Here is a 72,089-nt window from a genome sequence, read left to right as displayed (position 1 = left end):
AGCTATTTTACTGGAGATTTTAATCATTTGGTTCCATTTTAACTTGACGAACGCTTTATCTATTGTGGTGCCAACGTTTCTTCAGTCCGGTTCCCATTACCACACACGCAGTCAGAACTGCAGCTTTGGTCTCTTTACGTTTACTAAATACTACCCAATGGTCACGGGACAGGCCCTTAATTTTCTCCTCTGTTTCTCTATATGCATATTTATTGTCATCAACGGATGCATGCGTTCGTTAGCTGATTATCGACAGTTCACGATTATGTCAGGCATTGCTATTTTTGACACAGTGTGCTATGGAATTTATCCAGTTTCAAAAATTCTACGCACTGCATTTAATATCTGCTTGTTCGACCATTCCCTAATGATTTTAGAAATTCCGAAGGAATGTTCTCTATACTGCCAGCGCAGATTTTCTACACGTGTTCCAATTGTCTTCCAAAACCCGAGTCTAATGCAAGATCTCATTTAACCTCCTGATCGACATCCGACGTATTCTTATGTCACGTCAGCTGCTGATAGCTCCGCCCCCTTGTAGAAGCCCTCATTGCTCTGTATCTCCTCTCTTCTGACTCTGAAGTGCTATTCCATTCGCACTCTTAACGTTGATTTTCTTTTAATCTCACCCAAATTTATGTTGGCTTTCCTGTATGGTGCAACTGTGTTTCCAAAAAACATCTGTATTTTGATTCTTGCTGCCATTTCGATTCAGCTACCTTCTACTAATGATATGCTCAAATTACTCCAGTTTCTATATTTTTATCTGTCCTGACCTTTCTCATATGCCTGTCCTTCGTCGATTAGTTGTAGAATATTTTGTGCTACCAAGGTTTCTTTGCAGTTTATTTCCTCCTTTACGTCCTTACTAAAGAGATCCAGTCTTCCATATTGTATTTTCATCCGTTGCTACATACTGAGCTACATGTTCAGTACCCTTATATACCATATCTCTTCAACTGCTTCCTTTGACGTCGGTTTATATACCTTAACTCGTGTTATCAGCGTTGGTTAGTTGGTGACTCTAATAACAGAGTGATCAGTTCAAAATAAACCACTCATTGTCCTACCTTACTATTGGCAAGGAATTATACTCCTTCTATCGTTTACTAGTGCTGTGGATATTAGTCTATATTCGTGTAACCAGATATCCTTACCCATTTTACACTGTACTACACTCACTATACAACATGTAATATGAGTCTTTGTGTTTTCGTTTTTAGGATTTCTAACTTCACTGCTGACATTCAAAGCTGCTACTCGTAGAGCGTTACTGTATCTGGAATATTTTAAGTTTTCTCACGCTGTTGTGTCCGACTTCATGGACATTGAGGTGGCTAGTAACAATATAGTTAATTGGAATACTGTGAATAAGTAATAGTTTATTAATTAGAAAACTTATCTTTGCTCGCCAGGCTCGGGTGTAGCTCTGGGCTTGCAGTTCAGAACACACTAAGTGAGTCACGGTTACTGAGTGGCGAATTGATACAAGTTCAGAATGGCCGTACTAAGGCTTCACCTCAGTCACTAGAAAGCTCTAGTTCATAAACACTTGTCGACACGGTTTTGATAGCGTTGACACGTAGACACAGTTCACAGGAGACGGAAGTCTCTCCACGACTGTTGACACTGGCTGTGTCAATGCGAGTAGGCAGTACAATGACGCTAGAGTGTTCTAGCATTAGTGGACTCCAGAAGATTCTAAGGAAGATCCCAGCAGCGGGATCGAAACTTCGATCATTTTAGTAGAAATATGACGCGGCGTAATAACCCAGTAGATTTTAACGTCATTGACAACGGCCGCGAAAGCCTGCAGAATTACATAAATTCCCAACTGCCCGTTGCTCATCCTCGCCCGACAGGAGTCGTCGGCCCTTCAAGGACCGAAGACGGGACAATCGAATGGAGAGGCATCAGCACTATAGTGTTGGTGGTCGAGTGTCTCCCCCCTTGAGTTGGTCTAACTTCTGCATTGCAATATTTGCGATGTGGGGACTAAGCATCGAACTTGTCGCTACATTCCATAACGGTGGTTTTCGACAGTCATGCTCCTCCACTCACGTTCTTCATTCTCCGATGCATCTCTACCTATGTTTGTCCTTCGGCAGGAACGAAAAATAATTATAGTACATTGGTCCTGTTTGGACGCGTTTGGTAATAATGTCGCCATAGTTCACGTTTCCGCAGGTAGAGCGCCCTTGTCGGTTAGACACTATAGCCAAACTAATGCCTTGCCTACATGTTGGTGCGTACATGCTCCTATTGGAGCCACACTACCCTGCGTGTAAGTTGTAGCAAAGCACTTAAACGGAAATTTTTTTATCCCCCTTATGCAATGCACCGACTTATGGGTAATGTTTACAGCAGGATTGTCTACAATTTTGTGATGTAACGAATATTACCTCTGTTTTTGTTTTTTGTACATTGAGAGCTAGTTAGCTATTTGCTAAATGTTTCTCAGGGACATGAACACATGGCGTGAGCGGACGCTCCTTCCTGGATGATATTTTGTTATGGATTCTGTTACCCCACTAACAACGATTTTCCCCCAAAGAGCAACAGAAACTACTGTTGTCCAGGAATAATCCTTGAAAGCAAGTGATCCTCACTTTTTATTAATTCTGATAAACTGCTTCCTGTCAAAAATCAATACACAAATCCAGTCTCTTAGTTTCAAGCGGATTCTCTTCGAGGTGTTGGTGTGAGAAATTAAAATGTCGTACGTCGCTAGTACTGGGATTGTTCTTGTTCAGTAGCAGCTCTTTTTTTTCTTCAATTTTCACTATTCTATTTATCTATAAATTTGCAAACGTTCGTAATATATTTTTTGTGACACAGTCAATAAACCGGTTGTTTCTGTACTTGCAGAAATTTGTAAATTTGTGGTAAGTTCCTATGGGACCAAACTGCTGAGGTCGTCGGTCCCTAGGCTTACACACTACTTAAACTAACTTACGCTAAGGACAACACTCACTGCCATGCCCGAGGGCGGACTCGAACCTCCGTCGGGGGCAGTCGCGCTAACCGTGGCAGGGCGCCCCAGACCGCGCAGCTACCCCGCGCGACCCTGCTTTAAAGACAATGTGAATATATACCGATAAATATTTAGAAAAACTGTAAACTGATGAACTGTAGATATATAGTTTCTTTTCTACATGGAGCACATTTATGTCTCACTCAACAAACTCTTTACAACCAGTTTCCTTCTAAAAAAGGAATAAAACATTACCATTCCTTAGCGATCAGCATCGTTAAGTAGCATTATATTTATACGTACCTACACAGCTATAAATCCAAAAGCTTATGTACTTGAACTTGGCTAGCAACTTGATGAAATTAAAACAAAATAAAAGGAAAATTAGGCAAATAGTCCGTTGTTTAGTACTAAATGTTTAATATTTCCCCCACATTTTGGTGTCTCCTCAAAATCGTACACTAATGCTTGTTTCATTTTTTCTTGGTTTGCAGTTGAAATAATCCCGTTGATTTGGCGTTTTTACAGCTTCCTGTAACAGAGGGCCGAGATGAAGTCAGGATAGCTCTTGGGAACCTGTGAGAAGTCAACGACGCCATAAAAACTTTGTCAGAATTCTGTTGTTTATTGATAACCTTTACAAGTCGTCGTTCTTCTACAGATTTCTTAGTTTATGCTGATTCTGCTGCGTGTTGGATTCTAGCTGACGTCCGTCGAGTCAGCTCAGCGTCTCCACGCCTAGGAGGTGATGTCAGTGACCCTGGGTGCGCGGTAGTTGCCGGCGAGCGGGGTGACGGCTGCCCAGTGTGAAGTGGTGCTTACGCCGATTGCGGAGTGTGCTCGACACCACTAGCAATTCTACGATGAACCTCGATGACTCAACGCTTAGTACTTAGCGTCGGTAGTCGTGTGGTCGGTTGACCTCCTCCCTGACAGATTTCAGCACCTGGAAACAACTGAGTGTTGAACAGGAACGTCGACTAAAAGAGGCCGTATTGTTGGCTTTCGCGTTGAAGTCCGGCATTGGTAATACTCAACGATGTTGTGTTGTCCGAAGGCAGTTAATTTCTCCATCAGTAGATTGTAGGCGGCAAGAAGCATGAGATTCATCAGATGACGGCCATCAGTACGTGTTCGGCTACTTCTTAGACTGTGCTGGAGCGACACGCCCAGGATAACAAGGCCACCCTGCAGTGTTAGTGACGTCACACTAAGCGGCCCATAGCCGACGCAGCAGTCCACGGACGCCTCCGTACAGACGCGCCTGATGCTAATGATCTTCAATCCGTCGCACAAAAAGGAGCGAACTATAATTCGAACCAAAGACCAAATTATATATATTCTTGTAAACAGCATAAAGGTTCATAACGAAATACCGATTACATATACGGGCAGCAATAAGTTTAATCGATTGAGGAACTATGCCACTATTTTATAATTGTCAGAACACTATTTAGCTTTAAAACTCGCATACAGGTGGTGACAAATGCCAACTGACAGCAGGACTTAACATTTTCAAGCTATTACACTGAAAGTAAGTTATGTTAAACACTGTCATACATAGCAAAACCCTCACAACTTTCGTTTACAATAAGGTAACAAGAGTTCGCTTTATCTCATAAAACACATGAGTATTGTGAATTTACTCATATGTTCATGGTGACAGCTCTTTTCAAGAACTTTTACAAGTATATCCCCAGTAATAAGGAATGGAAACAAATGATGAATATCAAATATTCTCCTTTTAACATAGACATCACTGAACACAATATTCTGTCTTGCACTGTGATACTAAGGGACTGCTCTTTCCTTTAAGAAAAGCCTGACAATTTGAAGTTCACTCTGCTATTGAAGATACACTTTTTGAAACAATATTAAAAATGTTATGAAAGGTAGGGGAATGAAAAACAACCAAGTGCATTACATGTAAGAATGTGAGCAAATGGCTGAGGCTCTCTTTACTTACCATTTTCAATCTCTCTACAGCTTATTTCCTTTTCGACGTAGAAAACACCAACTCAAGTCTCATTATTGCTGTCTGTTACTAACAAAGTGCTTTTCTACTTAGAAAACCTGACAATTTGATGTTCATTCTGCTACTGAAGATAAACACTTTTCAGAGGAGTTCTAGAACCTATTCCTGCCCGTATATGTAATCGGTATTTCGTTATGAACCTTTACGCTGTTTACAAGAATATATATAATTTGGTCTTTGGTTCGAATTGTAGTTCGCTCCTTTCTGTATGACGGACAGAAGATCGTTAGCATCAGGCGCGTCTGTACGGAGGTGTCCGTGGACTGCTGCGTCGGCTATGGGCCGCTTAGTCTGACGTCAATAACACTGCTGGAAGGCCTTGTTATCCCGGGGGTGTCGGCTGGAGCATCCAGGACATAGATTCACTACAGTATCGTAATCATGGAATCGTGTGGTATTACTGTGACTGTCGTCGATGCCAGTGGTCAACTCATGACAAGAGTAGGAGAGCCGGTGTGTTTAAAGGGAACTAGCCTGAGGTTATAGCCCAAAACTCGGTCCATAACGACCACATGTGTCGCCGTGTTCTGCTACATTCACTTTATTAACTGCTATTAACTGATGTGTTGGTCCCTCTCTATGTGCTTCTATCATATTGATACAGTTTGTTACAACATGCCTTACGAGCTAACGAATATTGTCGTCTTGCTTCCTTTGCTTTTCCATCCTCTTTTCTGCTAAATACTCATTCCTTAGCCGGCAGACAGTGCCGTCGACCCGACCCATCTGCGACATAATGATCCACATCCTGTTTCCGCCTCTGTCTCTAGCATGACCTGAATGTGTCTGAGGCAATGTTAGAGAGTTTTAATAACTTTTTTCAAATTTTTACTCCTTACTATTTTGTGCTGTGGCACTATTACACATTTTTTTGCAGGTCGCGGTAACTCTCCTTGCTCTAATTTATCGGAGTCCACTATAATGAGTGTGAATTAATTTCCATTAGCACTGCAGTGATGTCCTTCATAGTTACTATAACAACTGTATTCGTTTGGTGAGTCAATTCGTTTTCCGAGCGATAGGACTCGTTCGCGGGTTTCGGCCAGCGTGATTCTGCTCGTTTTAAGAGAAATCGTCACTCTCTTCTGATTCTAGTCTGTTGTATTGTCGCCTGTTAGTGGGGAAACTGCTAAGTAAAAACATTCTTGTACGAGAAAAGAAGGGAAGTGAAGAAAGCACAAAATCCAATAATTTAATACAATACTCGTATCTGCAATGACAGTGCTCGTTGTTAACGCTAATTGTTTAAGCACTATGATACTATTAAAACATACTTCTGTTCGAGTCCTTGGAAGAATAAGACCCAAACTCGTACGCCAACATTATATTACATGGACGCAAAGGTCTGTGATGTGATAATTTCTATTTGTGATCTTAAAATATAATTATTGTTCATTAACATAAAGTAACTGATTTTATTTAATGTTCATACGCGTGGTAAGCACATGTCCTCCGAGTGATTGCCGTATTCAGCGTAGCAGATGTACGTTAATTGTTGGCCGCCATTGCTGAAACATTATCTAAATTCACCTAACTTATTCGATAAAAACTGGCTTCGTTAATGAAGAGAAGTAATACGAAAAACGTGCAATTAATACAAGCACATATGGTCACAATTTTAAATTACTTAATGTACACCAGGACACTACCAGCCGCGTATGTTACAAGTCACAGGTCATTTTCTTTCACTGTTTTAGCTACTTATTAATGTTTCCTAGGTCATCAGCAGCCGTACTCGTAGAAACGACATTTACCATGAAAATAAGATAGCTTATGTTCTCCTCTCTAGTCTGCTGTTTCAGAGAATAGTCGTCGTCACACTGTTATGAAACCACCAAATAGTAATTATCGTGAGACGTTCGACTTTAAATACGTGTACTATTACCTGAAATTGACATCATTCTCTTAATAGTGTTGTATAAATCAGAAATTCTTCCAGTCTATATGTGGCATAACAGAAAACCAGTACTTAGCAGTATTGGTTAAAAACAGTCTTGGTTGCAATTTTTAACCAATACAATATTGTATAAAGCAGTTTATATGAATCCCATATGAAGCTTAAAGAACTTTCAAAGCAAAGCTTTTAAGAACAACAACCGTTTTCCTTTTACATTTTTCATACAGTTTATGGAAATTAAAGTGCAACACTTTTTCTCCTTCAGTCATCACTTACGTGTTAAATAAATTAGGATATTTTACACTATGCTGTGTTCTGTTGTCGACCATTCTAATCTGCTGTTTCTCTGAGAGGAAGAATACATCGGTCTGGCCCATGGTTTTGTGCAGATACTACAATGAACAAGGAATTGAGTAGCACTACTTCAATTTATTTACCGTTAGGGAGACGTATCACGTGAAGATACAGTTCTCCTGGCATTGCTTGACTGCGGTAACTGTGCAAGCAGGCAAGGGACCGTGCTCTTGTGCACAGTGAAATGAATGGCCATAAATTGCATATATTTAGCCGAACTGAAGCTGATTATAGCATCGTAAACTATCTTTCTCTTCACCCTGATAGAAATAAAAGATTTCTACCATCTCCTGAGGTAGAAGAAAATTACTTGATTGTTAAGAACGACGATATGGAAACGATAGTTTCGTTTGTCTGGAATTAGAATTTCATATTTGCACGTTCGATGTCTACACTAGTTTGTAAATTTGCTTACATGTGTCCTAACACACACATTTAATAATGTATTTCTTTCGAATTTTTTTTTTCAAAATGCTTCACCAATTGTTGTTACTCAATGCCTGGGCTATGTGTCATACCCTACGGCGGTCATATTGCTTTTTACGTGAACTATCTACACGACTGACACGCCCTCTGGTGGGTAGGTAATGATCTGTTGAGCTGCCACAAAGAAATATTTAAAATAAGTAGTTCTTCTCTGCAGTTCTGCATTCCCATGTTTGTTATTAGTTGGTCGTTGTTATGAAAGTACATGTGTGTGCGACTATTTATATTAAATTTCGCTAGACACATACCGTTTTCAAAGTGTTTTTCTAGGACACGAAATTCATATATTTTGCATAGCTCGAAACTTCAGGGTTTATTAAAACCTGAATACACAGTATCAATGTTTCACAATAATATTCATTTAATAGTTCGTTATGAACCAGTTTTCGGCTTCGTGGGCCATCGTCAGATAACTTAATGCCAAATAGATAATTCAGTCAACTTCAGCGAGAATTCACAACTGTAGAAACATTTTTTCCAGGATATATGACTGGTTCGTACAGCTATGAACTCCCGCTGAAGTTGTGCGAACTATTTGTTTAGAATATGTGACGACGGCTTAGGTACCGTGAGGCCAGTTCATAACGAAATGTCAGATATTATTGTAGAACGTTAACACAGCGTATTCAAGTTGTGATATGTCCATGTTTCTCCAAGAGGAGAGGCAATATTCCATAAATTGTTTCAGGGCTTAATTATCCCCTACTTATGTGTGTAGTTGTTAGTTTTGTAATTACACACAAGGCTTTTATAGCATGTCATAATTCATACAACTTTGTGAGACCCGCGCATGTTGTGCTATTAATTCCAGCTTTGGTTTATCGTTATTAGTAACAGAGCGACGCGTCCCCACATAGCATATTCCCGCTTCGGATTAATTTCGCTCATGCTTGCTGTTGCCTGCCGGCTCTGTCGCGTCCTTCCATTCAGCAGCGCACGCTGGTGGGCTCTGCAGTGACAGTTCTCTCTGAAGAGCGTAGAGGATCCGCATCTCAACTGCAGGGAGCATTGTGCAGGCGATCCAGGGACTGTCATGGACGACAACATAGGCGAGATCCCATTTACATCCCGAAATACAGGATACGCCTGGTCAAGATGGTATCCCCATTTCTGTGCTGCCGTATTCCTAGCTCTATTGTCTTTGATTCAAGTGTTTGTTAATTCCATCAGAAAAAGAGGTATGCTGAAAACGTTTACATGAAGATTGCCTAAGAGCAGTCCTTAACTGTGAATTGGTGCATGAATGATGATGATGCAGGTAGCTGCCAGTAATATACAGCAGACTAAGAGTAATAAGATTTAAAGAAAGGCGTATTTTAGAAGCTTCAAGAGCTGCTAATTAAATAGTTCTAACAGTCTTGGTCTTACAGTCATCTTCAGACGTCTCAAAATTATTAAGAACGGCCTATGCGATCACATTAATCCTGAGGTGTGCAATAAAATTAATTTTTTTGCCAATAATATGATCCAATATCGGATCCACTACTGGATAGCTACATCTTTTGAACTTTTACACGGTTCTCAATTTTAAGTAGTACGAATCCGTATTGTTTCTGCATTTTTTATAATGTCACCCCCGCATCATCAATTATTTCTTCCTTTCGGAATTTTCTTATGTGTTGATATCCAGCAAAGAATTCTTTTGGGCCATTTTCTACTAGTTTTCTTGGTAACTTGTCCAGGTTGCCTTTCATTCTCACTTCAAACAGAATTTATTTTTCGTCCCCATGCGTTAATCTGTCACGAGCCCCAGCCTCTGCCAGTAGTCCATTACATAGATATCTCCGTTACTACGACGCTTTCATGTTTGAATGCTTTTGCCTTAAAAGTTCGCTTATCGCATGTCAGAAAAATGATGATACATACTGATATTAAACATTCTCTTTCAAGAAATTTCAGTTCCAAAACTTCCTTCAAAACCACAAAAGGACTGTGGATGACTATTAGTCATATTTTGTCTTATTTCCTCGCGTTCCAACAGTCGTTGTCTTCAACTCCCATTTATGAAAAATCTTACAATATTTTTCTGTGACCTCGTTAACAATTTGTACATTTTTTTCGAAGTGTTATGTCAATTTGCATATAATTGATTTTCAGGCCCACTCTAAAATTTCCAAAATTAAACTATTTGATATACATTTATCATCTTCTTCGTATAGTCACCTTATGGTGCATGGTGGGGAGTACCTCCTACCACAACTAGTCACTTCCTTTGCTGTTCGACTCGCAAGAAGTGCGATGATTGCTCTTATTTTATCTTCAAGATGCTTACGCTAAATGTATGTTGGCAGCCGTAGAATTTTTCAGCAGTCAGCTTAAAACGGCGCTTCTCTATATTTGTCAGTAATCCTCCGTGGAAATTAACTCGTCTTCCCACCTGAGACTGCCATTTGAGTTCACGTCGTACCTCCGTAATACTCGCATGTTGACTGGGCCTAACAACAAATCTGTTTGCTCGTCTCTGTATTGTTTCGATGTCTTCCATTAATCCGACCTGGTTGTGATCAGAAACTCTTGAGCAGTGCTCACGAATGGGTCGCACTAGTGTTCTACATGCGGTCTCATTACAGATGTGCTACACATTCCTAAAAGTCTTCCAGTCAACCTAAGTCGACAATTCGCCTTACCTACTACTCCTCTTCATAAGCACGTCCCATTTCATATCTCTGCAACGTTACTGCTAGATATTAGTCGACGTGGCATTGCCAAGCCGCGTGCTACAAATGCTGTATTCGCTGTTACGGAACTATTTCTCCTACTCATCTGCATTCATTCGTCGTTTAAATTGATTTGAATTGGAGACCAAGTGCATAATGCCAATAGTAAAAGAAAAATGTTCCTTATGGTTTCATTGTCATTTAATAGCCAGGAAACTTCTTCACAGTAGCTGAGAATTGATTTCATTATATGAAGTTTCGTTGTTTAACTCCTCTTTCATTTGTGACTTTCCTGCTGTCTAGTTGTAAATGGCATTTTATTAGCACTACTGGTTTCAGAGACTATTGATCCATCATTAAGTGCTGCAGACTGTGTGGTTTGTCAAGTCATGGGTGTGGGACAGTTAATCGCAGTACATTAGGATGTACCGGAGCTGCCAGATGAAGCCTCTGTCACCCTGATATCAAGAAGTGAATACGTTATGAGTGGCCACATTTACCAGTAAATCCAATTTATGGAGCTATGTCTATACCCGCAGACACGTCATCCTTCAGTGTAGTCCACATCTATACGTATATACATTGCCGGAAAAAAATATAGCCCACCTGGAAAGCCGACGTGGACTTTATTCCGAATTGCCTTCTGGGAAGTAGAAGATGTGCCGATAATGTTCTCAGTGTCGTCCGTCAACAGATAGCGCAGTGGCATAACTACCACTACGCCTGCTTTGTGTACCCTTTCACAGGGAATGAATCACTGAGATTCAAACGTGTAAAGCAAGCAGGCAACAGTACTACGGAGACGAACTCACGCTTTCCACATCCAACTAAGAGAGTTTTAAATTGGTCAATTTATGGCCCTCCGAGTGGTGAGATGGTCTTTCGGAGAGGTGCCACACAATTTGGACGGGGTGTGACAGTTGTGCAGCGATGAAGGTATCAGTGGCTACGTTAACATTCTCATACCCGTAGATGAGGTTCTGGAATCCAAAGCAGTAGACGCCCGCCAGAATCATGGTATTGTCAGTGGCAGATCTTACAGCTACCACAGCATAGGGAGGAGGACTAGTGAACCCAGATGTGGCTCTGAGCACAAATGGGCTTAACTTCTGAGGTCATCAGTCCCATAGAACTTAGAACTACTTAAACCTAACTAACTTACGGACATCACACACATCCATGCCGGAGGCAGGATTCGAACCTGCGACCGTAGCAGTCGCGCGGTTCCAGACTGTAGCGCCTATAACAGCTCGGCCACCCCGGCCGGCTGAGCCCAGATATGTCAACAAGAAAAGTTGTGAACCAGTTATTATAGCGCGCGCAGAATGTCGTGGCCGAGAGATGCGCAGTCGACTGGGGAGCGTGAGTAGAACGGCAGGGGCGGGGGGGATGGGGGGGGGGGGGAGAGAAAAAAATATTCAAATGTGTGTGAAAGACTTAGCTGCTAAGGTCATCAGTCCCTAAGCTTACACATAACCTGAATTATCCGAAGCACAAACACACACACCCATGCTCGAGAGAGGACTCGAACCTCCGCCAGAACCAGCCGCTCATTCTATGACTGCAGCGCCTGAGTCCGCTCGGCTAATCCCGCACGGCCGGGGGAAGACAGCTGTAGGTGGAATGACGACCGCTGGAGGATAAGTGCCGTTTTAAACTGAAGCCCATTGTGAGAGTATCCTGAAACAGTGGTTTATTACGTTTATCTAGTGAGGAACTGAGGAAAAGTAAATTCAGTAGCCTACGGACAAGCACATACTCGGCACAAAAAAACGTTTATCGTCACATACACTATGTGATTGAAAGTATCCGGACACTTGGCAGCGAACCAGGTCACCAGTATCTTCAAGCCAAATGCAGGGCTAAGTCATGTGATTGAGGACCTAGGGTCTTTATGTAAGGGCTTTACAAAAGAGGACAATAAATTGATAGTGGGTGGGGCGGGAAACAGTTTGGACATGGATGGAGAACATGACATAGGTGGTGACCTGGACAACATAGCTTCCCTGACTCATGGCACCAACGTACACTTTGTTGAGCTGTTCCAGCGTCATGATCGACCACACCTTGATGGAGTTGAGGCAAATCATTGTGGGGTTAGGGATGGCTCTGAGAACAGCCAACTTTTCTCATGTTTCTCTGGTGCCTGTCGGCACTATCAATAGATGGGGTTTCACTAGGCATGACCTACACCTAAACAGGACTGGGAAGTGAAGATTGGTACAGCTGATTCATGAAAGTATAGGGGGTGGATCTCGGGCCACACATGGTCAAATACCTGTTGTCATAGATACGAAAAGTAGGTCTTTTTTATGATAAATCTAGCCAACAGGTTCCCCTGCCTAAAGAGTATCTCAAGTGCTTTAAAAAATACTGAAACAATCACTCACAAGACAGATTTTAACACCTCAAGTATCACATATGCCAGAAGTCACAATGAAAAACAAACCATTGGAAAGAGTTACATGGGACATTACACAGACTTAACAATCCTCCTTCAAAACATTCAATCATTAAAAAATAAAATACAACTACTAGAAGTTGAGCTCCAATCTTTGAACTGCACAGTAGTTTGTATTACTGAGCACTGGTGAAGAGATACAGCAATCCAAAATGTAGTATTATCATTGTATGAAAAGGCAAACTCTTACTGCATAACTACTTCAAGGGGTGGAGGATCATGCAATTATATCAGAAAAGGAACATAGTTCAAATCAAGACATGGCGTCAGTACCGTAAGTGAAGGCAACCATTTTCAAATATCAGCTACTGAATTAACAGGGCTTGATATAATCATTTTGTGTGTGTATAGATCTCCCAGTGGTAGTGTGGAAACTTTTTTCAATAAGTTAACAGAAGTTCTAGATAAAGTCTCAAGTACAAAGGTCAACTTAATTCTGTGTGGGGACATTAACATCAACACTATATCATAAATGAATCCAGCAGTACGTTCATAAACATGCTTCTACGTTTTGGCATGTTCCTACTGGTCAATAGTGCAACAAGGGTTACCACAACGACTTCATCAGTAATTGACCATGTGGCCACAAATAAGGACATGGAAAAACGTGATGTAGCTGTAAAAGATCTCGGACTATCACACGATCTCTGTCAAATAACAACACCAAAGTCAGGCATCAAATCATTACCTAAACTACAAGTCTAAAAAGTCACCTACCAGGAATCAAAATGAAAAAATTTTCAACAGAACTAGAAAAACAAAGCTGGGATGAAGTGAATAAGGAAAACAAATGTGACAATGAAATTCTCTAAATTCTCCACATTGCTTAAACTGAACTTTGAAAAGGACTTTCCAAATGTATGCATGTCTGTATAAACATCTCACAAAAACAGATGGATAACAGCAGGTATTAAGAAGTCCTCCCAAACACTTAAACACCCCAGTTCTATGAAAAAGATTCGCAATGATCCAGAATTTTTTAATTCCTATCACACTTACAAAAATATCTATAGGAAGGTTCTGATTGCTGCAAAAAAGTCATTTAATGACAAAATAATATATGATGCAGAGAATAAAAGCAAAGCTATCTGGGATGTTAGAAAAAAGAAAATGAGGAGAGGCTAACAAACGCTGAATAACATATTGCTAAGGGAGGGGGATCAGGTAATAAATAATCCACAGCACTTAGCAAACTATGTAAATAAGTATTTTTCAAGTATTTCTGAGAAGTTACAGCGAAAATTCCCCCAAATAAATATAAAACGTATAAAAATGTTGCACTAAATACAATGATGTTACTTCCCACCACAGAGGATGAAGTCAGTTAAACTATTCAAAAACTACAAAATAAAAAGTCAGTAGGCTTAGATGAAGTACCAATGTATGTACTGAAACAATGCATAGGGGTTATACAAGGCCCCTTAACAAATATAATATATGAATTCTTCACATCAGTTACATTTCCAGAGCAGTTAAAAACAAGGAACGGTTGTACGTTTGCTTAAGATAGGTAATACAGAAGACATAGAAAATTACAGGTCATTTCCCTGCTGTCAGCATTCTCAAAAATAATAGAAGCAATAATGAAAGACAGATTAATGAATTACCTGAATAAATACAATCTTCCAAGCGAATCACAGTTTGGTTTCCGAAGTGGCAAAAATATGGAGTTAGCTGTAATAGAATTCACAAAAGTTGTACTTCATGCTCTTGATAAAGATGAGTGTGTCACAGGCATATTTTTGGATTTTTCGAAGGCGTTTGATACAGTTGACCACAAGATTCTATTAAATAAATTAGAAGCATTAGGAATAAGACTGGTAGCTAATGACTGGTTTCGATCATACCTAACAGATAGGGTATAAAGAGTCGAGCTAACACATACTTCAAACAGATCGAAACATTTAGTAAAACACTTATCAGAATCAAAATAAATTAGTATAGGGGTTCTGCAAGGTAGCATATTAGGACCAATACCGTTCCTGATATACATCAATGACTTTCCCAGTAGTGTTACTCATGGTGAAAATGTCCTCTTCGCTGATGACAGCAATATTATAGTGAGTGAGGAAACAAGAGAACTCCTTGCCAAGAAAGCAAATGAAACTCTCAAGGAAGTTTGTGATTCGACAAAAAGTAATAAAGTAACATTCGACATAAAGAAAACTAATGCCATGAATTTCAGTTTGAAGAGGAAAAATGAGAATGGTAAATTAAATTTAGATGTCACCTGCATAGACTGTGTAACAAATACAAAATTTGTAGGAATGAATATTGATTCTCAGTTGAATTGGTGTGAACACACAAAGGTACTAGCAAAGAGAATGTCATCAGCCTGTTATGCCCTTAGAATCCTGTCATCAGTGTGTAACATGCAACGTGTTTTAGTTGCATATTATTTTTATGTACACTCAATCTTTACTATGGCATTCTTTTTTGGGGAACAAATACACAAAATAAGAAAATAATTTTCAGATTACAGGAAAGAGCCATTAGAATATTAACCAAAAATACTAGTCGAGCTCATTGTAAAGATCTGTTCAGAACACTAGGCATTTTAACTGCTCCATGTGAATATCTTTACCAGTCAGTTGTACACATCAAAAATAACATTGGTAATTACGGCACAAACGGCTTTGTCCATGACCATGCAACAAGAGATAGACACAACATACATTTACCAAGAAAAAATAAACATAGAACTGAAAAGAGCATTTTCTACAAAGGAATAAAACTGTACAATTAATTACCAAAAGAGATTAAAGAAATTGCAAAAATACACTTATTTAAAAAGGCAGCTGAAAAGTACCTGTTACGCAATACATTTTATATATTGAAGGATTACTTAGCTAAACAGTAGGTGTTTGATAAAAAAATATACAATATACAACATTCCACATAACACCTTCACTTTGTTTCTTTCCAGCTTTTTTTCCATTCCGGAAATACTTAACCCCAAGCTATGGATAGCACAATACTAACACCTCTTCTGCTTTCTGAGATCAACATTTCACTCATTACGGAGGGATGCTAACTCAGTTTTTGAGAATAGCAAATGGGAAGTTGCGGTTCAGAAAATGGCCCAGAGGTCACCAGTGCGTGTGTGTGTGTGTGTGTGTGTGTGCGTATGTGTTCGTGTTTGTATTTGAGTGTGTGTGTTTGTGTGTGTGTGTGTGTGTGTGTGTGTGTGTGTGTGTGTGTGTGTGTGTGTCTGTAGTGAGTGAAGTGTAATGAAACAATGTGTGTATGGTGTGTGCAGTGATTGAAAGTGAGGTATGAGTGAAAAATGTGGTATTACATTATTTAATAAGTTATTTATTAAAAAAAGTATTGTTTACCAGGCGTAAATCTAATGAGTGTGTCTAACTAGATGTCTGTAAATATATGTGTATATGAATTAACTTATTTTAAATTGATCTAAATTTGTAAATACTTTGACGTGTCTTATATCCTTGTAAAAAAAGATCTACAGACGAATGAAGCTACTACTACTAATACTACTAAAATGACTTACAAGTTCGTGGCACCCTCCATTGGTAATGCTGGAATTCAATAAGGTGCTGACCCACCCTTAGCCTAGATGACAGCTTCCACTGTCGCAGGCGTAGTTCTGTCAGATGCTGGAAGGTTTCTTGGGGAATCGCAGCCCATTTTTCACGGTTTCCTGTACAGAGGAGAGGTATCGATGTCGGTCGGTGACGCCTGCCACGAAGTCGGCGTTCCAAAACATCGTAAACGTGTTCTATGGGATTCAGGTCAGAACTCTGTGCAGACCAGTCCTTTACAGGGATGTTATTGTCGTGTAACCACTCCGCCACAGGACATGAATTATTAACAAGTGCTCGGTCGTGTTGAAAGATGAAATCGCCATCCCCGAATTGCTCTTCAACAGCGGGGAGCTAGAAGGAGAGTAAAACGTCGATGTAGGCATGTACTCTGATAGAGCCACGCAAAACAAAAGGGGGTGAAAGCCGCCTCCATGAAAATCACGACCACATCATAACACCACCGCCTCCAAATTTTACTGTTGGCAATATACCTGCTGGCAGATGACGTTCACGCTGCCGACGGATCGCCACATTGTCTATCATGAATCGTCACTCCACACAACATTTTTTCCACTGTTCAGTCGTCTATTGTTTACGCTCGTTACACCAAGCGAGGAGTCGTTTGGCATTTACCGGCGTGATATGTGTCTTAAGAGCTGCTTACGAGCAGGAAATTCATGTGTTCTCAGCTCCCGCCTAACCGTCATAGTACTTGCAGTGGATCCTGATACAGTTTAGAATTCCCGTGTGATGGCCTGGATAGATGTCTGCCTATTACACATTACGGTTGGCAGTCGGCGGTCTCTGTCAGTCAGCAGATGAGGTCGGCCTGTACGCTTTTGTGTTGCATATGACCCTTCACGTTTACACTTCACTATGACATCGGAAACAGTGGCCCTAGGGATGTTTAGGAGTGTGGAAATCTCGAGTACAGACGTATGGCACAAATGACACGGAATCACCTGACCACGTTCGAAGTCCGGGAGTTCCGCGGAGCGCTCCAGTCTGCTCTCCCACGATGTCTAACGACTACTGAGGTCACTGATGTGGAGTACCTGGCAGTAGGTGGCAGCACAATGCACCTAATATGAAAATCGTTCGTTTTTCGGAGTGTCCGGATACTTTTGATCACATAGTGTATGTTGTGTCAAAACCCATAGCATTTCTCGTTTCACAAGCTATCGATATCACTTAAAAATTACACTGTTTCATCGGAAAACTGTGTAGTTATTGGAATAACATAGTAGATAATGACTTTTTATACAGTGACGATGTAAAATACTTTCCTCTTTGCGTGCTACCATTTTCCAAAATCTCATTTCGATATTTCAAACCATATATGAATTACGAGGAATGTTGTTAAGATTTGACTCTGGCTTTATCGCTGGCGCGGCGGGATCGTAAATGAGTGTACAACATCAGATCAATTTTTTCGAGCTTGCTGACAGATAGATACCTCTATCACAGTCCAAATAAAAATTCAATATGTTAGCTAAAGTTCATACTCAACAATATATTATGTAATATGCGTCAAATGCAAAAGTCGTAGCGACCTCTAATTTTCATTGGAAAGTTTTCCGATTTTCGCGCAGTGTCTTACTTTTACTTAAATATCACAATAATTATGATCATTAACTAATTGATAGGCACATGATCATGAACCTGACATATGAAGCTGTAAGTAAAGCAATTTTTTTTTGACCGAACAGTTTCTGTAAAATCGCTTGAGAAAAATTGCTGGGTGGCCGCATCGATTCTGCCTTCGCTGACTGGCCGAAAGGGGAAAATCACCTATCGTCCTGCGCTTCGGAACAAACGAATGAACTCGCCCAGCGCTTTTGACACTGCGCATCGTCCACCGTATCCTGAGCCAGCTGTAGCAGTGGGACTACGAACACACACACCTCTACCCCATTTTCCACTTACGCCACAGCATCCACGTGCAAGACTCGATTGGTGCCATCAGACGCTCACTTGAAAAATGAAAAGATGCGCTGTGGCCTTCAGCGATGGGAGCTGATTCTGCTGGCAGGGCAAGCGATGGTCATCTGAACGTACAACATAAACCTAGTGAGCTCTGTTTCGTTGAACGCATTCGTGCAAGACACACGTGTCCTACATCCGGCCTTATGGTCCGAGATGCGATAAGCTGCAACCCTTGTTCACGTATCCAGCAGGATGATAAAAGCTTGTTCCCAAGAAATAAGTGGGATTCTTAGTCACATATGTAATAGCTCTCTGAAGCAGGGTATGTTCCCAGATAGACTGAAGTATGCCATTGTTAGACCACTGCATAAGAAAGAGGATACGTCTGATGTCAACAACTACCGCCCAATCTCTCTTCTGACTGCCTTATCCAAAATTTTTGAAAAAGTAATGTATTGTAGAGTAGCTTCACATCTTTGTAAAAATAAAGTTTTAACAAAATGTCAGTTTGGTTTCCAGAAAGGTGTTTCAATGGAAAATGCCATATATAGTTTCACAAATGAAATATTAAATGCTGTGAGTAACCGGAAGTCACCCGTTGCGATTTTTTTTTTGTGATCTATCAAAGGCTTTTGATTGTGTAAATCATGGAATACTTCTAGATAAGTTCAGGTAGTGTAGTATAAATGGGACAGTTCAAAAAAATGGTTCAAATGGCTCTGAGCACTATGCGACTGAACTTCTGAGGTCATCAGTCGCCTAGAACTTAAAACTAATTAAACCTAACTAACCTAAGGACATCACACACATCCATGCCCGAGGCAGGATTCGAACCTGCGACCGTAGTGGTCACGCGGTTCCAGTCTGAAGCGCCTTTAACCGCACGGCCACACCAGCTGGCTAAATGGGACAGTGCTCCAATCCTTTAAATCATACCTAACTGGAAGAGTGCAGAAAGTTGAAATAAGCAGTTCACATAATATGCAAAAAACTGGTGATTTCTCAAACTGTGGAACAATCAAGAATGGGGTGCCGCAAGGTTCGATCTTGGGTCCTCTGACGTTCTTAATATATATTAATGAGTTGCCATTCTATATTCACGAAGATGCAAAGCTGGTCCTTTTTGCCGATGAAACAAGTATAGCTATCACACCCAACAGACAAGAATTAACTGGTGAAATTGTGAACGATGTTTTTCAGAAAATCATTAAGTGGTTCTCTGCAAATGGGCTCTCACTAAACTTTGAGAAAACACAGTATATACAGCTCCACACAGTAAATGGAATGACACCATTAACAAATATAGACTTCGATCAGAAATCGGTAGCTAAGGTAGAATATTCAATATTTCTAGGTATATGCATTGATGAGGGGTTGAACTGGAAAAAACACGCTGAGGATCTGCTGAAACGTTAAAGTTAAGCTACTTACGCTATTAGGGTCATTGCAAATTTTGGCGATATACATCTGAATATATTAGCTTACCATGCCTATTTTCATTCTCTGCTTTCGTATGGCATCATATTCTGGGGTAACTCACCATTGAGTAAAAGAGTGTTCATTGCACAAAAGAGTGTAATCAGAATAGTTGCTGAAGGTCATCCAAGATCATCCTGCAGACACTTATTTAAAGAGCTAGAGATCTTCACTGTAGCCTCACGATATATATATTCACTTATGAAATTTGTTATTAACAATCCGAACGAATTCAAAAGTAATAGCAGTGTAAATGGCTGCAACACTAGGAGAAAGGATGACCTTCACTACTCAGGGTTATATCTAGCTTTGGCTCAGAAGGGGATAAATTATGCTGCCACGAAAGTTTTTGGTCATTTACCTAACAGCATAAAAAGTCTGACAGATAGTCATATAGCATTTAAAAGAAGATTAGAGGAATTTCTTAAAGGAAACTCCTTTTACTCATTAGATGAATTTTTTGGATATAGTAAGTGGGTAATTTCCCCAACCCTTACAAAAAAATTGAAAATATTGTCATGTAACATTTTGTGTAATGTAATATCTTCTGTAGACACCTTTTATTAATCTGCGACGTTCCACAACATTACGAAGTGTCGTATTCATGATCTATGGAACAAGTACTAATCTAATCTAATCTACGGTATTTCTGGACAGGACTTAACCAGAGCTCCTTTCAAAATCTTATTAGTCCAGTTAGATTGACGGTCTTGTAATACGAAGCTGATCTGTTGTTTCAACAGGATAATGCTCGCCCACACACTGCCCGTGAAACTGAGTGTGCTCTGGAAGACGTGCAGCAACTTCCGTGCCCAGAACGATCTCAGGACTTGTCCCCAGTCGAGTACGTGTGGGACATGATAGAGCGAAAAGTGACTAGTGTGACTCGTAAACCGACAGCTCTTACAGAACGACGTGAACTGGTGGAGCAGACGTCGAATAACTTATCCCAGGACAGTATTCGTCATCTGTACGATCGACTAGATGCCGGAGCCAGGGCATGTATTGCTGCTTATGGAGGCTACACCACGTACTAATCTCTGTGTTCCAGCATGGGTCGATACCTCGTACCTCTGAAAGGCTTGAGCTATTGATCTGTAAGAGGAATTATTTCATGTACTCCATATGCGCTGTTGCAATAATGAAGCCTGAGTGAATCGGAAGCCTCTAAGAGGGTGTGCTATTTTTTTTCCGGCAGTGTACATTCTGAAATAAAGACCTCCGCTGCGATTTTATGTCTATATATCATGGCTTACCGTGGGTTCCACTGTAGGCATTCTGACACCGTTTCCACTAACAGGCTTAATGATTCAGAAGGATGGTTCGTAATTACAGGGTGGTCAAAAACAGTCTGGAAAGCTCACAATTATGTTGCAGGGTAGTTCATTGTGAGAAATAATTGCTAAGAAATAATTCGGTATGTTACGTCGTTTCACATTTAATTATCACTGAAGTTAGCCAATCAGGTCGTTGAACGCGGAATACAATTAGTGTCAGCTGTTCTCACAGAATAGGTAATAGCGCACGAGACTGCTCAGCCTTTGACTCCGATACAATTTTATCTACTGTCCCATTTTCAGTTTTTAATTGCTCTCATTTTTGGTTTTACGAAACCAAATTAGGAACACGTTTTGTGATACTGTCTTTTGAGGGCCGGTGCAATTTGCGTGCAACCGTCTGATAGGCAGTGTTAATTGACTCGTAAACGGGAGTCGTATAGAATTTTTGCTAACTCTTATTTCTCAGCACAACCTATACTGCCATCACCCTTACAAGCTTTACAGAATGTATCCGAGCACCCACTATATTTTATTGTTTATAGAAATGATGAGCAAGTAATATACGTATCTGTTCAATACTTAATAGACGTTTGGAGGGACACCTCGTGGCTATCACTGGACCTGCGACCAGCCAGGGAGGTTGTAGTATGCGGCAATAAAATCAGTAAAGCAACAGGCACTGTAACTCCAACGAGCGGAGAATCTTGACCGAAAACTATACACATTATTGTATAAGGACCCTTGCCATGCTTTTCTGTGTGTATGTGGAGACTAATCTCAGAAGATACTGAAGATTGATTCAAGAGGGAGAGATATGTACATCTGTCCCTATTACAAATTTAAGTACCCTGCTTTGTTCTTCTGCGATGGCTAATATGGCGAACTAATATAGGGATTTCGATGTTCTTTTCGTTAGTAAATGGCCTGATTCACGAGAAAAGTGTTTGTACAACATTACATATTACGAACAAGTGATCCTGCAGTAGAGCCTTAATGCTAGTCGTTCGAAGCCGGCACGTGTAGCTGGTTTTATATAACTCTCTCGTTCCGAACATACTTGTAGCTGTGAAGGAATATATATGTGCAAGGTCTCTGACGATGTTCTAAACAATTAACTAATATTGTTGGTATTAATTTTGTTCTAGGAAATCTGTCGAAATCTTCATGGGATGCAGTAGCGCGAAGTGTACCATTCAGCGTACATATATCCCAAAATAACTCATTGTAATTCATATTGCGGAACAGCCATCAATAGAAACACTTTGTAGTTCCACATTCATAATTAGGAGAATACTAGTGGTAACATTTTTACTTGCTAAACGGCTCAATGAACCGTCATAGCATGTTGCTTGGGAAGTACTTTCTGTCTCAAAATAACAAACCCTTTTAGAGACCCGACCTAAGGACAGCAGTAGCCCTCACGTATGGACAACAGTCATAATTTAACGTATCAGAACAAAAGATTAAGGAGGGACTGAGGTAGAGTATGAACAGAAGAAGAAGAAACTGGCTTTAGAATGTGAAAATCAAGCTATCGTGTACTGAGTGCAGTACTAGATACTCACTAACTTCTTAAACAATAGACATCTCAGGCAACATTGTCAGAAAAATTTCTCTTATTAATCAGCTTACTTTAAGGTGTAATTGATCTTTCTGCTGTTATAGTGAATATGAAATGCTACTCTGTACGAGATTTTAAGATTGACATCGATGAGGAGACTATGCTTAGGACAATTGTCTCATCAACAATATATGTGACGAATTTGAATATTTATTAGCGAAATGTTCAAATGTGTGTGAATTGCTAAGGAACCAAGCTGCATAGGTCATCGGTCCCTAGACTTACACACTACTTAAACTAAGTTAAACTAGATTACTCTAAGAACAACACACACACACACACACACACACACCCATGCCCGAGTGAGGACTCGAACCTGCGGCGGGAGTGGCCGCGCAGCCCGTGCAGGACGCCTCAAACCGCGCGGCCACAACGAGAGGCCATTTATTAGCATACTGAAGGCATTGTGCATCAAGGTTTCAGCTCTTATTTCGTTTCTAGAGGACGCCAAGGATACAATATCTGGTTTCGTGAATAAACACCTCTCAAAATGATGTTGATACGACTGTGAAGTACGCTTTAACTGTAATTGATATATCTTTAGCACAACCAGTTTAGAGACTATTGTTCCATCATACAATGCTAAACGTCGCATGGTTTGTCAAGACGTGGGGGTGAGACGGGCAGGCCGTTTAAATGCAACACATCAAACGTTTGCATACGTGACATTAGGATGAGCTGGACCTGGCAGAACCTGAAGTCATCGTAAAAGACACTTAGTCTGGAAAATGTGGTGCATCCTAATGCCATCAATTGGTTTAATATATTGTAATGAAGTGGCCCGCCAGTCCCACACCCATGACTGGCAGACTATGTGTGGCATTCCTACTTGAATCAGGATTTCCTAAAGCGTCTTCACTACCGTGGAATTGAGCAGAAAATGTCCGGACAATAGCACAAAATTGAAAACCAATTTATAAAAAAAATAGACGAGAAGGTGCACGCCGCGATTGAGGCCAAAGACTTGGGCTCCAATGCGGAAGTGCAGGACCTAAAAAAGGCGGTGCACGCTGACATTCCGCGGAATGTCAACCGTTTTCTTGCGAAGCTGGAAAACAGCTTGCTGTACGACGACCCACAGTATGCAAGTGAAGACACTGGGATACGTTCCAGACACCTGTGCTATCCTCTTGGAAGCCGTTGCCTCGCTGATGAGCAGCGAAGTCACAAGCCAGTTGAAGGCAGATGGTCTGCAAATGTCGCAAAATTAGCTGCGTTCTAGACTAGCTGTCCGACCGTGGCGGTCCTCTTTCCTAGAGCAGAGACTGTAGGGGGTGGGGGTGGGGGAGATTGTGTCACTGACACTTTCAGTCTCCTAGGTCATAGCCCTCTCACCCATGCCTCGCTGCTGCAGCGTTGGTTCCAACCATTTTGTTGCACAGTGTTTGTAGCATCTGTCTCGATAAATCGCACTTCAACAGTGAGTTCTGTATTCTGACAAGTTGGAAGCAGAAGACTGATGTGTCAACCTGTTCTGTATTTTAGACGACAATGCGACGGTTGTTGCATTCGTTTTAAAATTTTATGAGTTGTACAGAGGCCAATGTAAACATTTAGTTTTGCGGTCTTCGTGTGTTGCAGAGTGGCTGGCACATTCTTTTTTATTTACTAATCACCCCACCCACATGAATATGTTATAGTCTTTCAGTACGTTTCTCTTGAGTTCTCCCTTTCGTTTTATCCAAAATTTAAGATCTGACACATGGGCTTGGACTGAAGAGCTACAGAACAACACTGCCACGAATACAGCAGAGCTTATTCGTGATGTTCATCTGCGCCCATGGGTTATCATGATTCTCTGGATGTATCCGATTAATATCATGGCACGCTAGAGAGCTACGTTTTGTTGAATGGGCTCGTGTTATATGATAGAGTATACGGTCACAGGAGCTCAAGTTTCTAATAAGACACTTACGAGGATAGACGCCTGACGAATGCCAGTCTGACTGGGACACTAGAAGCACTGCAAGACGGCATATCACCAAACATTAAGAACAAGCTCAGTAAGCACGACGTTGCCCGTACTCGAGATATTGCGCACCTGTTAAGAGTTCAAGACTCATATTCCAGGCATCTACATCGAGTGGGAATTAGGAGCGCATCAGTCTTTCAAAGTGGAGAGGCAGTTCCTCTAAATGACATTTTTCTTTGGCTGGGAAATACGGTAATTTAGAGTATTTTCAGTGGTTTTTGACTGATTATTTCAATACTGATTTAATTCACACTATTGCAATTTGAGTTCCACAGCCTTTATCAAGGGTAAATGTTACAAAATGTCATACGCGTGAAGGATATATCATCGTCGAAATATTACGACATAGAGCAGTCAACAGATTAGTGGATATGTGTGCAGATCAGAAATGCATAATATGGCTGACACTTTACGCAGCAGACCAACTATAACATTTCATTCACATACGTTCGTCTTCTTGTGGAATTTCATCTTTTCACGTGATAATGGCTATAAGATTTAAATTGCGATTCTATGTAATAAATTATAGTTAAAATATACAGTCAAAGAGCGGATACTTCGTTGAGTTTTTTTTTTTTTTTCAGCTGCCCCGTAAAGAAAGATATGCTGAAAATTGGATTGTGATCTGCAAACAATTTTTAATGAATAACACTTTTGGATTTCCGTCAATATAGTTACACATCAAATATCTAAAACGCAATTACTCAACTTTCAGTATTTAAGTGGACATCATGAATATCAAAATAATGTCAACAGTACAGCCTCCATTATAATGGAGGACGGCAACGAATAAAATATAATTCAGAGAAACTATAAAAATGTAGTGCCCATCTACACCGGTACCCACAAAAGCGAGCATTCCCAAGACACGTACACACTATTGGTGGTGGTGTAGTAGTAATAGATCTAGCTGTGGGTGTACCTGTAGTTAGTAGTCAGAACTTGAGCTCCTGAGTTCTTCCAAGACAACCTGTAAATATATATATATATATATATATATATATATATATATATATATATATATATATATATATATATATATAAACTGTACACCGACCAACTTTCAGAGATAGTAGAATGGACCAAAACAAAACAAAAAAAAACACGTAAACAGTAACTGTAAAATGCGTATCTTAAAACCTATGAGCACTTGTTCAGCTTCGATAGTGTGATACTTCTACTACAAGCTCTTTACTTTCCATATTTCGGAAGTAGGTATTATGGACCAAAACAAGAAAAAAATCCAGTAAACAAGCATACTGCAGTACATAACTTGAGAGCTATGGGCACTTACACAATAGAGGAAATATATTTCACAGTAGCGAAGATGAACAGGTCTTCTTAGGTCTTGATCTATCCGTTTTAGAGCCCATCTTTACGAGACATTTATTTCATGTTGGGTCTACATGATCACCTCTGAAAGTTTGTCGGTGTAGATTGGCTTACCCTGTATAATAAAAACATTGTGTCGCATCATTTGCATTTATTATGTGGGACCTGTGTACAGTTTCAAAATAATACGTCTACAGCTCAAGGCAAAAAGCTGGATTAAATTGTCCCAGTTTATATTCATTGGGATTTTTGAGTATAGCAGTTCCCGCTGATGCTAGAATGCGACAGAAATTGTCGCAGGGGACAATATATATGTATGATTTAGAATAGATGAATTGTGAATTGCAGCTCATCTTTTCTCCTCATTCCATAGTACTTCACTTTTGATTATCATAGCTATGGATTATTAAGTGTACCAAGTTTTTGTTATTGTTGTGGGGGGTTTGGTGTGTGCCTGGTCTGTTGCTGCTCTACGTGATAGTCTGTCAAGTAGGAGTCTCGTCATCGCATAACGTCTATATCCTACATCAATTTCAAGCTCTTTGCTTTTGTCAACTTTAGGTCTATCTCTACAAGTTTTAACCAGTAACTCCCTTTCGCCAACAAAATTGTCTGTGCTGTGCTGCCTCTGGTTGCGCCCTTTATTTGAGTTCTTTTAGTCAAGTTGAATTCCTTTCCTGCAGTTTCCATTCAGTATTCTTCATCTTCGTTATCTGATGTATCAATGAAAAGCATTGATCTGTAGCAGTACACTTCAAAAGCTTCAGTTCCATTCTTCGTATTATTTATACCTCACATTTCAGTTCCATACAACGATACGCTCAGGGGAAATACCGTCAGAAAAGAGCACTTGTTAAATCTTTATTCAGCTGTACAAATGACAAATGTCTTTCTTGCAGAAATCGTTTTTTTTTCCTGCATATTATGTCCTTTCTACTTCGGCAATTGTCTTTTTTTTTTTTTTTTTTTTTTGCAAGTTACAAAACTGATCTACTACTTTTAAAATCGAATTTGCTAATCAATTTCTAGCCAGATTGGATTCAACTGCATTCCAACAGCTTTGTTTTAATTTTATTTCTATTCGTTTTATGACTTCTTTTGAATATGCTATTCATTTCGTTAACCCAATATTCAAAGTCAAAAATGGTTCAAATGTCTCTGAGCACTATGGGATTTAACATCTGAGGTCATCAGTCCCCTATAACTTAGGACTACTTAAACCTAACTAACCTAAAGATATCACATACATCCATACCCGAGGCACGATACTAAACTGCTACAGTAGCGAGCGCGCGGTTCCAGACTGAAGCGCCTAGAACCGCTCGGCCACACCGGCCGGCTATTCAAAGTCATTTTCTATCTCTTACAGAATTACACCATTGTTCAACAACTCATTTTCGTTGACCACATAATTCTATGTGAACTAGTTAAAGTCGTTTAGTAAGACAATTGACACAGATGATGATGATGATGCACAGTGACCAAATCGTGATTATTGTTTGGAAACGACTTTCGTTGTTAATAATGATCATTTAACATACATCCTGACAGATGATAAGTTTTACATATACCTTTCCTGTATCATTTTCAATACAAATGTACAGATGTTATACTTTGCATAGGAGCAGTAAGTGTTATCTTTTTATTGAATGGATTTCTATAACTACTCTCCAATCTAGAAAATAATTAACGACAAAGTAACACAACAACAAAAATTATTGGTTCGTAGTAATGTTCTTGTTTTACTTCGGGTCATTCCTTATATTTCCTTATTGTGTACTGTGCCATGCAATTGAAATTTCACACAGATTTGTTTTCCCTCCGCATAGTAGGCTGCCAGTGCAGCTACGACGCTCAAATTGCACTACAGCTCGCATGTGTTAGCGTTTGAGCATACGCAGCACCACGCTTTGGCTTGCTCAGTTTATAGAAGATAAATTTCAGTTCGGAAAGACAACGGCACCGTTGACTTGAGCCACTGCTGGAGGCTGCTGTATCGAGTGGTTGACAAGTAGTGCGGTGGCAGGCTGGCTGCATTCGTCTTGGTTCAGTGTTGCTATGCCGTGCAGTTACCGCTGGTGTCAGATCAGAGAAGGAGAGCGTTGATGGGTACCAACCAACAGAGGTAGGAACAAAGTGTGCCATGGAGCTGGACAGCATGGTGTGCAGAGTCGCAACAGAAACTGCAGGTCGTACATGGACGTTGCCTGCTTGCAGAGCAGTTGGTGCCCACAGAAAGATGGCGGCTCACACACAGGGATAAGTTATGGTAGACAGCTATCAGTTGCAGAAAAATCGTGCAGAGCACAAAGTGTTAAGCTTCTGGGGTCTGCTTCCGTTAGCGTGAAGCTGATAGTTCTCGGCAGAGTATATCAGAGTGGTTTAGCATTCGCTAAGAGAGATGAAATAGGCTGGTGCCCGTTGTGGTGGCTTTGAAGCAGAGCAGAGACGTTGAAAATTGTGTCAAGTGAATTTCGCTATCGCACGGTTGGGCCATGGTGCATAACAACGTTATAACCTATTATATTGAAACCATAATGCACACAAACACATTGTGTTTCACCATTGGGGGTATAATAGAGTTGTTATTCCGTATTGAGCTGCATTTCTGTGTCTATGCGGTAGTCAGCTGTGTGTAGCTGTGTTGTCCATTGGTCTTTGTTTCGAGGAAGTTGGAGGTCAAAGGTGGTGTGGGGATCTTTCATCGGCAGTTCCTTATTCAGTTTTCTTCTGAGTGGCCATTTGTAAAGCTATATTTTCGTGATAAAGAGCAAGTATACGCGTCCGTGCTATATCATTGTTAGGAAATATCCAATTTAAATCAATCCCATGCTCTTATCATCCCCAGCACAAACTCCCTCCATCCAAATCGTGCGCTGTAGTGAATATCTGCATCCCAGCTTACCTTTAACATGGGTAGTCTTCAGTTACTTCCGCTTTGTTTTCATGCCTTTGTCCTTATCTGAGTTTTGTAGTATGTGTCCACAGTAACACGCTCAGAGGCGTATAAAACTATCCGTTTAATATTGTTTTCGGTGACTCACGTAACTTGCTCAACTAATTAGACGCTGACATTTCGTTACTGAAGTCAATACCGTGGCCCTTCTTTACAGTATGTTTTGCGCTTCTGGGCTACAGATATGTGTAAAAGTGAGAACATTGCAAATCTCTCTTAATTATGTCCTGCAGAAGACGAGTTATGGAAGCTTAGCTAAAGCTATTTAAAATTAAATGTTCATGGACTTCTAGGTGCGAAGGAGTTTTCTGAGTTAACCAGGCCTTGACAAATGAATATAAGACTTAAAAGCGCAACCAGAAGTGCATCTACTTATATGCCATCGGAGCACACTATTTTCTTCACGTCACGGTTCCGCAAAAAAGGCCCCCACCATAAACCAGTATATTAATTTAATCACGCTTTTTCCAATCGTTTTCAAGTATTAGCTACCATTTTAAATTCTCTAAGTGACTACGATTTTCGAGGGCAGTTTATGCGGCCCTTGTACGAGTATTTGCCTTCACTGTTTGCAGACTACTCATTATTCAAAAGACAGTCTCTCTCTTTCTCTCTCTCAGCAAGAGCTCTAACGAGAATCTGAAATAAACGCGCTGCACTGGGAAATTAGATTTTATTTTACGTCTAGGTGAACTCAGAATCTTACGATACAGTCAATTTAAACGTGATTACTCAGTCGCAGGTCAAATAACGCTTCTTAAATAAATGTTCCCAAGCGTAAATTCCCGACAATTAGGTTTATTTTGAGCAATCAGCGTATGCAGTCGTGCAGACAAACTTAATATCTCACCAATACACTCCAAACAGGATTCTTGGTTTTGCTCTTTGTAAACACTTCTTCAAGTGTAGGTATGAGTTGAACTTTAGAATAATGCCGTGTGCTGCGGTGCTTGTCGACAACCCACGCCGCCGCGACCGAACCCAGTTCCCTCTGAGCAGCCATAGCGTACGGATCTCCGTGCCGGCACGTTCACAGGAGCTCAGTCCGTCAGTTCACCTGATGATGGCGACATGTTTGATCGCTGAAATATTGTGCCCGTTGGACACTATAGACCGGCAGCATACCCGTGGATATTTTGATTATCAAATACGCCGGGAGAAACTCAAGAATCACGTTTAATCATGATTCTATGGCACTTCCTGTTAAGTGCTCTCTATATATGAAGAAGCTCACGTCTGATGACTGAATGCCATTGTTTTAAGACTCCTCGCTATACTTATGTTCCTGTTCATATGAGTAAGCCGGGGTGATTTCATGGCCTCTGTTAATAGGATTAATCTCATAGCTAGAAGTGTAACGCAGTAGCTGGAACGCCGGTTCGTATTATGTGTCCGAGATTTACACATCATGACTGTGAGAAGTTACTTTTTAATTAGCGCGATCGGTATACTATTTTTTATACTTACGCCTATTTGAGTTTTATAGAACAATAGGTATTGCATTTTTTTCTATAATTCGTTTGCGTTCAGATTACTGTTTAGCAGTCTTATTCTGTTAACTTCGTCATTACGTTTGGTATGATCTAGATACTTTTAATAAAAACGTATCTGAGTGAACGAGATCGCGTGTCCCAAGTGACAAAATTCATGTTCCACGAAAAGTAGCCATTACTGGTATATTCACGATGGCAGTAGGCAGACTGGCACAAACGTCTTATTTACTATAAGAAGACGTTTACCTCGTGTATGTCTAGGCGTGAAATTGCTGTATATATACACTGCAGTGCTCTAGATCCTGTACTACCACTGACTCCCTTCATATCGATTAATGCATTTGTTAAGCATACTAATTACACTTCACTGGTTCTGAAGTAAATACACAAATCAAAAAAGTTTTTGCATTACATCGGTTCCGAGAATTCCGGAACCTGTAAAGAAAATTAGAATAGAGATGAACATAAGCATCATTTAGGACGGTTTTATTGCTCATGGTACAGCGAGACCATCAGAGATGGTGGTTCAGACTGCTGTACCCACTGGTACCTCTAATACCCAGTAGCACGTCCTCTTGCACCGATGCATGCCTGTATTCATCGTGGCATACTATCCACAAGTTCATCAAGGCACTGCTGGTCCAGATTGTCCCACTCGTCAACGACGATTGGGCGCAGATCCCTCAGAGCGGTTGGTGGATCACTTCGTCCATAAACATGCCTTTCCTATCTATCCCAGGCATTTTCGATAGATTTAATGTCTGGAGAACATGCTGGGGATGTCGTTATCCTGAAGGAAGTCATTCACAAGAAGTGCAATATGGGAGTGCGAACTGTCGTCCATGAAGATGAATGCCTTGCCAATATGCTGTCGATATGGTTGCACTATCAGTCGGAGGATGGCATTCACGTATAGCACAGCCGTTACGGCGCCTTCCATGACCACCAGCGACGACCGAGGGCTCCACATAATGCCATCCCCAAAACAGCAGGGAACCTGCACCTTGTTGCACTTGCTGGACAGTATGTCTAAGGCGTTCAGCCTGACCGTATTTCCTCCAAACACTTCTCCGACGATTGTCTGGTTGAAGGCACACGCCACACTCATCGGTGAAGAGACAGTGATACCAATCCTAAACGGTCCATTCGGCATGTTGTTGGGCCCATCTGTACCGCGTTGCATGGTGTCGTGGTTGCAAAGATGGACCTCGTCATGGACATCTGGAGTGAAGCTGCGCATCATGCAGCGAGGCACGTCATGGACAGTTCCTTTGCATCTCCTCCATGTCTGAACAATTCCGCTTTTGTGGACTCCAAGACGCCTGGACTCCTCCGTTGTTGTGAACTCTTCCTCACACAAAGTAACAATGCGGACACGATCGAACCGTGGTATTGACCTTCTAGGCATGGTGGAACTTCAGACAACATTGCTGGTGGAATGACCGGAACTGATCGGTTGTCGGACCCCTTTGTCTAATAGGCGCTGCTAATGCATGCTTGTTTACGTCTCTGAGAGGGTTTAGTGACATATCTGAACACTCAAATGGACTGTGTCTGTGATACAATATCCACAGTCAACGTCTGTCTTCAAGAGCTCTGGGAACCGAGGTGATGCATCATGTTTGTATAATGACGAATTTTTTAACGAGAGACCACTATGATGTGTAGAGCACTTTTCGAAGAATCTTTCTAACAGTTTGGTTTCATTTTATTTCCCTATATGATACCTGCCACATATTAAAATTAAGTCTAACACACAGCACCATGCCCTTTGACTTTACATAAACGATCACAATTTGCTTTTAGTGTTCTTTTTTGGATATTTTCAGTATCGGAAATGCAACTTTTGTTTTCAGTTGGGCTTCAACTTTTGTTTGTTTGTGTGTTTCTGTATGTGTTGAAAGGGTACAGTACCGCCCGACATTGAAAATAGGTACAACATACTTCATTATTTTTGTCAGAACAACACATTTTTTTGTAAAATAACTCAATTTTAATTAATACAGCGAAGCCGGATACCAGTGTGGGAAAGAATGACAATTTATTCATTTAATTGATCACATGTACACTCCCACAAAATAAATCCCTACATCCAGTTTGGTGAGATCTGTGAAATGAATGAATGTTTGGTCGTCTGCTAACCGCAGATAGTGAATGTGAATATATGATCATCATTGAGACGATCCTTTGGCCACCTTTGGTGGGACCAAAGAGATGAAATTTTCCTGAGCTTTGAGCGCCTGAAATGTGGCTGACCAATACGGTAGCAAGGTGCTCCCCCACTTCGGCAGAGGTGCGAAAGGACCTGAAGAACGGCCATGTTTCGGCACTCTGCCGCTGGATCTTGTGTTGTTAAGACCTGTCTTAGGTGTGCTCCTTAAGGACAAAAGAGTGGAGACATGGTATGCATGTGGAATATTTAAGAGTAGTTTGAAATAATAATTTGTCTATTTCAGGAAGTTTTGTGGCGAGAATTAAATGTCAGGCAGGTAAGATTAATGGGATCATAGTAATCTTTGGAAGTGACCAATGGTCACAATGAAACCACGTGTAGCAATAAGATGAAATACTTCCGTGTGCTGAAGTTACGCTGAATTACTAGCGTGTGTACTATAAGTTGAAATATGTAAGAAATGGCGTGTGCAGGACTTGAAATTAGAGACGAGTATTTCCACGTGGTGAGTACTGTGTGAGTCTCAATCTGTGTATGAGACAAAGGATAAAGAGAAGCACTCGTCCATGGTATCAGTTGAGGACTCGCGTGTGTGATGAATCTGTTCTTAATATTACTTTGCGTGTTATGTTTCTGTGTGACGCTTGATTCAAACTATAATACTCTGAGAGAGAAGCAAGGTGAGTCAGCCGTCTATCCAGCAACGCCACTTGGCTTGCATTGCACAGGAAGACGTGCATATATCTCCAGAGTTCATAGTAGGAAAGAAGAATTACGAAGTGGGGCAGTGTCGTGTGAAACTGGGATAAATATTAATTGAAGTGGGAAAGCTGAAAGTGATAATGTTGTGACTATTTCCTGTGATGTATTTCATGTTGTAGTGTGGTGTATGTCATGTAATTTAAGTACGTGTGGTTTGCATGGGAGGGTAGCTAGGTAGTTTCAGAGGTAGTGGGTTATGCCTGTTCCTTCAGTACCGCTCGGTCTGGAGGAGAGTTTCGTGGTGATGATTGTGAGAGTCGAAGTGTGAGATATAATAAAAGATCCACCATCCTACCCATAAAGTGTACTGGAGCGTTAAATAATTACGAGACCATAAGATAGAGAATCACCAATGTAAAGCCTTGTCCACTGGGCGGAATTTCTCATGTGTTATTGTTGTAGGTTATAGAATTTGTGTGTTTAGGTTATAGAATTTATCGGAATAAATAAGATAGTGAAATGAAAAAGATTGGTGGCCTTTTCCTTCGAATTGTATGTTGGCATGATATCCAGAATTTGTAAAGTGTGCGCCAATCAAATTCAGTGCGCTGGCCATGTGATGATAAAAGCCGTTAAATAAAAAAAAAGAAATAAGAGTGAATCCACTCGCTTGGCAGACCACTCATCTTGCAGGCCTGACTGCTTGATGCCACAGTATGAGCAAAGCATGTGGAGAGTGTTGGTTGTTGGGGAGGCAATTGGAAGAGAGCAGTAGTGGCGGCGATTAAGAAAGAATTATGATTTTGTGCTATAATTTCATATAATTCACAGTGATATAATAGTTTCAAAAGTGTGATTTGTCAGGTCTGTGTGATCATTCGAGGGTGGTTTTTCTATTTACATCTATGGTCATTTTTTTGTGAACTTAGGAGGTGCTCCATGCTTCTAACCCTTTCAAACTGAGGTAACAATAGGTAAATTAAGGAAAGTAAAACAAAGATAGTGAAATGCTTTCGAAATAAATCAAACCTTGATGCTAGGGCTAGACTAGGAAATGAGGCACTAAAAACAGTAGAGGTGTCTTATTTGGACAACACCGTAAGTGACGACGCCCGAAACCGAGGGGACGTAAATTACAGACTGTCAACAGTGAGATAAAAATATCTGGAAAAGGGAATTTGTTAACATCAAACACATGTTTAATTACTAGGAAGTCTTCCCTGAAGGTATTTAAGCAGAATGTAGCCTCGTATAGGCGTGCAACGTGTATGATGAAATGTTCAGACTGTAAAAGATGCTCTGGAGATACGTTGATAAACGACAACACTGAAAAATAGATAGATAAATCCGACAAGCAATAAATAGGTACTGAATGTAAATACCAAGAATATATATTTGTGATATGTTTGAAGAGTCAAAGAAACAATAGCTGTGTAAGACACACACAGGTTGCACTGGCTCTACGAAAATAGATCATAAGGACAATATCTATAGCGACTTTGGTACACAGTTCAAGTTTTTCCTGCTAGTATAGCACCACAGTCGTGGCGCTACATTTGTTGTGGCGGGATATTAAAATATCGATAATGGCAGCATATTCAAAAATGGGCAGTAAATAGGAAAATCAATGTTTACAGATTATTTTAAACTCAAAACAATATGGGAAATTATAAAAAAAAACAAGATGCTGGACGAAAATTTAAGAACTGCTGGGAAAAAGATGTTCATTCTTTTCGTGAATGTCAATGTTATTTACATACCTCTGAATGGAATCAAGATAATATAGTTATTATGATATGTAAAACGGTGTCACGTTAGGTTCTTTCCATTATATTTGTGTACACATATGTTCCTCTGGCGTAATATTGAAATGAGGCGTAAAAATGGCGGCAGGTTGGTTTATTTCCATGAAAGCTGCAGGTATTTTAATAATACACATGTCTTTGAACTGTGTGTGCAAGCACACGAACGCTCACACACACACACACACACACACACACACATACACACACACCTCTGTATTTCATATGTCAAAGATTTTTTTTCCTTACCAGTGTAATCTGCCTCATAGAGCGTAATTATTCTCTCTCTCTCTCTCTCTCTCTCTCTCTCTCTCTCATCACATTGGTCTTTTTTCGGTTTACTCTCAGTCCACATTCTGTACCCATTAGAGTGCTCATTCTGTTCAACAGGCTTCACCTTAAATATTAGTCCTGCACATGAATCTTTCTTTTATTTCCGTCATATCTTCTTCGATACCCTGGGGGCCGAGGCCTATGTCCCTGCATAACACCCTTTTCAATAGGAGCACTTCGTTCTTGGTCTTACACTGTTATTGTTCCCTCTAGCGTGTTGTGTAAATCATATACTACCGCCTTTCCCTAAGGCCTACCCCAACTTTTCTAAGAATGTAGAACATCGTGCACCATTTTACACTGTCGATCGTTTTTCCACATCGGCATATCCGATATACAGGTCACGATTTTCTTTTCAGTCTTTCTTCCATTATTAACGGCAATGTGGGGACTGCCTCTCTGGTGGCTCAATGTTTCGGGTGAAGTCAAACTGATCGTCATCTAACAGATATGCAATTTTATTTTCCTTTCTTATGTATGTTGTTCGTATCAACAACTTCTATGCATAAGTTTTGATCTGACTGGAGGAAAATTTTCGCACTTGTAAAGTCTAGCTACCTTCAGAGTTGTGCAGATGATGTTTCACCCGAAAGTCTGGCGGCGTATCACCAGTCTCATACATTCTACATCCGGACGTGAATGGCCATTTTGCTGCCATTTACCCCAGTGGTTTTAGAAACTCCAATGGGATATTATCTTTCACTTTCACATTATATTAAGTCCTCCGAAACTCCTCTAAATTCTCAGTCTAACACTGCATCCCCTATCCCATCCCTTTCGACTCTTGTTTCTTCTTGCAGCGTGTCATCAGACGAGTCCTCCCCCTCATAGAGGCATTCAAGAAACCCGCTCTCTGATCTGCATTTAATAGTGGACTTCCCATTGCACTCTTAGTGCTACTGCCCTTGTTCTTAATTTCACTGAAACGTTTTTTTTACTTTTCTATATGCTGAGTCAGTGCCTGCGAAATCACTACTTTTTCGATTTCTTCACGTTTTTCGTGCAGTCATTTCGCCTTAACTTCCCTGTACTTCTGTTTATTTAATTTCTATGCACTGAAAACGTATAATGACTGGTTGTATCATTTTAACAATTTTCTGTGATTGTTTTGGAAGTGGGAGAGGATAGTGGGGCATAAAGCATAATTGAGCTAGTTCTAGCCGGCTGCTGTGCCCAAGCGTTTGTAGGCGCTTCATTCTCGAAACGCGCTGCTGCTACGTTCGCATGTTCAAATCCTGCCTCGGGCATGGATGTGTGTGACGTTCTTAGGTTAGTTAGGTTTAAGTAGTTCTAAGTTCTAGGGGACTGAAGACCTCAGATGTTAAGTCCCATAGTGTTAGGAGTCATTTTTTGAGCTATTTCTGCCATCTTGGATATTTTTATTGGCTGGAGACAAGAGAGGGGAGGGACTGAGAATGGGCATGTAATTTGATGGATCTGTAAGGAGGAGTACCTGCATGGCAATCCATACAAAAACTTACAGTTTTCGAGGTCATTTAAATGAAAAGAAAATAGACAAAAGAGCTGGTAGTCATATTACTTCACCATGAAGCGCTGATAATTTCTTGTTTATTACTCCTTTATTAGTAGTGAAGCCGTGATATGTAGGATAAAATAAAAATATCCTCGTGGCTACAATTTGCTAAAGAAATTGTTTGTCACACTTGGTGAAATGCTATGAGTGCAGTCACATATTTATTTCATTTCTATTCTACACGCCGCTCAGCATTTCATTTATAAATGCATTATTTGGAGAAAATTAAGAATCTGTTCGCTCAAGGTGGTTCTGGAGAATTATTTCACCTCTACTGATTCATTTCTTGAAATTTTAATAATCCAGAAACGCTGTTAGTGAGGTTACAGATTTAAATATGACTCTACAGTTCAGAGACAGCGGAAAATCTACTGCAAATGTTTCAAATGGCTCTGAGCACTATGGGACTTAACTTCTGAGGTCATCAGTCCCTTAGAAGATAGAACTACTTAAACCTAAGTGACCTAAGGACAGCACACACATCCATGCCCGAGGCAGGATTCGAACCAGCGACCGTAGCGGTCGCGCGGTTCCAGACTGTAGCGCCTAGAGTCGCTCGGCCACTGCGGCCGGCAATCTTCTGCAGAAAACCTCTCTGCCTTCGGATGCTTTAACCAGCCACTTTATTCTGCCGTTACTGTTTTAGAACCGTTCAAGTGTACAATAAGTAAGTCGGAAAATTGCAGACTCTACAATATTAGTTGCAGACGACTGTAATCTACCGAGCATAGACCAGGGCGCCTGAGGCTATGGCACTCTCGGTTCAAAAATGAACGCGAAAATGACATCATGCAAAATCAGTAGAGATTTTTGTATTAGTAAAACGATCAATGCGCAACGCTAACAATAAATAACACTGCGACATTTTATCAAAAGATCGTGCCAAGAACACAAGAAAATTCTGGTCCTACGTGTTACGGCTCACGTTGGTGCCGTTGGTAGGTTGGCATCGTGTAATACGGATAGTGGCGTCTCGTTTTCTTCTTGTTTTCACTGACGCCGCTACGTTAGGTAGCGTTGTCTGTCTGTGAGTGGTAGTAGTAGCGGTCATCGATATCTACTACCGTGGTACTATCTGTGGAAGGACGGCAAGTGTTTTTTGGGTTGGAGTGTGTCGGGGAGTTCGGTTGGGACTGAACAGCAATGAGGTCCTGCAGCAAGAGGACAAGCAGGGACCGCCGGCAGCACGCAGGCACTGCCAGATCGAGGGGCTGTAGTTGCGAGGGCCGCAACCTCGTTGTCCACCTGACCCAGGACATTTCAGCTGAGTGAACATTAACTCAGTAGTGAAACCTCCATTATTTTGAGTTCACGCCTTTTGTTCGCGCGTTGCTGCTCGCAGGGTCACTGAGACGAAGAGCAATGAGTGGAGTGTTCGGACTTGGCGAAGTTACTTAGCCGTCCTCCACTTTTTATTATTAATCATTGAATTCCTTGTGCTTGTCAGTGAAGTTCAACCAGCGGTATTTTTCTGCCCAGTGGCCGCTAGCGCCGCAGTAACCTGCCCTGGAGGTTAGTGTATTTTCGCAGTAGTGTACCTTTCCTCGCCTTGCCGCTGCTCTCCGGTAAGGTGTGTAGTTCGACAGCCTCCTTGTTTGTGGTCCAGATACGCTGTTTCTTTTGGACTGCTTTGGTTATAGTGGTTCCTTCTGCTTCTGGATGTTTTAAACACCGGATTCTGAAGACGCAGTGCTGTCCGCCAGTTCCGCCTTGCCTGGGTTATTCCATCATTGTATTGGTTATCAGACGTTAGGTGGCGAACCGATATGAAATGGAAAGTGATAGCAAATGGTCGACTCAGGTTAATTGGGATAATTTTAGAAAAATGTGGTTAATGTGTAAAGGAGACCAAGTGTGAAACACCAGTGTGACCCATTTTCGAATACAGCTCGAGTGTTCCGGATCCGAAGCAGGTAGGATTAAATGAAGACATCGAAGGAATTCAGTGGCAGGCTGCTTGATTTGTTATCAGAAGGTTCGAACAACACGAGATATTCAGGAAATGCTGCAAGGGCTCAAGTGTCCCTGGACTATGGAAGACGTTCTTTTCGCTGAACACAACTGAGAAAATGTAGATAAATGTCATTTGAAGTTGAGGGCAGAACGATTCTACTGCAGCCAATGTACATTTGGCGTAAAGACCACGAAGAGAAGAAGAGTCAGAGTTCGTACAGAGGCGTATCGACAGTCATTTGTCCCTCACTATGTTTGCGAGTGGAACAGGAATGGAACTGAAACTTCCTGGCAGATTAATACTGAGAGCCGAACCGAGTCACGAACTCTGGACCTTTACCTTTCGCGGGCAGGTTCAGGAAGGGAATTAACCGCTAGTGGCACAGGGTACCCTCACCCACGCGCCTTACAGTGGCTTCAGGGGTATGTATGCAGACGTAGAGGTAGACAGCCGTAAGTGTCCATTCAGGAAGAGAAATCATATTGTAAAAGAAGAGTTATGAAACTTTGTGGTAGATTAGAACTTTGCGCCGGACGGAGACAAGAACTCAGGACCTTGCCTTTTTGATTTTTAAATCATTTTGTTCGTTATTGTTGGTTGCATTTGTTCGGGGCGGACGTTCCATGAAACCTGCCCAAGTTTCTCGTTGATCCATTCACTCAGTTTTTTATTACAGAGGGTAGTTAGCCCTCTGACCGAACACGCTGAGCTGTCGTGGAGGGCAAAAAACGCTCTGACGGTAAACGCTGAGGTACCGCGCTAGCGTCCGTCTGAATTACCCAAGCAACGCTCACGATCCTTCCTTATAGTTTTACTTGCGTCAGTTCTAATCTGCCAGGAAGTTTAATAACAGTGCAAACTCCGCTGCAGAATGAAAATCTCGGTAAAGAAGTGTTCTTGAGAAGGTTATATAAGTGTCCTCAACTGCTTTATACTTTGCTCCCTTGTCGTTTGTTGAGTTTTGTGTCAGTAATAAATGTCAGCCATGTCGTTTTCTGTACCACAAGAAGAACGGGCAGAAAGTCTTGTAAATTTAAGATCCTAAGAAGCAGTGTTGTGATCAGAAAATGTCGGTGTAGCAAATAAAGTAAAAGTTGCGAAGGACGGAAACCTACCTTTGCACAATTCTGCGGAAATAGGCGACAGTAAATGAACGATTGGTGGTTTATGACGTTCTGTATGTTTCTCTGGCAACAAGGAATACTACACTGTATAGTACGATAGAGAAATTAAATGGAGTGGTACTTGCAAGAAGCAGAAAGTAGGGAGAAAGAAATTAATAGCGCTTGAGCAACACAACAGAGGAAAACGAACATCAGCCTAAATTACAAACAACGGTTCACAAGAAGGCGTATTTAGCGTGAAAAAGTGCTTATTCGGGACACTGACGAAGCGGAAGAAGCTAACCAGCGCCTCCGAAGCGTTAAGCTGGGCAATATTACATCCTCGGCTACGCTCTGCAGCAGCTGAGTAAAGAAGCAAATCAGAACAAACGATGTCATAATCATCCAGTGGCGACACCCGGCCACTGTTGCCTAAAGTCACTTCCAGGATGAGGGTGTTGGGACAGGCTCTCATAAATAATAAATACCCATCCCCCCCCCCCCCAACATACACATCGAACATTCACCCTCGAATGTTGTGAGATTCTCTGTCACTCCCTCTGAACTGTACTGTAACGAAGTGAGTACGTGATAACGAATGCCATTGTCTCCCTTAGATGTTTTCGCGGTGAGGTCCAGTATTGTGCCTGGTGTGGCATCCAGCATGTTCTCAGTCTCCAGTAGTTACAGGCCTCCATCTCAGCTTGGTACCACAGTCACCTTGGAGTCTTCTCAGCACTGGGCCACATGCTGGGTGACTATCTTCGACTGGCGACGACCTCCTCAGCCCACTCACGCTTTGTGCTCCAAAGTACTGATGGTCATTGGCGTGTACGGCGCGAAACGTCTAAGCTGCAACAATCATCGAAAGGGTCCAGTCCAGAGGAGGCAACGCTATTGTCTGGAAAATGTTTTCGTGATATACCCTGGGTGATCTCAACATTCTGAAAGGTTTCCCACAGTCCATGTTTTACTACCATGCCATCACACTATCCGTATTTAAAAGCAATCTACAATCTGTAGGACCACCTCGATTGGGCTATTCGTAGCACGGATTCTCCGATAAACCTAGCACAGCTGGCCACGGGACTGGGGGCAGAATGACTCGACATCCTTGTCACTACCTCCTGGAGCTTCTTCCTGCACGTGTTGCAGCAATACGCTCTACAGAATGTGGCTATTGAGGCTTCTGGCAGGTGATGAAATTAATACTATCGGACAGAATAATTACAGCTATCAAAGATTACAAATGCTTTATTTACACTGGTAGCGTTAGATTTTCAGTGCTCGAAACCGAATTGTGTTTAAGACCATTTAGCTTTTGCGAATCGTTACTAGATCGTGTAAGAGGCATTCCGGTATTATGCTTTGGGTGTTCAGTGGACATATAAGTTTGTCGGCTCTGGCGATTATGGCATCTCTGTTCTCGTCTTCTTTCATATTAATCACTAAAAACACCACCCAGATCTTGGGGATTCTGCGTTGAACCACACATTAATTCCACAGATGAATCAGGCAGTGCACTATTTTCTCTTTAATTTCCTGCAGCCGTTCCGACTGTGGGCCATCTGGATGGGAGATTTTCCTTTCTGTTGTTTCTAGATTGTTATACGCAGTTCCTCTTGAGAAAATTGGAGAGCCATTCTCAGATGTCGCTTTTTTATGTATTGGTAACGTTGTACCCACTAGGTAATCGACTGAGTCTGTCGATGCTGTAGTCGTTATGACCTCTTCTTCTCGCATGGTTGACAACACGGTAGAGGAACCGACATTTTCCAGATCTTGTACAGCAGGCCCACTGCAGTCATATTTGGTTGCCGATTCATGTACTTTATCTTTGTACGATATTTTCTGGTCTCTGTAGGTATCTGGTTCGTCCTACTATGCGATCCATCTCTGAAACGACATTGCTGCGAGAATGTTTCGTCAATATGTTCTTAGGTCATGTTTGAGGCAATATTTTGTCTAGGGCCACAGACTTCAAGGGGCGTAGAGCTTTCGTGGATGACATGAAAGATTTTCTGTAGCTCAGTGACTTTTTCATCTACATTATAGCCCGTACCTGTAAGCATCCGTGTATTGGAATACGTTTTGTACATGGTCTAGTTCCCTTTCCTGATTTCGTAAATAACGTTTCGGACGAGAAACTTTCGTCAGTACTGTGGCGTATTCTTACTAGTCGAGAAGACCGGCTGAAAACACACAAAATATTAGATCACTTTATTGTATCTTGAACAAGATGAAATTACTTTGTTACATTTCATGTCCTTAGGATTGTGAATGTATATTGGTTACAGTCACTGAACACTATCGTCTCAATTGATACAGTGCCGAATAATGTTCTCTTCTCTAAAAGTACAACTGACTATAACCTTTGCAACTTAGTTCCAATACAATGCACTGGCTGCTGGCTCTGTAGTCAGACGATGCTGTCGTCTTCGGCGATGACTGAAGAATGGGCTGGGTGGCACCCCGTTCTAACGAAAACAAGTCTCCAGTGGCAATAGCGTATGGAAACTCCTGAGGGAGTGTCTCGTCGCTGCGTCCGTCATGAGGTACCAACTTTGTTATGTTACCTGTTTTTTCGAAAGACACAGTAAATTAACTTCTCCGGAAAGGGCTCACTCCGGTCCGTACTACCGTGTTTTAGAAGAACCAGTCTAAGGATGTGGTTACTTGATGTCCAAAAATGGTGCAAATGGCTCTGAGCACTATGGGACTCAACTGCTGAGGTCATTAGTCCCCTAAAACTTAGAACTAGTTAAACCTAACTAACCTAAGGACACCACAAACATCCATGCCCGAGGCAGGATTCGAACCTGCTGTTGTGTCTAGACAAGACGGCCTAGACACAATGAGAGGAAGCCGAAAGGCATGCGCTACGCTCACGCAGATGGGCGTGAGGTCTGAAACAGGATAAGTAATGAATGCTATAAAGAAAAGTACGTAGCTTCTGGAATACTTAACTTTAATCCATCCTTTTTGGTACATCTGGAGATTGTAGCGATACAAGTGAGACTCTTTAGATACATGCAATGTTACTAATGGCGCCTTGCTAGGTCGTAGCCATTGACTTAGCTGAAGGCTATTCTAACTATTGGCTCGGCTAATGAGCGAGGCTTCGTCAGTGTAGTCGCTAGCTACGTCGTCCGTACAACTAGGGCGAGTGCTATTCCGTATCTCGAGACCTGCCTTGTGGTGGCGCTCGGTCTGCGATCACACAGTGGCGACACGCGGGTCCGACATGTACTAATGGACCGCGGCCGATTTAAAACTACCACCTAGCAAGTGTGGTGTCTGGCGGTGACACCACACCTGCGACCGTAGCGGTCTTGCGGTTCCAGACTGCAGCGCTTTTAACCGCACGGCCACTTCGCCCGGCGTTACTTGATGTTATACTGCCGACAAGAATCCCCGAAGACACATCGTTAACCGCAAGGTGGTTTGCCGAAGTTACGTCTATGTTTGTTTCTGTTTCTGCTCTGTTATGGTACTTAGACATCTGACGCGGTCATTTCAGCAATAGTGTACAGTAATCCAGTTCCGTCTCTCTGTCATCCACTGCACGCCTCTCCCAGAGCGCACATTTCGCGTTAGCATATAACTTACGATGAGCCCAACTTTTAGGCGCAGTGTTTTTTACTAGTAAGCAAGACGTGCTAGATCCCTGGTTGGAACCCCTATATTGCTTAAATAAGGATCAAAATTGTTCCCAATGATATCAGAAGACTTCTGGCGGAAGAAGTTACCCTCGCTCTGCCAATGGCCTTCTCAAAGAGGGCATAGGTGCAGACAGAACTTAAGGACGATCTCTAGTCCCTGGGCTTGTAACTGTGCCTGATAGACAGATTAATTTGCAATGATCAACGTCATAAGAAAACAGAAGGAAACATAAATCGCTGCTTTGAAGCCGTATAAAGCGTATTCACAGGGCATGTGTCCTGTAACTGAAACAAGTGTCATGATAATCTCCCCATTGGCAAAAGATTCCTCATCAGTCCCCCATTCTGACCTCGGGGAGGTGACCGCCAAGCGTAATAACGGGACAACCGATTGGTTTCACCAATAGATTGGTCAGGCGATTGTTTGTTCGTTCAGTCGGTTTTCCAGTGGAGTGAAACAATGGAAAGAAACTAGTCTCTGCAGCCATGTCAGCTACATCAATGGTCTCAACTCACTCACGTGGTGTGTGTGGTTTCACCCAACGCGAGACAACCGACTGAAACAAGTCTGTGTCGTCGGTTTCGACCTTCATATGAATGTTTTCACTCAGTTTCTGGCATTCAGTGCTTTTATTTTCATACCTTCTCAGCCTTTTCAGTCCGCCTGCTTAGCTAGGTGGTAACGTGCTCTTCTCCCATGAAAGCGGGCCTGGGTTCGATTTCCCGCCGGATTGGAGATTTTCTTCACCCGGGGAGTGGGTGTTGTATTGTCCTCATCATCATTTCATCCTCATCATCGGAGTGTAACTCGTCGAGTGTGGCGACTACTGAAATCAGACTTGCATTTGGCGGCTGAACTTCCCCGGATGCGGACTCCTAGTCAACGATTCCATATGCTAATTTCCATTTCAGCTTTTTTACATATATATGAACCGTGATTAAGAGCGACAACTTTTTCAGTCAAGTTAAGTATGAATATCTTATTTCAACAAATAAAGTATTTTCAACATGTATGTATTTCTTCACTTAAATTGGAATTTTCGAACTTGTGGCATTAAATATCAACTTTTGGCTGTTTTAAAAATTTAAAATCTTTTACTGCGGTGTAAATTTATGTATATATATAATTGAAAAACCCCTTTTAACGCTTTTTATGAGGTCGGTTTCTAGTTTGTTCGTTCGAGACAAATTATACAATTATTTTGAGCTAAGTTCCCGATAACGTTGACACTTGAAACTTTGAGCCTATATCAGAGCTGGACGACACTGCAATATTAACTTACTTTCGAGTGTGGTGCGTGGCGGAGGGTACTTCATTTCTTACTCTGTCTGTCTGTACGGTACAAATTTTGGAACTGGTTTTAAACTAACTTACCGGTAACCTAAAGACTTGAAAGTTTCAACTTAGCTCGGAACTGGATGAGAATGTAACACTAATTCGCTTTGCTTTCTGGTGTTTGGTGGGAGAGTATTTGGTCTGTCATCGCTACAACGCAGTTAACCTGTTCCAGTCGCAAACATTTCGCAATCTAGAAAGACTGCTACTAAGCTTCCATGTGGGCTCGATTCTCTCTAATTTTTACATTCGCTCTATTTTCGGAATATACATAGTTTATGCAGTCGTTCCACCTTGAACACATTCAAATAAATAATTCACAGCAATCATTCTAGAAACAGATGATGGCAAATATGATCAATGAAGTCGTTTGGTTCCACAGTGTGTTCACAAGAAGTACTGTTCTGTACGTAAAGTTCTACGAATATGTGTCCGAATAAAGTTACACTTGGTGCGATATCGGTAGTTTGACTCGTGTCGAGAACGGCCAGTATCCTGTGGGGTACACTGTCTTCCGGTTGTCGTCACTTGTTCAACACTTATTGGTAGTCTGTGTCGAAGAACTCATTATCTTGTCTGTGATACTGTTGCTAAACAAAGTGATTACAACATTATTCACTTCACACATTTCATTTCCAGATTTTCATATTATGCCGAGTAACATCGCAAACACCGATTTCCATTTGAAATTAAATACAGACAAGAAGCCCATGTCATATCTCAAAAAAGAGTTGAGAAGTGATAATCCGATTATATTTTCATAAATTTACAGTGTAAGTGCAAGATTTAAACCTAACCAAAATTGACATTTGATGATAAAAGTTCAAAAATTCTTATTTAAGTGAAAAGATATATTCGTTTTGAAAGTACAACATTTTTATAAATATTCGTTGTATTCACAACTCCTTGAAATGAGATACTCATACTTTATTTGTCTGAAAAAAATTGTCGGTCTTAGTCATTGTTCATTTATAGCTGAAAAGACGGAAAAAGTTTGTAATTAAAACTACTGAAACCAGGAAACTGAGTGCAAACAACCATATGACGGGCAAAACTGACAGAGACTTGTGTCAGTCGGTAGTCTGGCATTGAATGAATGCACTCAAACCAAATCAGTTAATTAAAATGTTCATATAAAGTCCGCAATCGCCGGAGGCTTGTTTCAATCGGTTGTGTAGAAGTGAATTAAATCAAATGTGTGTGTGAAATCCTAAGAGACCAAACTGCTGAGGTCATCGGTCCCTAGACCTGCACACTACTTAAACTAAATTATGCTAAGAACAACATACACACCCATGCCCGAGGAAGGACTCGAACTTCCGGTGGGAGGGGCCGAGCAATCCGTGACATGACGCCTCTAACCGCGCGGCCACTCCGCGTGGCACTGAATGAAATCAGTGAATTCCTCATTGAGTGAAAACAATGATGTAGCAGACATGAGTGCAGAGACTAGTTTCTTTCGGTTGTTTCATTAGGATGAAAAAACCGACTGAACGGAAAAACGGTAAAACCATCGACTGACTATTCGATTGTTAAAAACAGTCAGTTATCACTTCAGTGCATGCAGGCACACCTGCCATACTCGTTAACTCACCGGGTAGTTTCGGACCAGGGCCGACGTACCGCCCTTTCCCGGATGCGACGCTATCCGGGCAGGTCAGCACGAAAAATTACCGATACTGGAAATTATTTCAAATCATCAAGTCACTGGAACAAGCTGCTGAATAACTTAATTTCAATTGAAATGCGATGTTGGCGATGTTATTCGACGTAATACGACAATCTGGAATCAAAATGTGCGAAGTGAATAACTTTGTAATAACTTTGCTTAGCAACAGTATCACAGCCAAGGTAATGAGTTCTCCGACACAAACTACCAATCAATAAGTGTTGAGCAAGGAATGACAACAGAAAGACAGAGTACCCCACTGAATACTGGCCGTTCTTGACACGAGTCAGACTACCGAATCGGACCAAGTGTAACTCTATCCGGAAACATACTTGTAGAACCTTCGTACAGAAAAGTACCAGTTGTAAACACACTGTGGAAACGATTTCATTGATCATATTTTCCACCATCAGTTTCTAGAATGATCGCTGTGAAATATTTATTTGAATGTGTCAAGGTGGAACGACTACATAAACTATCTGTGGGAAATGGAAATATCTGGCTGAGATTTGTTGAAAGAATTCTAAAGCAGTTTAACTCATTCTCGAAAGAGTACACACACAAATCTTTTCACTGACGAATCGTGAGGATGTTTCCGACAGTGTGGATCACTTAGTCATAAAGTTGAAGTTACCAGCTTCAAGTAATCGAGATATGACCATAAAATTTGGTGATGCTCGAGTATTAGAAAGAGATAATTATTGTTGAATTGTCGTGCTGGTCCCGAAGATCTCGTGGCTCAGCATCCTCTCGAAAACATAAATTCTCTCATCGCCTTGGTGTACTTCTCCTCAGCGAATCAATTGAGTCTGTATATGTGCAATTACAGTCTTGCGATGAGACTGAATGATCTATACAGCAGCGAAGGGATTCATCAAGTTAGAAAACGTTATACTAATGCTTCCTAACGATTAAGTGCACGTGCTTGCAGATTCGGCTATTGAAGCCTCCAACACCATCGTTCCGAAGATACTATGGGCGTACTTAGTTGTTGTTGTTGTTGTGGTCTTCAGTCCTGAGACTGGTTTGATGCAGCTCTCCATGCTACTCTATCCTCTGCAAGCTTCTTCATATCCCAGTACGCACTGCAGCCTACATCCTTCTCAATCTACTTAGTGCATTCATCTCTTGGTCTCCCTCTACGATTTCTACCCTCCACGCTGCCCTCCAATACTAAATTGGTGATCCGTTAATGCCTCAGAACAAGTCCTACCAACCGACCTCTTCTTCAAGTCAAGTTGTGCCACAAACTTCTCTTGTCCCCAATCCTATTCAGTACCTCCTCATTAGTTATGTGATCTACCCATCTAATCTTCAGCAATCTTCTGTAGCACCACATCTCGAAAGCTTCTATTCTCTTCTTGTCCAAACGATTTATAGTCCATGTTTCACTTCCATACATGGCTACACCCCATACAAATACTTTCAGAAACAATTTCCTGACACTTAAATCTATTCTAGATGTTAACAAATTTCTCTTCTTCAGAAACGCATTCCTTGCCATTGCCAGTCTACATTGTATATCCTCTCTACTTCGGCCATCATCAGTTATTTTGCTCCCCAAATAGCAAAACTCCTTTATTACTTTAAGTGTCTCATTTTCTAATCTAATTCCCTCCGCATCACCCGACTTAATTCGACTACATTCCATTATCGTAGTTTTGCTTTTGTTGATGTTCATCTTATATCTTCATTTCAAGACACTATCCATTCCGTTCAACTGCTCTTCCAAGTCCTTTTCTGTCTTTGACAGAATTACAAAGTCATCGACGAACCTTAAAGTTTTTATTTCTTCTCCATGGATTTTAATACCTACTCCAAATTTTTCTTTTGTTTCCTTTACTGTTTGCTCAATATACAGATTGAATAACATCGGGGAGAGGCTACAACCCTGTCTCACTCCCTTTCCAACAACTGTTTCCCTCTCATGTCCCTCGACTCTTATAACTGCCACCTGGTTTCTATACAAATTGTAAATAGCCCTTTGCTCCCTGTATTTTATCCCTGCCACCTTCAGAATTTGAAAGAGAGTATTCCAGTCAACATTGTCAAACGCTTTCTCTAAGTTTACAAATGCTAGAAACGTAGGTTTGCCTTTTCTTAATCTAGCTTCTAAAATAAGTCGTAGGGTCAGTTTTGCCTCACGTGTTCCAACATTTCTACGGAATCCAAACTAATCTTCCCCAAGGTCGGCTTCTACCAGTTTTTCCATTCGTCTGCAGAGAATTCGCGTTAGTATTGCCTCACGTGTTCCCACATTTCTACGGAATCCAAACTGATCTTCCCCAAGGTCGGCTTCTACCAGTTTTTCCAATTGTCTGTAGAGAATTCGCGTTAGTATTTTGCAGCCGTGACTCATTAAACTGATAGTTAAGTAATTTTCACATTTGTCAACGCCTGCGTACTCTATAGGCCCAAAAATACATCGGTCACTGTTTATACAAAGAAAATTTTGCTCAAATTTCAGATGTGTGTGAAATCTTATGGGACTTAACTGTTAAGGTCATCAGTCCCTAAGTTTACACACTACTTAATCTAAATTATCCTAAGTACAAACGCACACACCCATGCCCGAGGGAGGACTCGAACCTCCGCCGGGACCAGCAGCACAGTCTATGGCTGCAGCGCCCTTAGACCGCTCGGCTAATACCGCACGGCAAAATCGTTGTAGTTTTTCGCTAAACATTATGTATTCTTCTTTACGTAAGCTTGGATGTGAAGTGTTAACAAGCTGATAGTTATTTCACCGTTGAAACCAAATCAATTTCCGACAGACTTTAATGCCTGCCGGGAATAGCATGATTAATCTACAAAATGTGACTAATGCTAATACACGTACTCTCTAGTGAAATCTTAAGACAAAAGGGAGTGTTCTCAATATTAACATGGCAAGTACAAACTCTCCACAGAACAGCGCTACAGTTCTAAAAGGCAAACTACTAACCCAAAGCTGTATCTTATGGTATCGTGTACTTCATAATATGAAACTAGCTTACTGCCGGTGATTCACCCTCTCTGTCTGTACTGACTCCACATATTTTTCTGTTTTATTTTTTCTTTACTAGAATTTTAAGTTGTTCACAAATAGCGACATCTTATAATGTTTTCACGCCAATTAAGCCCGTAGAAAAATGGCGTTTTCCGAGTGTACTTCTGACCAAAAGCAGTTCTGATAGCAGGAGTCCCATGTTTTTGTTAAGCATAATTATTTCGTTCTTGTGATGACATTTCCGTAGAAATTTCCATTGTCTAACACATATCTCTTTATATGTAACCGAGAGGTTGAATACCAATTTTCATAGATTTAGCTCTATGATTTTTGTTACATAATAAATAATTTTCTTTGAAGTATTGACCCTGTATTTCACCCTCTAAGGGATTGAATTTCCAAAAACAGTGAAACACATGTGTCTTTCATTTATATCCTAGAAGGCAAGTAAATTCAGGATTAATCTTTGAAAATGCTTTCACAATTAAATATTTTCATGAAATATTTCACCCACTGTTTCCCTCCATTAGCGGTTGAGTTTCCTAAATCAACGACATCCGTAGTTCTCATTTCTAATACAAAAGCCAAAAACAGTTTTTTGTAGATTTTGCTTCAAAAATTCATGCATCATTTCTACAATTAATTTTATCTCCTATTGCATCCAATAGTGGTCGAATTTCCTGAAACTGCCACACACGAATGTTCTACTTCCAAATGCAAATTTTCATAGATATAGCTCTGAAAATACGTCCACAATGAAATATCTCATATTTCATCTGCGGTTTCTCCCCCTTAAGGTTCAATTTCAAGTAAAACTCGAACACTCTTTTTTTATATCCAGGAGAGGCGTCAAATACCAAATTTAATTGGTGTAGCTTTAAAAATACTTTAGTAGTTCTTTAATAATCATTTGTTTTCAAACAAGTTTCCACGCACTATTTCATCCCCATATTGGTTAAATTTCCAGAAACGCTAAAATACGTGTTTAATTATTGATGATCGAGAAACCATATACCAATTTTCTTAAGTCCGGATTAAAATTGCAATTTACAGCGTCCGCCAGAAAAATGTATACACAGTTTAAGAAACGAAAAGTATCACGTGTTTATTTTACATTTAATTATTGATCACACATAATGTACGATCTTTAATTTAGCACATGGTTACTGTAAATCTTCAAAATGTTTCCCATTGGTGGCTATACACATGACAGTGCAATGAGCAGTCGCCGCATCTACGTCAGTCAATGTTACAGTGGAGATTGCTGCACATGTCGCTGTAGTCTCCTGGCCAAGTTCCTCCAGCGTGCGTGGCTTACGTCGATAGACGTTATATTTCACACTTCCCCACAAGTGGAAGTCCATGGATTTTAGATCTGAGGACCGTTGAGGGAACTCAATGGGCCCTCTTCGTCCAATCCAATGTCCTGGAAAATTATCATCCGGGAAAGCTCATACGGCTAGGAGGTAGTGTGGTGGCGCCACTTCCTGTTGATAGAAGACCTCTTCATCAGGACGATAAAGCACCCTTATACCTGGGAAAATTGATGTAGTAACATTTCCAGGTACACTTCTCCAGTGACAGTAGCATCAAACGAAAAGGATCCTACTACGCCTCTAGAGGATAGTCCGCACCACACATGAACCCCTGTTAGATTGACCACTTTATCCACATAAGTATGAAGATATCTCTGTGCCCAGTACACAATGTTATGCCGATTCACGGTTCCATTAAGTTTAAATTATGCCTCGTCACTCCACACTAGCTTCATCACAAATTGTTCGTCATCAGTTACCATTTCTTGATAACATTCGCAAAATTGCATTCGGCGATCAGGATCGTCATCATTAATAGCGTGCAGTAATCGTGGAATGCAAACTTTCCATTTTGCAGCTCTCAGAATTCTTCGTAGACTTGTACTGCTAACCCCAACTTCATGTGCACATTGCGATGCAGACTTCTGTGGAGAATTAACAGACGGTTTCAACAAGAGATCCGACGTAGCAGGACTTGTAGCTGTACGCTGTCTTACCGATCTTCCTTGTCAATATCACAAATCGTTCTAAGCAATTAATACTTGTCAATGATGCGTTTAATTGTTAGGTGGGTTGGCGGTTCTGTTTCGAACTCCTTCCTCCACTGACGTTGCACTTCAAGGGCATTGTCAGACTTGAAAAACCACTCCACAATACATTTCCGCTGCTCGAATTTCAGTCGTGCTCCAGCCATCTTGTTTTCTCTATACCGAGATTAATGTACTGATATCTGTTGGGCAAAGATCATACTGCAACACTTTCGTAACTCAAATCGAACGACAATATCGAAATCGCAATAGAGCCCACTTTTCTGGCGTACTCTGTATTTAAAAACTGTTTCATCCCCTGTTTCACCCCCTCAGGCACGGAATTTCGAAAAATCCCTTCTTAAATGGCGCCTACAGTAAAGATCAACACCCTCTCTAAATCTTAAGTTTCTGTCCTTAGCAGTTTGCGCTGGGCAATTATGAGTCTGTCAGTCAGTCAGTCAGTTAGGGCACTGCCTTTTATTTAGAAAGATTTACCCTGTTCGCTGGTGCTTTGCAACTTCTACCTTCTCAGTCTGGGTAGTTAAGCATTTTTCTTTAGCTCCTCTGGTGGAGTGAGAACAAAAGTGGCGTGGAGATTTCAGTGTGCAGGACTGCGGACATGCATGCACAGACAGGTTATTGGGGAAGTGTTTCTTAGCGTGCCACAATAACGAACAAGTGAAACCGAATTACTGACCTGATTTAATTACGTTTCCCTAGAGACATATTGAGTCTCAACTTTATGTTCGATAAGGTTATAGGCTACGGTAGTGAATTAAATTTTGTACCAAGGCCACGACCTGAACTCAGGTCTCCTGCTGATTCAGTAGATATGCTATCCACTACACCACCATCGCATTTTATCTAACAAAGATGAACGAAATACCATAGTCCAATGCCCTACATAATACAAATCAAGACGAGCTGAGGTGTCAATTGTGTCAGGGAGGGCATTCAACTGAGGTATTCCATGTTAGCTGCAGTACCCAATAAGCAGGAGACATGGATTCATGTCCCGTCCTTGATAAAAATTTTAATTCATTAGAGGAAAAGGTCTAAAAATGGGCATAGGTATATTCACTGCGACATACGGCACGCGCGGCTAACAATCCTAAGGCATTGCGGAAAGACTTTTTGAACAACCTGTATAAAATATAGAATTTTCACAAAAAAAGTACCCTTAAGTCAAAAACAAAAGAGGGTGTTCATATTTACACCTTTTTCCTCTACTCCATCTTCTATCATGATCCAATAAACTGAATTAATCTACTTGCCGATTTATTTGAAACAAAATTGCTATGTTTAACTCATCTAATGATAACAAAAAAAAACGTCTGTGGTATGACTGACAGAGGATTGGAGCAATAAATGTTTTTCGAGTAGCAAGTTACTTTTTACTCGTAGTAAATAAGTGTTTTTATTCGTTTAAATTAACAGTCGTTCGTTAATCATTATTCAAAAGCAAGTAATTTTTTCCCAGGTTACCTGTCGTCGTTTGAATGAATGTTGCACAAATATATATGTAAATATTGTGATGGAATCCTACACGGACCCGCCTGGTAGCCAGTTTACTTCTACTGCAGTGAAGATTATATTAAAATTGATGTTCCAGGTAATTTTATAACGAGCATCGTAATTGTTATACAGTAGTCTTTCGTACTATAAACTCATTATATCTGCTGTGTTTGGATGAAATGTACATGTTTGAGTAAGGCTCTTGTGATGAAATGAAACGTAATGTAATGTTGAAAAGTCTCTGTCGAGTCTTTTCATACATGTTTGCCTCATATGATTCAGCTACGTCTCATTTGATCCACTGCGTAATTGCGATTTTGCTTATTAACTCTCCCAGAAGGACTGAGCAGTGGAACTGAAAGTAATTCACTATACATCGAACGTAAAATGCAAGCAAATGGTGCCTTGCACTAGTATTTCAATATATTGTATTCTAATTTTATGTTCTACATGAAATCATGAGCCATATTTATCATGCCCCTCCGTTATGTTACTTTATGTTACCTTTTGTGAATGTGAGTGAATGGGTGATTTACGTATCTTTTCGGGCTTATTTTGTGGTGGAAGCTAGTTGCTTGTCGTCTGCTAGGAGCAGAAGATGAGTGCCTGTCGTTTGGCAGTGTTCACAGGCTCACCAACTTAGAATTGCTTACCTGAGCAAAGAGGTTCATCCGAGGTTCATCCCTTTTGTCGCGAGATTTGTGTGTTTGTCAGGTTGGTGGCGGAAACGATCCCTCTGGTCGCTTGCGTCTCAGCCAGGGGTTGCTAGGAGCTTTGTGCAGAGCAGGCACTCTTCTCCAGGCTGTTGGTGAGTACGATTCGCAGCTCCTAAGTAAGGCTTCTAGTACTAATGGCAAAGTAGGAGGTAGTGTAAATCGCGATGTTCCTATGTTAAATTCGTTGGAATATTTAAATCGTTCAGCCTAACTGAAACCTTACGAATTTCGGCTCAGACTGTGGTACAATTGGTTAATAATAGGTAATGATCGTGTTTAAAAATAGCTGTGGAGGAAATAGGTTTTGTTCCTGTGGGACATCGTCGTGTGGAGCATCTACTATTGAACATGATTAGGAACAGCTAGTGAACTTATATCTGGTGCCAACGTGAGACTAATTGTGTGTTTTGCGTGAGTGGTTTTCTTTTTTTTTTCTTTTTTGTGGTTTGATCGTGATAGTATATGCTTGTGCTTGTATTGTACTACGGGTTTGGTAAACCATGTACGTTTCCGCTTCCTACTGCATACTGCTAGATTTTTCAAGTGCTAATTTAATCTGTTTTGTGCGGAATAAATTCTTTGAAACATCATATTTTCGTGAATTAATGCGAACTTTTGTAATGGTTTAATTCTTAACGGAACACGTGTACCTTAAATCATCGGAAGGTTTCCTGCCATGGTGTTTTGTTTTCCGTTTTAGTGACAAATTCATTTTATAGTCGTTCCCTAAGAAAAGAAACGCTTCTTGTATTTGTGCTTTCCACTTAAATTCTGCTTTGAAACCATAAATGTGTGACCCAAGTCACCACGTGGTGAACTGCGTTCTTTGCACGTGGGCGCACGGCTTCTCATGTACTTACGCTGAGCGAATCTTGCAACGGAAATAAACCTTTTTGAAATTTAGTACATGTTTGTAAAGGTGGTCGGTTATTCCTGTGATCTTTCACTGTCGTGTGAACCTAGATTAAATGATTGAGAGGATGTTTCCAGTTTCTCCTTCCTCACCTTTTCCATTAATCACAACAGTTGCATTGTACAATATAATTTCACTTATCGAAAATAGATTAATGTACTTCATGTTTAGGCACCGGCTAACTGTACCCTTAGGTTGTGCAAGCTATTTCAAAAATCTTTATTAACGAATAAATATGCCGCAAAGGATAATACTGTGTGTCCTGCTACTTCATTTGTTTCCATTGAATTCCAAATTTAAATTAATTCCAGTTCAGTCATTCTTGTGTGTTAGGAAGGGCTTGGGCTGGTGGCGACCCTGTAAATTTTATTGTAAATAAAGTGTCTTTTGATGGTAGCTTAACCGCAGAAATTTGCCAAGTGTGGATGCAATTCGGTACTTAACATGGTTCGATTCAGTCCACTATCATCGATAACGCTACGACGTGTAGCTGACACCTACAAATAGAAATAGCTCCCACTGCAGACCAGCGAACTAGCGGTTTACATAAGTTGCTTACAGTGTCTGCTCTGAGAGCGGGAACAGTAGGTTGACAGGCGAGACGGCTGCGCCTCGGCAGTGAGGACTGACTGTGGGGAGGGAGGCGCAGGGCGCCACAGCAGTGCCGGCTCCAGCGCGCAGCCTGCAGACGCCACCGCTGGCGAACGAGTGTCGCCGCGACGCCCTCGTCCCTCATTCGATTACGTCAGAGTGGCGCGCGCCGCTGCTCCTAATTTGCGGCAGACTAATTGCCACTGTCTTGGGCGGCGCTTCGGTCGGCTCTCCATCGGCTTAGAGACGTCAGCTGTCTCAGCTGCGCGTAGCCTTCGATCGGTCTCCAGACAGCGGGAATTGTATCCAAAGCGAACTAAGTTCTTTTTTAAATCTGTGTCTTCCGATTTACATATGTATCAAGAGTAATTACTCCTCTAAGTACTACTTTGCTGCCCATTAACATAGAAACTTAATAAGGCTGAACGCTACAAACGTCAAATTGGCATCAATACCTTTGAATGACCAAATAATTTTGCATATCAGTAATACCGCACAGTGTATGTAGGACCGGATCAATCTATACTTGTGCGAAAGGAAAGATTATTGTTGGGTTCCATAAACTGTAGCCTACACTATGTGATCAAGCGCATCTGGATATCCTCAAAAACATACGTTCCTCATAGTAGGCGCATTGTGCTGTCTCTTACTGCCAGGTACTCAGCGACCTCAGTAGTCATTAGACATCGTGAGAGAGGAGAACGGAAGCCTCCGCGGAACTCCCGGACTTCGAACGTGGTTAGGTGATTGGGTGTCACTTGTGTCATACGTCTGTGAGCGAGTTTTCCACACTCCAAGACATCCCTAGGTCCACTGTTTCCGATGTGATAGTGAAGTACAAGCGTGGAGGGTCAAGTACAGCACAAAAACGTACAGGCCGACCTCGTCTGTTGACTGACACAGATAGCAGACAGCTGAAGAGGATCGTAAAGGGTAATACGCAGACATATATTAATACCAGCACACAGGAATTCGAAACTGCATCAGTGTCCACTGCAAGTACTATGACAGTTAGGCGAGAGGTGAGAAAACTTGGATTTCACGGTCGAGCGGCTGCTCGTAAGCCACACATCACGCTGGTAAATGCCAAACGACGCATCGCTCAGTGTAATGAGCCTAAACACTGGACGACTGAACAGTGGAAAACGTTGTGTGGTAGGACGAATAACGGTACAAAATGTGGCGATCAGATGTCAGGGCGTGGGTATGGTGAGTGCCCGGTGAACGTCATCTGCCAGCGTGTAGAGAAAGCAGTAAAATTCGGAGGCGCTGGTGTTATCTTGTGATCATGTTTTTCATGAAGGGGGTTGCACCTCTTGTTGTTCTTCGTGGCACTATCACAGCACAGGCCTACACTGATGTTTTAAGCACCTTTTTGCTCCTCACTGTTGAAGAGCAAATCGGGGTTGGCGATTGCATCTTTCAACACAATCGAGTACATGTTCACAATTCACGGTCTGGGTCGGAGTAGTTACACGACAGTATCATCCCTGTAATAGACAGTCCTGCATAAAGTCCTGACCTAAATCCTATAGAATGCCTTTGCGATGTTTAGGAACGTCGACTTCGCGCCAGGCCTCACCAACCGACATCAATACCTCCGTGAAGAATGGGCTGCCACTCCACAAGAAACCTTCCAGCACCTGATTGAATTTATGCCTGCGAGAGTGGAAGCTATCATTAAGGCTAAGGATGGGCTAACACCATATTTAATTCAAGCATTAACGATGGAGGGCGCCACGAACTTTTAAGTCATTTTCAGTCTGGTGTCCGGATAATTTTGCTCACATAGTATGATTTAGTAACTAGTTTGTAGGCAACACTATATGGGAACTACAATGGGCAACGTAATACGTTATTTAAGAACTAAGTGGTAACTTAACTAACTATAGACTAGTCACTCAAGCCTGCAGCGTTACAAATGTGTCAGCTGCAAATATAAACCTACTATAGGGCCTTGCTCATTGAGCTAACCCCAATGAGCGTGCCCCTGACACTGGGCAGGCCATGGTGTTGGTCGATTCAGGTTCCTAAGAATAGTATCTATAAACTAAGTCCAACAACTAAACTTATCCTAAGGTCGGAATTAGGTGCGTTGTCTGGATCCTTGTGAACTGCACCCCACTCCCCCTAATCCCGAGGCGCGGCGGATTCTAGACTGAATAATTCGGCCTTTCCGCGCCCAGGCGGTTTGGGAATAGGGTACTAGACTTCATCGGTATTTAAATGGGTCTCTAATAGGTGCTAATTTGGTTCCCTCAGGTAGTCCTCTAAGACTTTCTGTGATACCGCGTTAGCCAGTTCGTTGATAATCTGAATGGTGTCGCGTTGTCTCAGCAGTCTGTACGTGTCATTGTGGGGTAGTTGGTCTCGTAACACTGAGGCCACATCATTGAAAAGGGGGCACTCGTAGACTACATGGTCAGGAGTACCCTCCGGAACACCACATTCACACGCGGGTGTCGTCTTTTTCCCGAATCGACATAAGCATGTCGAATAGAGTCCATGTCCAGTGAGAAAGTGAATCAGTCCACTGGTTGGTTCAAAATATGACATTCCCATTCTTTCCCTGACATTTGGTAATAAGTCAAAAGTTCTGCGCACTGTTTCTTCGCATTCCCATGAAAGTAGCCACAGCTGATCCCCTCTTAGCCTAATCTCAACTTTATTCTCAGTCCTGCTTCCCAGAATTTCCTCTATTTTCTCTTAGTTCCCCTTTTTTGCCCAGTACCAAGCAGCTTGCGCCCGAATTTTGATATCTAAGGGGCAGAGTCCTATTATGACTAACAGGGCTCCTCCCGGTGTAGTCCTGTATGCCCCCATTGATCTCATAATCATGTTTCTTTGCACTCTTCTCACTGTCATGGCGGGCACCACCCTCGTGAGCCTGTGTGCCCAGATTCCCGAGCCATAACCGACTATGGAGGTGAGTATGCTATTATGATATAGTTTGATGAGATGTGGTGGGAGATGGAAGCGTTTCTGTCCAATTGAGTACTTGTAAAGCTCTTTGTGTTACGGTTTCAATGTGCCTGCCAAATGACCACCTTTCATCAATGATGATGCCGAGATATCGAGTCTCACGTCGCCTGAGAACTGGTGAGCCCTCTATCCTGACAGTTGGATTTCGAACTAGTTGTCCCTTTAGAAGAAGGTATGTGGACTTAGCTGGTGAAATCTTCATCTTAGTGTTCCAGCACCACATTTGAAGTATTTCTATTGCTCGCTCTACCTTAGGCTCTATGTCTTCTCGGCTTCGGCCGCCGACCAGTAGGAGGAGGTCATCGGCGTAGGCTATCACCTCCAGCACTTCGTCAGTTTGCTGTAATTTGTCTAGTAAAGGTTCCATGTGGATGTCCCAGAACAGGGGACCTAGTACGGAGCCCTGGGGACATCCCTTAGTGATTGTTTTTCATACCCTTGTGCTGGGGGATGATAGCCAGACCTCCCGATCCTCACAATAGCTCCTCAGACACCCATATAGCGGCCCTGGACACTCCTTCTCCCGTAAACAGGAGAAGAGCGAAGGCCACCACAGGTTGTCGAAGGCGCCACTTATGTCCACCATGATGCCGACAACGTATGTATATGGGGTAGAGCCACAGACCTCAGCCGCCAGGGCGATTGAATCAGATGCCGATCGCCCAGGCCTGAAGCCGAACTGGCTGCTGCTCATCCCGCACAGCACTCGGTGCGCAGCCAGTCTGTCAGCCAGCAGTCTCTCCAGAACCTTCCCAAGTAGATCAAGCAGGCAGATTGGTCTGTAGGATTTTGTTTCTGCTGGGTCTTTGTCATTACCTTTCTTAATGATTACTACATTTGCCCTCTTCCAAATTCGAGGGAACGTTTGCTGCCTGAGACACTCATTGTATAGGTGAGTTAGAGGGGCGACTATCTGCGGGGCCAGAAATTGCACCACCTCCGCCACAATGCCATCTGGCCCGGGAGCTATCCCTCTCTTCAGGGATTTTATGTGGGCAGCTACTTCCTCTTCAGAGAAAGGGTAGACTGCCGTATCATTTCCGTATGCATTGCTGCTGTAGGTTTCTCGTAGCTGCCGTTATTCGTTTGTCTCTCCATCCGCTGTGTCATCAGGCAGCAGGAACTGGAGAAGGACCTCAGCAGTTTCCTGCAAGGACTCCGTCATCCTGTCCCCACGCCTGACGGTTGAGAGCTCCATCGGAGAGCGGATTTTTTCCCGGACAAGCTTATAGGGAACTCCCCAAGGGTCTAGAGCAAGTTGGTTCAGAACGAAGTGTTCCCAGCTTTTAGATCTTACTTCACGTAAATGTTTATGGAAATTGTCTTTCGCTTCCCGGTATAGCTGCAGCCATCGTTGTCTTTCTAGCCAGACGACACTGCACTGGTAGTGCCTCCTGAGCCTTCTAACAGACCGGCGCATCTCCTCTAGTTCAGCTGACCATGGTGACGGAGAGGGCGCCATGGCCTTCCTCCTAGTTGGTACGGCAGCCTTCACCGGTTGAGTTATTAACGTCATCAGTCCCTCAGCTCTGTTGTCAACGTCAATGTCCAGGTGTCCGTCACCTTCTGGCAGTGCAGGAATGTCGCACTCCCTAGCAAGTTTCTCCCAATTGGCTCTTTTGTAGTTCAATAGCACCTCCCACCCCATGGCCCAGCGGCTCTCCCTGTCTCCCATACTGAAAGTGATAAGATTATGGTCACTAGTGGTGGCGTTCTCTACAACTTTCCACTGCTGGATTAGGTGCCCAGCATTAGGCGTAGCCAAGGTCACATAAATGTTTGTGCCTTGGCCACCTCCCGCCACGTAGGTCGGAGGGTTGCCAGGCTGGTTTTCCACCACCAGCTGCAAGGCCATGATGGCCTCTTCTGCCCTCTCTCCGTTTGGGTCCCTGGTGCCGCTGTACCATAGGGGGGATTTAGCATTTATGTCTGTAGTTATAATTACTTTCCGCCCCCGCAACGCCGTGATGACTGTGGTGAGGTGTGCCAAGTGTCTCTCAATGCCATCACCATACTGAAAGTACATGTTGATGAAGATAATGGTTCCGGATGGAGACTGCAGCTCCACGACGTTGCAGTGGCTGGTTGTAAACTGTGTTAGAACTATGGCTCTTAGGAGTTTGTTGGTTATAATTATTGCCGATCTTGGGTCTTCCCCTCGGCTTATAACTTGCCAGGTCGCAGCTGTGAAAACTAATTTTCCATTTAGGGAGTACGGCTCTTGCAGACAGACCAGATCCAGTCTCCTCTCCTCCACTTCCTTACGTAGCTCCTGCATCACAAGTCTACTGTTATGGGCGTTAAGTTGGCCAATGGTGTTTATCGTCATTTAGTTGTTATGGAAAATATGTATGAATTCTGTCGTTAGGCCAAGTCTTGTTCCAGTCAAATGAGATGCGTCCATTTACCAAAACTGCTTGCTAATAGATGTCATCCAAGTCGAATTTTTCGCCACGTCTTTCGAAGACTTTCTTGAGTAAGTCCCGCAGGGCTCCGAAGTCGGTGGGGAGATTCACTGACTTGAGTTGGATTCTGTCAATAGCCTCCGTTACCGAGAAGGTGACTCTCCTACAATATTCATGTCCCACCCGGACCACGTGTCTTAAGGCAGTGGTCAGGGTAGTCGGCTGCTCTAGCCTCGCCAGTTGCATCGTAAATTCAAGGTTTGGATAGACTCTGACTGGGTCGATGGGTTGCAATCTCACAACGGGATCTATTGCTGCTAGTTCACTAGAGCTAGTTATTTTGTTGTCCTGAACTGGTTCATTTGTATTTCTGTTCTCCTTCGTTGAGATTGCCACAGTCTCTGTTACAGGATGACATTGCCGTTGATCTTTAGTCGGCCTTGTTTCCCGGCTTTGGGAGGAGGGGGCTTGACTGTAAGAGGCTCAGTTTTAGTTCCTCTGTCAGTTGTAGTAGAGTCCGTTTGAGTACTCGCCTCTTTGGCATTGATTGTGGCGTCAGTAAGCGACCTCAAAAACAAGTTAAAGCCACTTGCCCTCATGGCATCCCTTCTCCTTTTGCTCGGGGATTTTCTTTTGGGCATTCTGTTCGCTTTGGCTTGTTCAGCCATAGTCTATCCTCGAAATTAGTCTCTGTTCCAGGAGTCTGTAGGTGGGGCAGTTTCGCCCAGTGGCACCACAAGGTTTTTTGCCCCGTCTCTTACAAGGGATGCAGACTGCTGAAGCCCTACAGTCTTTTCGTACATATCCGTCCTCACCACATTTTGAGCAGGCCGACCCCCTGGTACAGTGCCTCAGAACGTGGTCGAGATCTCCACAGTTGTGGCAACACGGTACCACAAGATAATCACGTGTATTTATGGCATGAAAGCCGATATACAGTTTGCCCATTGAAGTTAATTTCCTCCACATTTGAGCGGAGACCTCAGCGACTTGGTGAACCACATCACGGTCCCGAGGCCCCGTTTTCAATCTCAGTTTGAAATTTTCTTTGAATTCATCCTCTGACATATCCTCAAAATTTTGTGCCTTTACAGTTTCATGTATTTCCTCATTCGTCATAATTGTTGATACATCATATAGGATGACCAACGGGTTTCTTTTCCTCGGTGGCTCGCATTTGACCACCGAGTTTAATTTAGCATTGTTTAATAGTCTTGCTTTGTCCTCCTCGGAGGCAACTTCTACAATCACTGAATTTCTACTTGGTTTAACCTTGTTAATTTTTATCTTGTCTTTTACTGGGTTTATTGTGGTGGTGAGCAACTCTTGTATTTTCCTAACGCTAGTGTCTTGACCGGGCAAGGTCTTTAGGAAGACCGTTGTGTCTGCTTTTTTTGTAACTCTTGCAATGGTGTCCCTTGTTGTTTGTGGTTTTGGTGGCGCTTGTGCGACCACTCCCGGCCAGGTCTTAGTAGGTTGTTTTCTCAGTATTTGATTTTCCTTTTCTACTCTTCTACTCGTCCCTCCAGCTTGGCGTTAGCGATGGCCCACGTCGCCAACTCATTTTTGATTATTGTCAGTGCTGCCTGACTGATTTTTGCATTTTTAATATTTTGCTCAAGGAGCGACGTGATCCTTGAGTGTCTTTGCAGCACATTTTCCTCGTTTGCCTGTCCTGACTCGTCCTGAGGAGCAGGTACAGGCATCAAAGAAGCTCGCGATAGCGCACTCGAATCACTCGTCTCTGGTGTCTCCATATTGAACGAGTGATAAAAAAGGGTTGGGAGCCCGTCTCTTGCCCCGGACCGGCTCCTCTGGCAAGGGGGAGGGGACTTCTGCAGCTCGCCTACCGACCTCGCCCCTAGGTCAAGGGCACTCCAGAGCTGCCGGGTTCAGCGCGCCGTCGCCAGCGTACTGGTCCCCGTCGAAGGCCTCGTCGTCGACGATTTCACACGACGCTCCTCGGCAAGTGCACCCCGCACTCCGGAGAGGCGGATGCACCCCTCGCCCTTCGCCGCCTACTAGCCCGAGCTTCCACCTGAAGGCCGAGGACCCACTCCTACTCAGGTGGTGGGCCGGTCCCCCAGTCGTTCGGCGGTCTGGACCCGTCTAACATGGCCCAGGCGATGTCACAACCTCCTGGGTTTGGCAGAACGCGCCCTGGTTACCCAGGGGCGCGGCGAAGCACCCTTGACGACTCGCGCCGTGATCCCACGCCGACAAACGAAGTCGCCGGCATGCAGAGCACCTGCTGGTCTGTGCCCTGCGAACAGAAAGGGACTGGTGTTCGGTCCCTAGACACAGCTCCCCCTGTGCCACGCACCCTTCGCTTTCGCATCGGGTTGGGTCGCAGCTCTCCCTTTTGTCGCAAGGCAGAATGCCAAGCTTATCATCTGGCACCACGGGAAGGCGGAAAGAGCCACTTGGGAAGGAGAGGCTATAAGAGACGCATCACTTCCCCTGTGAGGACTGCTGCGGCACACCCGACTGGAAGCGATACGCCCCAGTGCGAGCTTCCGTGCCTTACGGCGCTCCGGCAACGGGCGGGCCCGCGCCAAAACGCGCCGTCAAGCGACAGACCTCACGCCAGAATTTCTCTAATTTTACCTCCATGGTCTTTTCGCGAGATATATCTGAGAGGAAGCCATTTATTGGTTGACTCTATTAGGAACATACACTCGCGGAACTTTAACAGTTTACCACACCACGATCCAGATCGCCTTTCTCGCAGCGTCTGCCACTGGAGGTGGCCGAGCATCTCTATGAAGCTTTTGAGCTTACTAAATGGAACTGTAATGAAACGTGCTCCTCTTCTTTGGATCCTCTCCATTTTTACTATGAATTCTATTTGTTATGGATCCCAAACTGACGAACAACATTGGAGTATTAGCTGAACGAGTGTTTCAGAAGCTGCTTTCTTTGTTAATGGTATACATTTCTTGAAGATTCGTCCAACCAATCTGGCATCTGCCTTACCCCCGTTTAATTTTATGTTGTCGTTCCACATCAAATCACCCCGTACATGTAGCACCAGATATTTGTGTATAAGTAACTGCTTTCATAGCCCGCCCGGTTGGCCGTGCGGCCTAACGCATGGCTTTCTAAGCGGGAAGGAGCGCCTGGTCCCCGGCACGAATCCGCCCGGCGGATTTGTGTCGAGGTCCGGTGAACTGGCCAGTCTGTGGATGGTTTTTAAGCAGTTTTCCATCTGCCTCGGCGAATGCAGACTGGTTCCCCTTATTCCGCGTCTGTTACACTATGTCGGCGATTGCTGCGCAAACAAGTTCTCCACGTACGCGTACACCACCATTACCACGCAACCATAGGGGTGAGACGCTCCCTGTGGGAAGGGGAAGGGGGGGGGTCCACCGGGGATAAAACCGCACAATAACCTTGGGATCGATGTGGGGCGGCGGAGGGGTGAAGTGGACTGAGGTAATCGTCGTGGGGTCGTGGACCACTGCGGCTGCGGCGGGCACGGAACCTCTCCGTCATTTCTAGGTCCCCGGTTCACATACAATACAACTGCTTTCACTGATTGTACTACTATCGTGTAATCATACAGTAAATGATATTTCTAACTATTCGTAAAGAATAGATTTCCTGAGAATTCATCTCGTGAATCTGTCGGGCGTCTGCCTTCCCGGCGATGAATTTTAAGTTGTTCCACATACAATACTACGAGATACTTCCATGGAAGTAACTGCTGCCATTCATTGTGCTGCAATTGTGTAATCATACAATGAAGGGTACTTCTGTCAATGTATTCTTGATACGTTATTTTTCCGTGAATTGTGGATAGTTAAATGTCGCAGAAAATGGCAGATCCATCCAAGACGCATGTGCGTAGCAAACGCTGAGCCGTTAATTGAAGAACAGCTGAGCGTCATAGGAACCTTCCATGCTGAGTCTGTGGGCGAAATTTGTGCTAACACTACGAGACAAGATCTTATAGCTCGACTATCACCAGATCTCACTAAGGAACAACAGAAGAAACTACTTGCCATTCTTCAAGAGTTCTCTGAATGCTTCAATCCACAGGTGAAGAGCAAATTAGACAAATCGACGGTGAAGCACCGGATAAGCACTGGAGACCTTCAACTAATCCGGCCGTGGTGGCCGAGCGCTTCCAGGCGCCACAGTCTGGAACCGCATGACCGCTGCGGTCGCAGGTTCGAACCCTGACTCGGGCATGGATGTCTATGATGTCCTTAGGTTAGTTAGGTTTAAGTAGTTCTAAGTTCTAGGGGACTGATGACCTCAGAAGTTAAGTCCCATAGTGCTCAGAGATATTTGAACCATTTTGAAGCATCAACCAAAAAGCCAGAGGGCATAATGGGTGTCAGCAAGGAAACGTCGAATAATTCGCGATGAGGTAGAGAACATGATGAAGAATGACATCATTCAGCCATCGCAGAGCCCATGGTCGTCACCAGTGGTTCTCATCAGGAAGTGGGATGGCAGTCGGCGCTTTTCTGGTGATTACAGGACGCTTAGTAAGATAACTAAAAAGGACATTTACCCTCTTCCACAAATTGGCGATACACTAGATTGTCTGAAAGTGGATAAGCTTTACTCAACAATGGACATCTAATGTTAAAATCTTCTGGTTTATTAGGCCGCGTCAGTTTCTTCTAAAATATTTGACGTTTTGACCCCTCTCCTGGGATCTTCCGCAGGATCTTTTGGTGTCCGCTACTGCTAGAACACTGTCAGAGACGAGTGTCGCGTCCACTTATAAAGGGGGAATTTTCTGACGTTCGTGCTGGAGAAGTGATAGTATTGGTTAAAATTCATATGGCTACCATTGGTGGGCCATAGTCATATGCTAATACAGAAGAAGGGGCGTTGGTAGCTCATCTCCTGTGGATACCATTGGCGGCCATCGTCATTGGATAGAAAGGCAGTATTCCACACTTATGCTGGAGAAGCGTTATTGGTTCAAATGCATGCTACCGCTATTGGTTGGTCGTCATCAGTGGCTAGATTCGAAACGGACAGAATGTTTACACAAAATATTATTGTCCGCCGAGGTGACTTGCAGCGCGTTGTTTATGCCGCTACCATACCGCGGCCGCGTATTTACTTCCTTGATGGCGGGGAGCCACGATACCTGAAGCCTACAGCCGTCCTCTCTACAGAAATTAGATGCATTCTTTGCCGAAGATTGACGCCTGCATTGTGGAGGTAAGCATGTGCATCCGCTTCCCGTAGGAAAAAGTCTTTTATTTTCTTTTGACTAAAGAATGATGTCCGAATACCATTTTTCTTTAAAATTCTGCTTATGCGGTCAGTGACCTCAGAAACGAACGGTAACCTGACGGAGTGAGAAGGTGGTACCTTGTCATTCTTATTAGCGGAATAAATATTACGCCTAATATCCCTGTCGATTGAATAACTATCATACCCATTTGCCTTCAATGTCCTCTTTAAAAAATTCATCTCAGATTCTAAGTTGTCGTCATCACTGATAGGGAAAGCACGTGAAGACAGAGTGTTGTGTACTGCTTGTTTCTGGGCTGCGTGGTGGTGCGAAGTGGCATCTAAATACCTGTTTGTGTTAGTCGGCTTACTGTATACTCTGTGACCTAGAGTGTTATCAGATCTTCTGTATACCAACACATCTAGGAACGGGAGACCGACCTCACAAATGGTTCAAATGGCTCTGAGCACTATGGGACTTAACATCTATTGTCATCAGTCCCCTAGAACTTAGAACTACTTAAACCTAACTTACCTAAGGACATCACACAACACCCAGACCTCACGAGGCAGAGAATATCTCTGACCCCGCCGGGAGTCGAACCCGGGAACCCGGGCGTGGGAAACGAGAACGCCACCGCACGACCACGAGCTGGGGACGAGACCGACCTCACAATCAACCTCCATGGTGAATTTGATTTTGGGGTGAATTCCATTTAAGAAATTGTGGAACGCATGAAGTTGCTTTTCGCCGTGTGGCCATATAACAAATGTATCGTCCACATAGCGAAGCCAGCTAGAAGGCTTCAAAGGGGCACTACTTAACACTTGTTGCTCAAAATGTTCCATAAAAACGTCAACTGCAACTGGCGAAATGGGTGAGCCCATGGCCAGGCAGTCAGCCTGTTCATAGAATTCACCATAGATAGCTTCAACGAAGACATAATTCAATTAAGTCACAAACATCTGGAGCAACACTATCTCATATGGTCTCCATTGTACCTGGTACTGGGACGTTAGTAAATAACGATGTCACATCGAACTATCAAGAATGACACCTGCAGATATCCTCAGTGTGCGTATAATTTCCAAAAAAGTATTTCGAATCTTTTACAAAAGTATTTGTTTAACCAACGAGATATCTCAGTTTGCCAGATAAATGACGAGCTAAAAAATAAGTCGGCTGACTATAGGTCTCAAAAGAACCGATTCTTTATATATTTTCGGTAGTCCGTAAATTCTGGGCGAGACAGGTATTCGAGGTGTTAGATTCTTTGTAATAGAGCTGTCGGGTATGAAGTCTGATATCAGGTTTTTCACTTTCCGAACGATTCTGTTAGTCAGATCGCTTTTTAACTTGTGATACATAGGATCAGCTAGTAGTTGTTCCATCTTCCTGTGATAATCCACAGCGTCCAAAACAACCGTAGCATTGTCGTTATCCAATTTTGTTACAACAATGCTTTCGATTCTCATGAGTTCAATAAGATATTTCCTTTTTGGCTCCGATATGTTGCCTTTTGGAGGTATCGATTTCAGAAGAACTCTCAACACATCTTGTCTTACTTCTTCAGCCTGCACATTCAGAATATGCAACAAGGATGCTTCGGCGTCATTTACGATTTCTTCAACAGGTATTCTCCTCGGTGTAGTAGTTACATCAGGTCAGGTTGGGTCGGGTCAGGTTTAAGTTAAGGTTGGGTCAGGTTTAGGTTTCAGTTTAAGTTAGGTCATGTTAGGTCAGGTTAGGTTAGGCTAGGGCAGGTCAGTCGAGTGAGGTCAGGTGAGGTGAGGTCGGGTAGGGTTGGGTCAGGTTGGGGTTGGGGTTGGAGTTGTATTGGGTTGGGTTGGGTTGGGATGTGGTCGGTTGGGTTAGTTTTGGTTAGGTTAGGTTAGGCTATGATAGGATAGGCTAGGTGATGTTAGGCTAGGTTAGGTTAGGCTGGGTGATAGTAGTTTATGTTAGGCTAGGCTAGTTTAGGTTAGGCTAGGTTAGGTTAGGTTAGTTTAGGTTAGATTACATGACGTTAGGTTAGGTTACATTAGGTTAGGTTACATTACGTTAGGCTGGGTTATGTTAGGGTAGGTCAGGTTACATTAGGTTAGGTTCAGTTAGGTTAGGTTAGGTTGGGTTACATGAGGTTAGGTCTGGTTAGTTTAGGTTAGGTCAGGTTATTTTAGGTTACGTCAGGTTACATCAGATCAGGTCAGCTCAGGTGAGGTTACGTTAAGTCAGGTCAGGTTAGGTCAGGTCAGGTCAGGTTAGCTTAAGTTAGTTTAGGATAGGATAGGTTGGGTTAGGTTAGGTTAGGTTGGGTTCAGTTAGGTGAGGGTGGGTTGGGTTGTTTTAGGATGGGTTGGGTTGGATTGGGTTTGGTTGAGTTGGGTTAGTTTGGGTTGGATTGGATGAGGTTACGTTGGGTTACTTTAGGCTGTGTTAGGTTAGGTTAGGTTAGGCTAGGCTAGGCTAGGCTAGGCTAGGCTAGGCTAGGTTAGGTGAGGTTAGGTTAAATTAGGTTAGGTTAGGTTACATTTGGTTAGGTTAGGTTACATTTGGTTAGGTTGCATTAGGTTAGGTTCGGTTACATGAGGTAAGGTTAGGTCAGGTTTGGTTAGGTTAGGGTACGTTAGGTTAGGTTAGGTTACGTGAGGTTAGTTTAGGTCTGGTCAGGTCAGGTTGGGTCAGGTCTGGTTAGGTCAGGTTAGGTTAGGTTAGGATAGGTTGGGTTGGGTTGGGGTGGGTTGGGTTGGGTTTGATTGGATTGGCTTAGGTTAGGCTAGGCTAGGCTAGGCTACGCTAGGTCAGATTAGGTTAGGTTACATTAGGTTAGGTTAGGTTAGGTTACATTAGGTTAGGTTCAGTTACGTGAGGTTAGGTTAGGTCAGGTATGGTTAGGTTAGGTTATTTTAGGTCAGGTTAGATTACATGAGGTTAGGTTATGTTGGGTTGGGTTGGGTTGGGTTGTGTTCAGTTGAATTGGGTTGTGTTTGGTAGGGTTGTGTTGGGCTCACTAGGTTCAGGTTGGGTTTGGTAGGGTTGGATTGGGTTTGCCAGGGTTGGGTTGAGTTGGGTTGGGTAGGAATTGGATGGTTTGGGCTGGATTTCGTTGGATTGGGCTGGGTTGGGTTAGGTAGGCTTAGGTTTCGCTGATTTGGGTTCGTTTGGGTTGATTTAGGTTAGGTTAGGTCTGGTTGGGTTAGGTTAGCGTAGGTTAAGTTAGGCTAGGTTAGGCTAGGTTAGGCTAGGCTAGGTTAGGTTAGGTTAGGTTAGGCTAGGTTAGGCTAAGCTATGTTACGTTAGGCTAGGTTAGGCTAGGTTACGTTAGGTTAGGGTAGGTTAGGTTGGGTTATGCTAGGTTATTGTAGATTATTCTAAGTTAGGCTAGGCTAGACTAGGCTAGGTTACGCTAGGTTAGGATGTGTGAGGTTAGGTTAGGTTAGGTAATTATAATGAATCTAACACCTCGAATACCTGTCTCGCCCAGAATTTAGGGACTACCGAAAGTATATAAAGAATTGGTTCTTTTGAGACCTATAGTCAGTGGGATTAAACCTCTGACTTATATTTTAGCTCGCCATTTATCTGGCAATCTGAGACATCTCGTTGGTAAAACAAATACTTTTGTAAAAGATTCGAAATTTTTTTTTAGAAATTATACGGACACTGAGGTTATCTGCAGGTGACATTCTGGTTAGCTTCGATGTGACATCGTTATTTACTAACGTCCCAGTACCAGGTACAATGGAGACCATATGAGATAGTGTTGCTCCAGATGTATGTGACTTAATTGAATTACGTCTTCGTTCGAGCTATCTATGGTGAATTCTATGAACAGGCTGACTGCCTGGCCATGGGCTCACCCATTTCGCCAGTTGCAGCTGACGCTTTTATGGAACATTTTGAGCAACAAGTGTTAAGTAGTGCTCCTTTGAAGCCTTCTAGCTGGTTTCGCTATGTGGACGATACATTTGTTATATGGCCACACAGCGAAAAACAACTTTTTGCGTTCCACAATTTTTTAAATGGAATTCACCCCAAAATCAAATTCACCATAGCGGTTGATTGTGAGGTCGGTCTCCCGTTCCTAGAGGTGTTGGTATACAGAAGATCTGATAACACTCTAGGTCACAGAGTGTACAGAAAGCCGACTAACACAAACAGGTATTTAGATGCCACTTCGCACCACCACCCAGCCAGAAACAAGCAGTACACAACACTCTGCCTTCACGTGCTTTCCCTATCAATGATGACGACAACTTAGAATCTGAGATGAATTTTTTAAAGAGGACATTGAAGGCAAATGGGTATGATAGTTATTCAATCGACAGGGAGTTTAGGCGTAATACTTATTCCGCTTATAAGAATGACAAGGTACCTCCTTCTCACTCCGTCAGGTTACCTTTCGTTTCTGAGGTCACTGACCGCATAAGCAGAAATTTAAATAAAAATGGTATTCAGACATCTTTCGTTAGCCATAACAAAATAAAAGACTTTTTCCTACGGGAAACGGATGCACATGCTTACCTCCACAATGCAGGCGTCTATCAAGTGTTTTGTGGCTTCGGCAAAGAATGCATCTAATTTCTATAGAGAGGACGGCTGTAGGCTTCAGGCACCGTGTCTCCCCGCCATCAAGGAAGTAAATACGTGGCCGCGGTATGGTAGCGGCATAAACAACGCGCTGCAAGTCACCTCGGCGGACAATAATATTTTGTGTAAACATTCTGTCCGTTTCGAATCTAGCCACTGATGACGACCAACCAATAGCGGTAGCAGGCATTTCAACCAATAACCCTTCTGCAGCCTAAGCGTGGAATACTGCCTTTCTATCCAATGACGATGGCCGCCAATGGTATCCACAGGAGATGAGCTACCAACGCCCCTTCTTCTGTATTAGCCTATGACTATGGCCCACCAATGGTAGCCATATGAATTTTAACCAATACTATCACTTCTCCGGCATGAACGCCAGAAACTTCCCCCTTTAGATGTGGACGCGACACTCGTCTCTGACAGTGTTCTAGCAGTAGTGGATACGAAAAGATCCTGAGGAACATCCCAGCAGACGGGTCGGAACGTCGAACATTTTAGAAGAAACATGACGCGGCCTAATAACCCAGAAGATTTTAACTTCTGTGACAACGGCCACGGAAGCCTGGAGACTTACACAATGGACGTCCCCTTTTGAACGATTATACAAGACTGTGCTTAAACTGACACACAATATTTTTAGCGCAACGCAATCTGACTTTCAATAATCCATACAAAAGAATGGCCCAGACTAACATTAACCTATACCATTCACAAATAACTTACCTCACAAAAATCTTCGTTACTCGAACTACTGCAATACAGCGAGCGCCACTACTGGCAGTTAAATAAAAGATTCAAACTACGGGAGGCACTAACTACTGATAGGCGTAGTTAGCAAATGGAAGATTTTAATAGAGAACAAACAATGTATTTTCTTAGTAGTCATAATTGACATCCAGTCTTACAAATTTGAAAACTCCGCCATTTCCCTCTCCACATCCACTACTGCTGGCGGCTCACCACCAACTGCGCAACGCTACGCGCTGTTAACATCCAGCTGCCCAACACTACAATGGCAGATATTCCAACAACAATGCAAACTAGCCACAGACTGCGCACAGCACAGCCAGTGATTTTCATACTGATCGCTACGTAACGTTGTCAATAAGAAAACATAAACAGCCTACTTACATAGCCCCCATGCTCCCCAGAAAAAAATTTTACAAATTGTTTTGGGCAGTGGCTAATACAGATTCGACAAAATTTTTCATAATTACTATAACAAAGAAATCAAATGCACACACTTATTGATACAATGGTGGTCTAAAGCTAAAATTTTCTCACAGTCCATGAAGACAGTCCCGATCATTCATCACAGTAAAACTGCCGTTTCTTTTCTCAAAATCTGAGCAGTGGAAAACAATGCACAAGGAAGTAGTGG

Source organism: Schistocerca piceifrons, chromosome 7 (genome assembly GCF_021461385.2).
Source record: "Schistocerca piceifrons isolate TAMUIC-IGC-003096 chromosome 7, iqSchPice1.1, whole genome shotgun sequence".
Taxonomy (NCBI): Eukaryota; Metazoa; Arthropoda; class Insecta; order Orthoptera; family Acrididae; genus Schistocerca; species Schistocerca piceifrons.
The sequence above is the reverse complement of the archived record's forward strand: the minus strand, read 5'-3'. Positions refer to the sequence as shown.